Source organism: Gadus chalcogrammus, chromosome 12, assembly GCF_026213295.1.
Source record: "Gadus chalcogrammus isolate NIFS_2021 chromosome 12, NIFS_Gcha_1.0, whole genome shotgun sequence".
In the NCBI taxonomy this organism is placed as follows: domain Eukaryota; kingdom Metazoa; phylum Chordata; class Actinopteri; order Gadiformes; family Gadidae; genus Gadus; species Gadus chalcogrammus.
The window spans coordinates 22,837,506-22,909,594 of NC_079423.1; the positions used below are offsets into that span (position 1 = coordinate 22,837,506).

The 72,089-nt window shown below is 43.5% G+C and overlaps 1 protein-coding gene across 1 annotated transcript; it reads right to left on the reverse strand.

The window, feature by feature from the left end:
* Positions 1-14,599: 14,599 nt before the first annotated feature.
* Positions 14,600-41,668, reverse strand: LOC130393013 (complement factor H-like). Its single transcript, XM_056603579.1, has 7 exons — positions 41,602-41,668; positions 20,603-20,785; positions 18,646-18,837; positions 18,315-18,479; positions 15,485-15,676; positions 15,157-15,318; positions 14,600-14,703 (listed from the first exon to the last, which is right to left on the reverse strand). Exons 2-7 carry the CDS (start codon positions 20,667-20,669, stop codon positions 14,615-14,617), a joined length of 867 nt encoding a protein of 288 aa, XP_056459554.1. The 5' UTR covers positions 20,670-20,785; positions 41,602-41,668; the 3' UTR covers positions 14,600-14,614.
* Between the last annotated feature and the right edge of the window lie 30,421 nt (positions 41,669-72,089).

Consider the following 72,089-nt stretch of genomic DNA (forward strand, 5'->3'; position numbering starts at 1 on the left):
CATTTTATATCTTACTTAATTAATTGTAAAGGTGAATATTGAGCTATAAAAAGCAAAATTTAAAAGCAATATTGAGCTACAAAAAGCAATTTCTTTAGAGGTCCAAACTGCTTCCAATATGCAAGTCACAGCCAAAATCTGGGTTAGATGTTTTAATTTCATCTCATACAGGTGCACTGGATGCTGCTGCTGTACACATACAGCAATTGGAAGAAACAGTCAAGGAGCTGATAAGAGCTGTCACAGCTGAAAGTGGTTCAATTGCCTTTTCACAGATTCTGTGTCTCAGACGCGGACATCCTTTTTTACACCAGATTCACGTCAAGAGATGTTTTTTGTGACTTCTGGGAGGTTATTCAACCATCTGCCTCCATGTTGGTTTATTGTTCGAAAGCTCAGAAAAAGAAACAAACATTTGAACCCATTTCTCAGAGTCCAACGTGTAGACTGCAACTGGTTGAGTTTTTTCTCTTCTGCTGCAGGCCTGCAAGAGAAGGTGCTGGCTGACATGTTTCAGGTCAGTGTGTCCGCTGTCTCCCATGTTGTTATACCGTGGGCCAACTACCGTTACCTGCTCCTTGGCTCCCTCCCCTGCTCCTTGGCTCCCTCCCCATCTGGATGAGTAAACAGCAAGTCAAGAACACCATGCCAAGCTAATTTGTGCAGTACAGTCCAGATGTTCGGGTAATCATCGACTGCACCGAGGTGCAGTTGATGATTACCCGAACATCATCTTACAAGAACACAACCTTTAAGGCCTTGATTGGGATTCCCCCTTGTAGTGCTGTGACTTTTGTGTCAAGTCTCTTCACCGGCTCCATCTCCGACCCAGAGCTGACTGAACGAAGTGGACTGCTGGATTTACTGGAGCCAGGAGATGGCTGCATGGCAGACAAGGGTTTCACCATCGAGAAGCCATTAGCTGATCGTGGGGCAACGCTGATTATACCACCCTTCAAGATGACAGGTAGGCATGAAAGGAATGAACATTTCAAATTAAAACTTTGACCCAAATGTGACCATTAAGATATGCAGACAAATGTTTAAGATGGACTGAAGCACTCACAATAATATTACTAATTAATTTATCTCTAACCACTGCGCAGTTCACTGAAGAGGATGCTCTGAAAACACAAGGGATCGCTCGACTTCGAATCCTCGTAGAAAGAGCAATAGGCAGAGTCAAGGAATACCGCATCGGGGAACGCACTGTCCTTTCACCTTGTCTGCGACAGTCAATCAGCTGTGGACCGTCTGCTGTGTGATGACCAACTTCCAGGGACCACTTGATTTAAAAGGCTACATCCCTGTTGAATAGTGTTTCCACTCAAACATGTACCTATAAATATTAAATATAATATATAAATATTAAAACGGGAGGCACTGAACATTTGGAGTGGTCCCTTCATTTTTTCCGGAGCTGTAATTTTGTACACTGAAAACATTGTATATATTGAATGACATGTAATGTAATTGAATGAGAAGTCTTTCATCTATAATCAATTTTAAAGTCCAGTCAGTCCATCCTGAAAGTATTCAAAATAATGTTAATATATAATGTAGTAAATGATGTACTCAGAAAAAGGGAATGAATTAAATCCTTTTATTCTTTCAGTTCCTTTATTCATTCAGTTCATTTCACATTCATTTCACTTTCTGCTGAAGATACACATTCATATATGTCCCAAAGAAGTACAAGTCTACCTTATTTTTCATCTCATCATTTCATCCCTCCAGACTGAGCTGACGGCAAACCGACGTTAGTGCACAATGATCACCGAATGCGGAAGTACTACGTATCAGCGTGATAATCCCCCATTGACCGTTCTAAATCCACTTCCACCAACTTTTAAGTGCGGTTCGGTTATACAAGAAAATATTAAACTATTCATAGGCCGAATATAAAATCAATGTAAAAAAATAAGCTTATGGGCCGAATTCGGTTACAATTCAGCATCTGCTGGCCCACAACTAGATCGTCTCATTTCCTCGTTACACGCTTTAATTTAATTATATTTAAATTATTATGACCATGGAGCCTTTATTGGCATGGGTATCATTCTGTGTAGCATGGACAAATCGGAGAAACACTCACATTCAGAATGCATTGGTTGACATTTCGTTATTTGGAGCACATTATTTTTTATTTATTTTCAGTTTTTGAGGAGGTGCTTCAAAAATGCAAAATTTTCTGCAATCATCCAAAATCCAATGGAAAAAACAGTTGGCTTGTTGTCAAGGGAACCCAGGGCGACGCTCAGTTCCGGGTTGGCCAACATTCGTCATCCCTCCACCACTCTATACTGTAAAAATACATGTTCAAGTTTAATCATAATGCATGAAACTATTCTTTATTCTGCCATAGTATTTATTATTATTATTTATAATTTTTTTTGTTGTAGCGGCGAAATGCATTGTGTGTGCGCGTGTGCATGTGTGTGTGTGTGCGCGTGTCCACTGCCCAACCCCGCCCATCCTCTGGTGTTTAATAGTCTGACTGAGTTTTCATAAACATTATACAATGCATATTACACCCCAACTGTTTCTGCTGTGGGTTTTGAAAGTAGGCCCATCCAAGAGAACCGTGACCCGCGCCTTTGAGGTTTACACCCGCCGCGACTCCGTTTTTAAAACAACCCGTGAAGCTTGCCACCCTGCATCACCGTCACCTTCGCTGTACTGGCAGCGATGAAAAGTTTCCAAATAATTCTAATTTATTTATTGTATATAACCAGGAATTTATGTATTTTATAATCTTGTTGGTTGTGGTTTCTTCAGGCCCCTCCACAGCGCTACGCGCCGATACTGCTATAACACGCTATTTTACGTTGAAATGCGACGTAATCCAGTGTTCACGATTCAAAGCGACTTAACCGATGTAAGTCGCTTTGGATAAAAGCGTCTGCTAAATGCCCTAATTGTAATTCTAATTCGCGAAAACGTACACTGTCAACGTATGCTTTTGGCGACTGGGTTGCCTCTTGTGAAATGTTGATATAACGTAGGACAATTAACATTACAATCAAACGTAGGCTACCCCGAGAGGTAGGCCTACAGGCTATACCTTAATGACAATAATGTTATCAATGTTTAACGTATAGGATACGTTTCAATTAAATGTAAACCATCCAAGAGGGAGCCTAAATAAATAACAAAAAATTACGTCTTATTGAACAGATTACGTCTGTTCAATAAGACGTAATCAGGGACGAAATACGTTAAATGAAACGTTCCCCGAAAGGGGAATATGCCTTAATGACAATAATGTGTGATGTTGACATTTAACATATCTGGGATACGTTTCAACCAAACATAATCCTAGACGTAAATAAATGGCAAAAAATAGGCTGAGAACGAATTCGTATTTGCGATATGTTCAATAAAACGTAATCACGGAGAAAATACGTTTTTCAGACCAACGTAATTGAGAATGCCGAATAGTTCTCTGGGAACGTCATTTTGATGAGATAGGGTTGCTCTGTCAGTTGTCATACAAAGCGGACGGACGTGGTCTCTATAGCAACGACCTCAGCTACCTAATACTGATCAAAAATGATTGTTTCTCTCAATCAAAGCACAAAACAGGACAACTGATGTCCATAGACTTAACCCATATACACACGTGTAATTAACAAGGACACGGTGTAGTTGTGTTTCACAGATTTCACTCTAAAATCGTTGTTAATGTGCAGCCATCGGGTCTTCCGTTAGCCAATGGGATGAGTGCCCATAGCTTCATATATTGCCGTGGAGGGATTACATTGTAATGAGTGGAAATCCCCTGCATCTGACGCACAAGGGTACCCTTTTGCGTCAGAAGCTGAAGCCAGTCACTGACCGTTCGTCAAAAATCAACGCATTCGGAGTGAGAATGTGTTGATTAAATATATCAGTGAATTGTCACAATTTCTCAGAATCAAAAGGTGAAAGTAGAAACGGTTGGCCAAAAGCTGTCATATTGTTAGTTATCACAGACAATTTTTAACAATAAATGATCTTTACGGAGCTCCTTAAAGGACATTAGGGAGAACGCTCCCGGACAGAACATTAGTTTGGAAGTCGTGCTTAGTGACACGACAAATACTTCCAATCTAAATACACGAGTTGAAATTTGTGCTTCTTGGCACGAAAATTTTGAAAATACGTGTCCCCGATCACGAGTCGATAGATTAAATGACGTGACAGTCACGTATTTTCGTGAGACCGGGTTGGATGACCACATGCTTAAAGGAATGTATGGCTGACCGTCCTTATCAATACGGCAATTCTGAGCATGTACCGAGGGCGGTCATATGATATGCAACACAGCTCAGTTTGAAAGGATAAGAAAGACTGGGATCGGATGACCCGGAAGTGTCTTTGCAAACTTCACTCGGCTTTGTTGTTTCTCGTTTTGCGGGTAACAGTAAAGTCTCTGTCAATACTTGATCTGGACTCCCCGATTCCTCATGTTATTTTAAGACAAAACTTTCGTATCACACCAATCCCAGCGTACGATTACAATAATTAACGTAACACGCCCATATAAAAGCACGTCTTCAGGAGTCTCGCCCCTAACTTTTATGACATGGACAAACGTCCAACGGTAAAAAAGAGACCGAAATTGAGAGAGACACTCGTGTCACTAGTTCTTCACCAGCCCGCCCGAACAGCGTGCCACGGCGAGGACGACGTCGACTAGCACTACGGCACTAATTATATTTGCTGCGCCACGGCGCGAAACGGCCACTCCTGTTTAAGGTCTCTCCGCTCCCCAGCAACGCTACAGGCCTGCATCTCTTCCCATGACAACTGGTTGGGTACCCATTTATTTTAGGTAGTTAAATGCCGGCTTAGTTTAGGACTGAACCGTTTGAGTGAATACCAAGAAATTGAAACAGTATATATGTGTATGTGTGTGACTAATTTTCAGTAAATAGTTCAAACGTATTTCTCTCGAATATTGTGGATGTCATTGGGTATTTTGATACTGATGTGTTAATAGAAAGTATTGGTTTACAAGTTTACAGTAGTCTCATTTAAAGGATACGGTAACCCTTCCTTTGACAGTCCCCTAATTACTAGGTATTTACCCGGTACATACATGGTAAATCATAGTGTATTACTGGGTAATTACCACTGGTAATAAGAAGGTAAATACAGAGGTAGTTACCCTGTAATTACACGGTAAATTATAGTATATTACTGTGTAATTACCACTGGTAATAAGAAGGTAAATACAGAGGAATTACAGCTGATGTACCCAGTAAAACCTCCACTATTACCCATCAACTCAACTAGCGTGTAGTTGTAATTGTTTTAGGTTGGTAATAACTCCGATATTGTGTACTTCCTAGGAAATTAGGCAACCAATTCTTAGAAACACCTATTATCCAAGGTTTATGTTGGTAACAGCCCAAATTTAATGATGTACTATCGAGAAATTAGCATTGTACTTTCCAATAAAATACTTTTTCATTCATTATTCATAGCTACACCCATTTAGAAAGGGTTTATTCGATTTACCACTATGGAATTACTTACCTGGTAACAACCTCTGCAGGAATCTGTTTTCCTCTAGTGTCATGGTACATCTTCTTAAATACTGGGTACGAAGCCGTTTCCATGGTATTACCAGGTTCTTACCATATCATTTATAATAGATACATTCCATTATCCATGCAGTCAACACAAAAATGTACCATGTACGTTCTGCGACGTTACCAAGTAAAACACGACAATTTACCCAGTAAGTAAGCTAAAACTGTACTGTAAGAGGAAGCCTCGTTTGTTTCCATGGTATTACCAGGTTCTTACCATTTAATTTATAAAAGATACATTCCATTGTCCATGCAGTCAACACAAACTTGTACCATGTACGTTCTGTGACGTTACCAAGTAAAACACGACAATTTACCCAGTAATTAAGCTGAAACTGTACTGTAAAAGGAAGCCTCGTTTGTTTCCATGGTATTACCAGGTTCTTACCATATCATTTGCAATACATTCCCTTTTCCATGCAGTCAACAAAAACTTTTACCATGTACGTTCTGCGACGTTACCATGTAAAAAACGACAATTTACCCAGTAATTAAGCTGAAACTGTACTGTAAAAGGAAGCCTAGTTTTTTTCCATGGTATTACCAGGCTCTTACCATATAATTTGTAACTGGTTATTGCCTTTTCCATGCAATCAACACAAACCATATATGTTCTGCAACATCGTTCACCAGTAGTTAAGCACTTTAATTGTTGTTATAAAACCCCAAACCACTGTTGATGAAAGGCATATTAAAATTAAACAAAATCAATGGCTTAACTTTCAAACAATGCAATATCTCACAAACAGGCACTGAACACTGAAGAAATCTGACAAAAAAAGAGCCGTCCCAACCTGGTCTCACAGGAATCCGTGTAATGACTACGGACGCTTAACTCGAAATCCGTGGCCACATCACGGAAACACGCCGATTTCCGTGATGTGGCCACGGAATTCGCTCCAATGCAAGTTAATGACACTGATGTTCCGTGGCTCACACACGGATCCCCGTTTCAACGAGCGAGTCGACCACGGGGATTAATTCGAAACCCGTGGTGGTCTCACTGAAACACTTAAATTGTCCTTGATGTGTCCACGGAAGTTGCTCCAATGCAAGTAAATTACACTGATATTCCGTGGCACACACACACAGATTCCCGTTTCAATCTGTGTGTGTGCCAAAGTTGACCACGGCGGGGGCTTGACTCAAAATCCGTGCTGGTCTGACGGAATCACTTAAACACATTCTCACTCCGAACGCGTGACGAACGGTCAGTGAATTTGGCTTCAGTTTCTGACGCAAAAGGGTACCCTTGTGCTTCTTTTTTTTTAAGGTCCACCGTTAGCCAATAGGATGAATGCTCATAGCGTCTCTATGCGCAGCCGTCGGGTCCCCCGTGAAGGGGTTACATTGTAACGAGTTGAAAACCCCATGCGTCGAAAAATTACTTATGGGAGAGAGCCCGATTAAATCCGGATATTTTAATAAATTGGGTGTTATAGGTTTTAAACAACATGTTCGAGTTATTTGAATGACAGAAGCTCCGCTAGCTCGATGCTAAAGGGCTAACCGGAGCTAACAGCCTGTCTCCTCCCGTCCTATTAACTGTATTTATGGCTTTTTCTCTTTTCAATATGACCAAACACAATGGCCAGAGGACCAGCATCCTTTCTTAACTGATAAACAAAATAATCTTTGAGTTCTACATGTTCTAGAAATGTTCATTAATTGACAGTCCTAATGTTTATTTTCTTGTCTTCTGATTCTTTATTACAGTATGGAAGGGGAGATTTGGAGGTACCTGGTCAGGTCTTGGTCAGCATTCAAATCCCAGATGTGGAGACTGTAGGGATACCTCACAGAGAAGACACTAAAGAGTCATCTATCATTCATCGAGCGGAATCATTGGTTTGCGAATGACCGCAAAGATGCTCCCATAGGCAGATTGCTGCATGGCATTCACCACTTATTCAAATTGTAGAGGTTGAAGCAGTCTTCCTTGTGGTCACTTGCCATAACACTGTCATGTGTTTTATGAAAACACCATCAGTAACATTTAAATTGAGTTGATGTGGACGGCTCTTTTTTTTGTCCGATTTCTTCAGTGTTCAGTGCCTGTTTGTGAGATATGCATTGTTTGAAAGATAAGCCTTTGATTTTGTTTAATTTAATATGCCTTTCATCAACAGTGGTTTGGGGTTTTATAACAAAAATTAAAGTGCTTAACTACTGGTGAACGATGTTGCAGAACATATATGGTTTGTGTTGATTGCATGGAAAAGGGAATAACCAGTTACAACTTGTATGGTAAGAGCCTGGTAATACCATGGAAAAAAACGAGGCTTCCTTTTACAGTACAGTTTCAGCTTACTTACTGGGTAAATTGTCGCGTTTTACTTGGTAACGTCGCAGAACGTACATGGTACAAGTTTGTGTTGACTGCATGGAAAAGGGAATAATGTATTACAAATTATATGGTAAGAACCTGGTAATACCATGGAAACAAACGAGGCTTCCTTTTACAGTACAGTTTCAGCTTAATTACTGGGTAAATTGTCGTGTTTTACTTGGTAACGTCGCAGAACGTACATGGTACAAGTCTGTGTTGACTGCATGGAAAAGGGAATAATGTATTACAAATTATATGGTAAGAACCTGGTAATACCATGGAAACAAACGAGGCTTCCTTTTACAGTACAGTTTCAGCTTAATTACTGGGTAAATTGTCGTGTTTTACTTGGTAACGTCGCAGAACGTACATGGTACAAGTTTGTGTTGACTGCATGGAAAAGGGAATAATGTATTACAAATGATATGGTAAGAACCTGGTAATACCATGTAAACAAACGAGGCTTCCTTTTACAGTACAGTTTCAGCTTAATTACTGGGTAAAGTCACAGAACGTACATGGTACAAGTTTGTGTTGACTGCATGGAAAAGGGAATAATGTATTACAAATTATATGGTAAGAACCTGGTAATACCATGGAAATAAACAAGGCTTCCTTTTACAGTACAGTTTCAGCTTAATTACTGGGTAAATTGGTGTGTTTTACTTGGTAACGTCGCAGAACGTACATGGTACAAGTTTGTGTTGACTGCATGGATAATGGAATGTATCTATTATAAATTATATGGTAAGAACCTGGTAATACCATGGAAACAAACGGCTTTATACCCAGTATTTAAGAAGATGTATCATAACACTAGAGGAAAACTGTTCCTGCAGAGGTTGTTACCAGGTAAGTAATTCCATAGTGGTAAATCGAATAAACCCTTTCTAAATGGGTGTAGCTACGAATAATAACTAAGAAAAAGTATTTTATTGGAAAGTACTATGCTAATTTCTAGATAGTACATCATTAACCTTGGGCTGTTAACAACATAAACCTTGGATGATAGGTGTTTCTAAGAATTGGTTGCCTAATTTCCTAGGAAGTACACAATATCGGAGTTATTACCAACCTAAAACAGTTACAACTACACGCTAGTTGAGTTGATGGGTAATGGTGGAGGTTTTACTTGGTACATCAGCTGTAATTCCTCTGTATTTACCTTCTTAATACCAGTGGTAATTACACAGTAATACACTATAATTTACCGGATAATACCTCTGTATTTACCTTCTTATTACCAGTGGTAATTACCCAGTAATACACTATGATTTACCATGTATTTGCCGGGTAACTACCTCTGTATTTAACTTCTTATTACCAGTGGTAACCCAGTAATACACTATGATTTACCATGCATGTACCGGGTAAATACCTAGTTATTAGGGGACTGTAAAAGGAAGGGTTACCAAGGATACTGATTTATATAATATTTAATTTGTTGTTTATTACACTGGTAATGTAATGCTTACCCTAGCTATTTAACAAGGTTAAAATAGTGAGGTTCATGTAAAAGCTTAATTTAATTTAAGAAATTTGAATACATTTAGTGAATTACTATTAGTGCATTAACTAACCTTAGAGAGAGAGATCTCTCGCCATTAGAAGAATTCGGGAGCGCACTCCACACTAAAAGCTAGACACGCTAGGGGGCGCTACAAAATGTTTAGTTTGCTACTTGATTGAGGCTCTTGTTAGCTACCAGGGAACCGGGCAAGGGTAAGGTTGTTAGAGGTTATCGAAAACCGACACACAGTTACACCTTTGTTTAGAAACACTAGGCGCAGGGGTGCTGCTCCACTTGTGTATTTTGGGAGCTTCTCTTTGGTTATATTCATTTCTTTGATTTGAACAGCACCCAATGGTCCTTTTCCTTTCGTAGTTTTGCCTCCTCTGTTTGTGTTTAATTGATTACCCCAAGCTCCGGGTTAAATAAACAACTTTAAGTTAACCAACGACATCTGGTTTTAAAAGTTAGTTTTGGCAAAACCGGTGATATTTTTTATTTTTAGGCGGCAGGGGGTGTTTTCGCAGCTAAATGTAACTAATAAAGTAACTTGTAATCTAACTTGGTTACTTTTAAAATCAAGTAAACAGTAAAGTAACTAAGTTAATATTTTAAGGAGTAACTAGTAATCAGTAATCGGATTACTTTTTCAAGGTAACTGTGGCAACACTGGCTACATGCTACAATAACATTCAACATTACAATATGAAAAGCAAACTACACACACAGGGTCAACTTGCTGCTGCAAGTTGACCCTGCAGCAGCAGATGCCACTACCAGAGCTACGGAGACTAGCAAAGACACAACAGAAAAGTGTGTGTGTGTGTGTGTGTGTGTGTGTGTGTGTGTGTTTGTGTGTGTGTGTGTGTGTTAGGGCTTTGACTTCGAACTTCGTAATTCGAATATAATTTGAATATCAAAAAAAAATATATATATTCGAACGAATATTAGGCAGCCCTTAATATTCGAACCTGTTATGGGCATTATTTTTTGTAAATGTCTTTGTTGAACGTTGTTTTCAATTCAGATTCCGCGGCTTTTTCAGGGCTGGTGATGTTGTGTTGTGAGCTCATTAGCAAGGCTATCATTGGTCATCTGGGCTCCTGTAGGTGACAACATGACATAGGCGTCCTGGTTTGCGCCAAATTTGTATAACAATGGCCGCGTCAACATCGACATCAGCACCCGAGATGGATGTCGACGATGACATTTACACTCCGGACAATTTGAAAAGCAACGTGTGGCGCCACTTTGGGTTCTCAAATATACAGGGGAAGATAACAAAGAAGGATAAAGTAATATGTAGAATATGTAGGACCAAACTCTCATACCACGGGACAACAAGCAACTTAAGAGCCCACCTGTCTACATTACATCCCGGCAAGCTGGAGGTGGAGGGGGTGAAGGTGGGGGGATTGGGGCCGAGGCAGGCCAGAATCGACACCATGCTGTCACCTTCACGAGGCCTTCCCTATGCCCGTCAAAGTAAAGCAACGGATTTGCTGACACGGTTCATTTGCGAAGACAGAGGCCCATTAACGCAATATATGGGAGCGGGTTTCAAGCTTTGATCCACGAGCTAGAGCCAAGATTCAATATCCCCTGCTTCCGGACCATCAGTGGTAATATAACGAAGCTGTACGAGACAACCAAAGATGGCATTAGGGAAATGCTGCGTGGAGAAAAACTCGGACTGACCACTGATGGGTGGAGTTCTTTGGCTACTGAGTCCTATGTTACGGTCACAGCCCATTTCATCGATGAGGACTGGGAGATGAGAAATGTCGTCCTTGACACGTCTGAGCTTCAAACCGCTCACACAGCAGCGAATGTCTCTGCATGCATCGACAAAGTTCTGCAAGAGTTTCAAGTGCCGCGGGAGTCTGTGCTTGCCATCACAACTGATAATGCGACCAACTATCAATGCTGTAGAGAGGTACTTGAGGATCACGGATATCCCGTGCATGGCGCACACAATTAATCTGGCAGCGAGAAAGGGGCTTTCAGAGCGTTCCGTTGCAACAGCCGTCAGCCGCCTGAAGGCTGCCGCTCAGCATTTCAAGCACTCTCCTACAGACAGCTACCTCCTGGAGGCCAAGCAGAAGCTCCTTGGTCTCAAACCAGTCCAGCTCATCAACGACTGCGCCACTCACTGGAACAGTACATATGACATGATCTGTCGGGCAGCTGATCAACAAGCCCCTGTTGCAGCAGTTATAATGGAAAAGAAACTCAGCCGTCTGGAGCTCAGCAGTGTGGAGTGGACGCTGATGGAAAAGGTCAGTAACGTTGGATAATTATGTTGGGTGGTCTAATAATATTACATCCCTAATATTAAAATTACTGTTTGCAAATGTAATAACACGTATAAGCCAAGTTAACGTTGGCTAAGCTAAGATTGTGTTTTGTGTAACGTCAAGTGGCACATGGCTGCGCTTACTAGCTAGCAGCTAGCTATCTAATGTTATTGGCGCTAGAATGAGTTTGTAATTAAATATGTGTTTGTCCGGCAGGTGAAAGATGTGCTGCAGCCATTCAAAGTAGCCACCCAGGCGCTGTCAACAGAAGCCTACCCAACAGCATCAGCGGTCCTTCCCCTGCAGTATGTGCTTTTGAAACAACTAAAGCCCTCCATCGATGACCCGGCAGGAGTGAAACAGATGAAAACCATGGTGTCAACTGATCTGAAGGCGCGATATGGCCCCAACAAAGAGGCATTCTTGCTACTGAACACAGCCAGCTACCTCGACCCCCGTTTCCACCGGCTGGTTCATTTGGAACAAGAATCGCGGCAGGCAGTGCGAGATAAGGTTCAGAGGGAGCTTGCCGACCTCAGCGAGGAGACAGGCGTGGAAGGCCAAGAGGAGAATGCCACCGCTACGGCGCCACAGCAGCGCAAGGAAAAGAATGCTCTTAGTGCGATGGGGAACCTCTTTGGCGATGTTTACTGCCAAAATTTGGCCGGAGCAGGTAATAATTATGATATTCAATAAGAAATAGTACAAATCGTTTCAATTATCGAGTGCCTTTCATAACAACTCAAACTTGCTATGTATAGCCCTACATTGAAAATAAAATAATGTGCAGTATAAAACGTAGCATAAACAACACATTAACAAATTCAATTATTTTTAACAGTTAGACAGAGTGAAGATATGATCCAAAGAGAAATGATGGACTACGACAATGAGCCCCCACCCCCGTCTGACAGCAACCCCCTGTACTGGTGGAAGGAGAGAAGCCCCAAGTACCCCCATCTCGCCCAGCTGGCACGCGGCTACCTGGCAATATGCGGGACATCCGTCAGGTCGGAACGAGTGTTTTCCACCGCGGGGAACATCGTCTCCAAGCAACGCTCTTCCCTAGAGCCAGAACATGTGAATCACCTGTTTTTTTGGCGAATAACTTAAAAAAGTCTTCAGCCCTATAAAGATCGGGGCTGGCTGCAGTTTATGTGAGCGATACAGTTTGGCAATGGGCCGTTCGTTAGTGGCTGGTAGGATGGGTTTTTGTTTTTTGGCCTACCTTTAGTTTGTCTTTTCAGTTTAGCCTGACTGGCTTATTTGACTTGATTGCTTATTTATCTTTATTTTGATGCATAGTATACACAGTTCGTGTCTGACCTTAAATAAATAAATGTTCTGAAAACATCGTAGCCTGCCGTGCCTATTGACGTTGACTTATACACTGCCCTCTGGTGGACAAAACATATACAACTCAAGTTTGATACCATATATGTCTTACCGAAGGTATTTAAAAATATTTTAAATAGATATTCGAATATATTCGAATATTTATATTAATAAACAAACGAACTTCGAATATGATTTTTGGGCCAAAGTCAATGCCCTAGTGTGTGTGTCCAGTCCTCCCATATTAATGTCTAAATCATAGAGACTAGTCAACAGAAGACAATGTTTTAATCCCACTGTATATCTCCATGTTACTTTTAGATGAGAACCCCTGGCCAGCCTTTCAGACTGGGTGTCAGGCTAGGGAATTTAAAAACAGGCATCCTTGGTTAGAGTGGAGGGGAAAAAAGTTAGGTAAATGTCAGCCAACATGCAGTTTGTATTCACAATTGAAATTCATAATGTTAATCACTATGCAAATGAGAGTATTGCTAATTCATGGTCATTTTTAAGGTGCAGTAATTTCACACTTTTACACAATTCAATTACTGTATGGTATGTTAGATAACAACAGTAAGAGCTCAAATTAGAGCAATTGAAAGAGTGAAACATTAGTCTCCTGTCATCTCCTTCTCATGCACTGGTTAGCCATGGTTGTAAACAGGTCATTAAATTATTTTGAGTAGATTTTGTCCTTGTTCAGCATGTGCTATTGCTACTATAGATATACAAAGGACAACTTGTCATTTTTGTGTTCTATTTGTTCATACTGTTATTAAAACTGATAAACCTATTCAGTTTTCCATGATTGTTGATAATCGTTAAACTCTTAAATCAGCGGGTTGTAGACCCGTGTGGTGCGACACCCAATAAGCGCCACACACGTACACGTACCGGTGGGACGGGTTTGTACGAGGCTGTGAGGGAATCATCACAGTATACCCACTACAATAAAATGGACTACACCACTGGTACCATCCAAATGGATTACAGCATTAGTCCTCTTAGAAGGTAGGGATGGGCAACGATCGTCGAATAGTCCGAGTCACATAGAATATCGAAAAACAAATGTGACTATCGTTATTTATTACACGGCTCTTCTCAATGCTGTTGACTTGCATTAGCCGCTTCCGGTGGTGTACATTTTTGGATAATTCACCGTTGCTAAGCAAATAATGACCACTGTCAAGGATTTTTTTTTTTTTCTATCGTATCAATCTGAAAGTAGTCCACTAACTTATCAACCCCAGCGTCCTCGGTTGTCTTTGGCGGACTATTTCTCTGCTGATCAACACTACAAATGCCGTGTCTAGTTCACCGTCATGCAGGCTGTGTTCATTAAAATAAATAAATAAATCGCGATCTGCCTAAGCCAACGTTGAAATAATTTTGATGTTGAATGTTGATGGCGCAGTAGTAGAAATAAACAGATTGATTTCATACAAATCATAAAAGCCTCCCCTGTGTCATTGTGTGTGCGTGTATCCGAGGTGCGTGCGTGCATGGGGGGTTCTTGGTTGACCGATTTTCTAATATTATTCTAATACTTCTCAGCAAATATTGATTAGTATTTTTGCCAAAAATGCACATCCCTATTAGAAGGCTGATGGATGTCTTGAGCACTGTCGTCTCCTCCTTCCGCCATGATTCCAACTACAAGAAAATGAAAAACATTTTGTTGTAGGCTACACAGTGTGCCTGCGCGGCAACTTCAGGAGACTCGGATGAAGCGCTGGGAAGGATTTAAGCACGGTTTAAGCAAGGTTTCCACACCGCGGGCACGGTTATCCACCGTGGATACCGGTGGATAACGAAATGAAAACGGTAATTGTTATTGACTCCATTTTATGGGGGTTTGCAGTTTCACCGGTGACCGTTACATCCCTATTCTGGACTATATAATCACTCTTTACCCGGTGCTAAAGCGTGCCACTTCCGTCGTTTTCCTGTCACATTACGTTCAATAGGTGGTGCTGTCTCTCTACAAAATGTCTGGCCCTGTGTAGAAGGGTCGATGATAGAGCTCAATGTTTATGAGAACGTTGACAGACCTGTACAACAATTTAGAAAATGCAAGAAACCACATATCAATAAAAATTAAAATACCTTTACAGAGTGGGTTTGGTGTCCATCCGTTTTCCGTGCATCTAGCTGTATCATCAGTTGGCCTGAAGCCTTCTTTGCACCAGTAGTGTGCATGTCCACCATATCGTGTACTTTGAAGCCGTTGTTTCAAATTAGGGTCATTTGGATCCTGACATATGATCTCTGAATAAAGAAGCACAATTGTGACTCATTGGGAACTTATAGTGGTTCATGATTGTTTTCGCAAATCATACAGTGCGACATCTACATAGTTCTCAATATAGATATATCTCAATATAAATATTTATACATCTACAACTAATTGATGCACGAAAATAATGTTGCCTACCTTGGCATTCTGCAGCTGTATTCCATTCCCCACTTTTTGTACAAGTAATTGTTTTCTGGGTTTGCTGATCATCAATGGAAAACCAGTGGCCTTGGTTGCATATCACCGAAACGGTTTCTCCAGGTAAAAATTGGTCCTTATTTACATCAAGATAAGTGTTCTCTCTCTCTTGCGGCAGTTGACATGTCACTTCTGAAAATCAAAAAGTAGGATAACAAATTAATATTGCCATTACCCAGCAAGCAATAGCCCTCATATTGATATCTGTGCCTGATAAAGCCCTGAATTAGACAACCTACACTGCAGCCACTTATGGGCCCTCATTTATCAAACAAATGTAGGAATGAGCGCAAATCTGAACGCATTATTAATTTTTTACGATGAATCATCTGACAAACCCACGTGAGATTCACAAAACGTTCGTATCACACCAATCCCAGCGTACGATTACAATAATTAACGTAACACGCCCATATAAAAGCACGTCTTCAGAAGTCTTGCCCCTAACTTTTTTTGACATCCAAATTGTGCGGGTCACCCCATAGGGTACCCGATACCCATGCAGGACCCGTGCAGGACTTTAGTTGTTGTGGAGGTACCAGAGAAGTCAGAGAACCCGACGCAGTCTTTAATTCATAATATCATCCGGAAGCGCACAAAGCTTTTAGCCGTGATATTATATTATAATATATTATGTATTATATAATATTATATAAAACGGCAACAATCACTTTCTCCTGCTGCTGCGATTCACTCAGGACTGCAGGGAGTTAACGCTGATTGGCTGTTATGCTAAATCCTTCAGGGAGTGAACGCTGATTGGCATTGTGGGAGTTGTCATCTTAAAGTCACTAGCTGTTTCCCAATTTGAAGGACGCATGCTCAACGACCATCTTTTTAAGGACGCTACATCAGAGAACGCCTACAAGTACTGTTCCAATGTTGAGGACACTTGGAAATTTGCACCCTTTTCGCACCCTTTGATTTGGAGAATTCCATGATTTTTCAAGCAAAAATGCCCACAATCCTTTGCGTTCAGACGCTGCACGGGGTATTTAAAAATTGCGGATAGAAAGCAATACACATTGCTTTACACAAGTTACGTTTTTGAACGCTTTCAGAAATATTTTGTGCTGTATTGCTTTTTATAGATTCATTCTGTAAATGCAAAAAATTTGGCTTAGAGACCTTTTTTCCCAAAGTTTTTGCAACGTAATGAAAGCCTATATTTTTAATGGATTGATTTGTTTTAATATGTACGTAGCTGGTGTTTAAACAAACTACTGTCGCCAATAACAATTTCAACAATTAAAATATTGAAACATTTCCGGTTGGAGCAGTATTAAAAAGCGGAAGCAGTAGCGCATCCACACTAGCAAGTCGTTCCAAACCCCGAAGTCTACAAACGCTAGGCAGCGCTCTAGCCAGCCCTCTAGCCTAATCTCCATAGGACGCGACTCACAAGGAAGTGTTCTAACACGGCTGCAGCCTTCACATTGGGAAACAGCCTGTCTGCCTTTTCTCTGTGAAGAAGGCACCAAATTAGAAATGTATGTTACTACTCGATTACATATATGACCCGCTTTCAATACAGATTCATGTCTCCACCGGTGAAATGCTCCTTTAAGAATACTTACAATTAGATGATGACAATTATGTCACTTTAAAACATATAAATACATACATCCTTATTTAATGCTATTATGAGCACCAAAACATGAGTTTTCCGTCATTCAGTCAATGCTCCTGCCAAGCAATGAGGATTACATTGAGCATATTCGAGAAAACATTTTGCATTGCATGTAATTTATACTTCTTATAAAAAAAGAATTGCAAATACAGATGGATGACAAAATAAAGGAAATGCTGAGTACTTAAGGGATGCATAGATATATTCATGACGGGGTGTAGGTCCACTCAACTCCTGAAAGTGCCCAGTACATTAAAATAAATACAATATCATAATAAGTGATCATTAAAGGCATTGTTAGTAAGCATGAGTCTTCCTCTAATCACTTAAATATCACTTGGATGCTTTTTTAATTTTAAGAGCATAATAACAACGTAGGCATAAATGATAACCAGATAACCCGATTTATTTTCCGTGCATGTAGCCGTACGAGCATCAGTTGGCGTGAAGCCTTCTTTGCACTGGTATTGTGCATTTTCACCAATCCCCTTACTTTGAAGCTGTTCTTCCAAATTAGGGTCATTTGGATCCTGACATCTGAATAAAGCTGAATAAAGAAGCATAATTGTGTCTCAGTGGGAACTTATAGTAGTTCATGATTGTTTTCCCAAATCCCAAGTATTTTTGCCAAAAATGCACATCCCTATTCGAAAGCTGATGGATGTCTTGAGCACTGTCGTCTCCTCCTTCCGCCATGATTCCAACTACAAGAAAATTAAAAACATTTTGTTGTAGGCTACACAGTGTGCCTGCGCGGCAACTTCAGGAGACTCGGATGAAGCGCTGGGAAGGATTTAAGCACAAGGTTTCCACACCGCGGGCACGGTTATCCACCGTGTGGATAACGAAATGAAAACGGTAATTGTTATTGACTCCATTTTATGGGGGTTTGCAGTTTCACCGGTGACCGTTACATCCCTATTCTGGACTATATAATCACTCTTTACCCGGTGCTAAAGCGTGCCACTTCCGTCGTTTTCCTGTCACATTACGTTCAATAGGTGGTGCTGTCTCTCTACAAAATGTCTGGCCCTGTGTAGAAGGGTCGATGATAGAGCTCAATGTTTATGAGAACGTTGACAGACCTGTACAACAATTTAGAAAATGCAAGAAACCACATATCAATAAAAATGAAAATACCTTTACAGAGTGGGTTTGGTGTCCATCCGTTTTCCGTGCATGTAGCCATACGAGCATCAGTTGGCGTGAAGCCTTCTTTGCACCAGTAGTATGCATATCCACCATATCGTGTACTTTGAAGCCGTTGTTTCAAATTAGGGTCATTTGGATCCTGACATATGATCTCTGAATAAAGAAGCACAATTGTGACTCATTGGGAACTTATAGTGGTTCATGATTGTTTTCGCAAATCATACAGTGCGACATCTACATAGTTCTCAATATAGATATATCTCAATATAAATATTTATTCATCTACAACTAATTGATGCACGAAAATAATGTTGCCTACCTTGGCATTCTGCAGCTGTATTCCATTCCCCACTTTTTGTACAAGTAATTGTTTTCTGGGTTTGCTGATCATCAATGGAAAACCAGTGGCCTTGGTTGCATTTCACCAAAACGGTTTCTCCAGGTAAAAATCGGTCCTTATCTACATCAAGATAAGTGGTTCCTCTCCTTTGCGGCAGTTGACATGTGACTCCTGAATATCAAAAAGTAGGATAACAAATTAATATTGCCATAACCCAGCAAGCAATAGCCCTCATATTGATATCTGTGCCTGATAAAGCCCTGAATTAGACAACCTACACTGCAGCCACTTATGGGCCCTCATTTATCAAACAAATGTAGGAATGAGCGCAAATCTGAACGCATTATTCATTTTACGATGAATCATCTGACAAACCCACGTGAGATTCACAAAACGTTCGTATCACACCAATCCCAGCGTACGATTACAATAATTAACGTAACACGCCCATATAAAAGCACGTCTTCAGAAGTCTTGCCCCTAACTTTTTTTGACATCCAAATTGTGCGGGTCACCCCATAGGGTACCCGATACCCATGCAGGACCCGTGCAGGACTTTAGTTGTTGTGGAGGTACCAGAGAAGTAAGAGAACCCGACGCAGTCTTTAATTCATAATATCATCCGGAAGCGCACAAAGCTTTTAGCCGTGATATTATATATTATAATATATTATATATTATATAATATTATATAAAACGGCAACAATCACTTTCTCCTGCTGCTGCGATTCACATTCCTTCAGGGAGTGAACGCTGATTGGCATTGTGGGAGTTGTCATCTTAAAGTCACTAGCTGTTTCCCAATTTGAAGGAAGCATGCTCAACGAACATCTTTTTAAGGACGCTACATCAGAGAACGCCTAAAAGTACTGTTCCAAATCCCTTTGATTTGGAGAATTCCAAGATTTTTCAAGCAAAAATGCCCACAATACTTTGCGTTCAGAAGCTGTACGGGGTATTTAAAAATTGCGATTAACAATTAACAATAACAATTTCAACAATTAAAATATTTAAATATTTCCGGTTGGAGCAGTATTAAAAAGCGGAAGCAGTAGCGCATCCACACTAGCAAGTCGTTCCAAACCCCGAAGTCTACAAACGCTAGGCAGCGCTCTAGCCAGCCCTCTAGCCTAATCTCCATAGGACGCGACTCACAAGGAAGTGTTCTAACACGGCTGCAGCCTTCACATTGGGAAACAGCCTATCTGCCTTTTCTCTGTCAAGAAGGCACCAAATTAGAAATGTATGTTACTACTCGATTACATATATGACCCACTTTCCATACAGATTCATGTCTCCACCGGTGAAATGCTCCTTTAAGAATACTTACAATTAGATGATGACAATTATGTCACTTTAAAACGTATTAATACATACATCCTTATTTAATGCTATTATGAGCACCAAAACATGAGTTTTCCGTCATTCAGTCAATGCTCCTGCCAAGCAATGAGGATTACATTGAGCATATTCGAGAAAACATTTTGCATTGCATGTAATTTATACTTCTTATAAAAAAAGAATTGTAAATACAGATGGATGACAAAATAAAGGAAATGCTGAGTACTTAAGGGATGCATAGATATATTCATGACGGGGTGTAGGTCCACTCAACTCCTGAAAGTGCCCAGTACATTAAAATAAATACAATATCATAATAAGTGATCATTAAAGGCATTGTTAGTAAGCATGAGTCTTCCTCTAATCACTTAAATATCACTTGGATGATTGTTGTATTTTAAGAGCATAATAACAACGTAGGCATAAATGATAACCAGATAACCCGAATCAAAGAAATTTGAAATAATGGTTCTGAAAAAGAGAGCGAATCCGTGATGCAAACGTCCACGGTCCCGGGTCACCGTTACGACCTTAGTTGTCGCAATGCAAGAAATCCTAGATTTGTGTGCGATGCCATTAGAAAAAAACAACTTACGAATGCAAGTAGGAGTTACTTGAGTCCATTGACCACGTTGGCATCTAATTATACTCTCTCCTTCCATTCTGTAATTGGTACGGCATATGTAGGTTACTCTGGCACTATCCCTGTAGACCACCCGTTTATTTTCAGTAATAACTGCATTCTCTACTCTTTTTGGTAAATTGCATTGGGAGGGCACTGAAAAAGAAAGAAAAAAGGGCACACACAATGTTAACCCAAAACCAAACATTAATTTCCACATCTATTGATGATGAAACAAACTGAAAAACATACAAACAAGTTGAAAAATAATGTTGCCTGGGCTACTCTTGTTAATGGCTGATGGTTTTGCACTGGGCTGAACTATGCTGAATGGCTTTAATAGACTGCGATGAAACTAATAAACTCCATAAACTCTGCCCCCTTGGCAATTGCGTCATCTAATTGGGATTGCTTTGGTTGTACTGAGCCTTAATTGTCACTTTGGATTAAAATAAATCTAATTTTTTTAGTGTATGATTCAAACTCAACCTGCCCCAGAGTCTAATCTGTGTGACTTGGGCCAGGTGAGGGTGCTTTAACCAACAATTAACCACAGTACAGACACTCGCACACGTAATATTTGCCTGCTGAATAGGCGTTAACTGACGCCTATTTATGAAGCAACCCAGTTGCGCGGGAAGTAGGGGTGCGGCAGTGGCTGCAGCACCCCCGGTGGCGAAGCTTTAAAACTTCGATGACAATAAAATTATAGCTTATAAATATCTCTGGTTGTAGTTTCTGTTCCACAACATTGTGTACGTCATGTTTGGGGCATGGGATGAAGAGAGGGATAATTTAAAAAATATTTTATTTATCTTCAATGTGTACAATCAGATTTGTCTTGACGTGATTGCGATTCAGCCTAAGCATGCACGCACACTCACAGCCTGACACAAAAAACGACAAACAAGTTCTAGAGTGGTCTGCAGAATACAGGGCCTGTGTAACATAGTATCTTTAGAATTCTATAAACTCTACGTTCATGTTAAGTTAGTATCTCGTCGCTTTGAAAGTAGAGCGAGTTCAATGAGGCCGAACGTACTACTCGTCAACAAAAATGGCTGCGGCCATAAAGAGATTTATTTTCTTTGCATTTGTATCACATTGGTCATTTTAATTTAGATTTTAAATGCTGTTACACACTTACATTACTACTTTACGCCGGTCACCAATTTAGGCATTGCACGGTCTTGCTGTGCATGCAATACAATGTAAAGTTGTTTCGTTTGTTTTCGAGCTGGTTTGCTAAAGAGGCTAATGTAGCTAACATTAGCAATGACTATATGAGAAACGGGATATTTACTACGACCAAAAGGGGACGTGCCTCCGCAAATTCTGCAAGAAAGCTGGGAGATTTGCAACTTACGACAGAGTGGGTTTGGTGTCCATCCGTTTTCCGTGCATCTAGCTGTAACATAAGCAGTTGGCCAGAAGCCTTCTTTGCACCGGTAGTATGCATATCCACCATATCGTGTACTTTGAAGCCGTTCCTTCAAATTAGGGTCATTTGGATCCTGACATCTGATCACTGAATAAAGAAGCACAATTGTGTCTCAGTGGGAATTTATAGTAGTTCATGATTGTTTTCCCAAATCATACTCTGTGACATCTACATAGTTCTCAATATAGATTTCTGGGCACTTACGTGAACTTATTTGGTTTACTTTAATTTGATAACAATTGTTTAAAAAACACAGCAATCCAATCAAAGCTGAAGGATCGGGGCGACCTGGTTGGTTCACATATGAGGACAACAATCCTAAGAATATTTATAGATCTACAACTAATTGATGCATGAAAATAATGTTGCCTACCTTGGCATGGCCCCATCCAAATGACCCCAGCTGAAATCCATTTCCCACTTTCTGTACAAGTAATTGTTTTCTGGGTTTGCTGATCATTAAAGGAAAACCAGTGGCCTTGGGCGCATTTCACCGAAACGATTTCTCCAGGTAAAAATCGGTCCTTATATACATCAAGATAAGTGGTTCCTCTCTCTATCAGCAGTTGACATGTCACTCCTGAAAATCAAAAAGTAGGATAACAAATTAATATTGCAATTCACCAGCAAGCAATACTAGTCATATTGATATCTGTGCCTGATAAAGCCCTGAATTAGACAGCCTATTAGTCTCGCCCCTAACCTTTATGACAAGGACAAACGTCCAACGAAAAAAAATAAGGAATTCTTCGGAGACCGAAGTTGAGACACTCGTGTCACTAGCTGATGCGAACTGTCTGATTTTGTTTGGTAGCCAAAAAGCTGGCATTAAAGGCAAGCCAAAAAACGCTATATGGAAGCTAATCACTGTTGCAGTCAATAGTGTGTTCATTGGGCATTGGGCTACGGAAGAGGTTTGAATAATTAATCAAATGTAAAATTGATGTTCAATTGATCCTGCTTAAAAATTTCACATTTGACCTGTAGGCTATCGTTTGCATTGCGTTAAAAGTAATTTTATTCTGAATAAGGTGAAGTAAAAATGGTCAGAACCAAAAAAAATATGTTGGGGCTGTGAAGCGGTCCATAATAGAAACTGGAGGAGGCCGGGTGGACCCTAGCCTTGAACTGACGAAATTTGAGGAGCGATTCGGGTCTCCCTCCATTTCGGGCATAGGTGGTGGCGGAGGACAACCCAGTCGCCAAGAAAAAACGTCCACTGTGTACGTTTCCATGAACACTGGATACGTAGCATTTCAACGTAAAAAATAGCGTGTTATACCTACAGTATCCACGTGTGCCGCTGTGCAGGCGGGTTTCGGGGTTTGGGTTTCACGGCTTTCGCGGCAAATTGTGGACACGATTGTTTAGGGGGGGGGGGGGGAGACTGTTGTTGACCGGGGAGGGGGGGGGGGGGGGAGACACGTTTGTTGGGGGGGGGGGGGGGGGGGGTGGAGAGACACGTTTGTTGAGGGGGGGGGGGACGACACACGATTGTAGGGGGGGGGGGGGGGGAACACATGTTTGTTGAGGGGGGGGGGAGACACGTTTGTAGGGGGGGGGCACGCTCGACAACGAGAGTTGGTTTTTATTGAACGCTCGACAACGAGAGTTGGTTTTTATTGAACGAGACTTCAACACGGAACAGCTGCACGAAACGATGGTCACGTCGGTGACGGTGTCGACAATAATGAACACACGAACAATGTTAATAGAACAACACACAACCACATAACATCCCGAACCCATTAACCCCACTTAATCCTAACAACAAAACAAGTTAACAAAAGCCCCATTTGTCAACTGAGAACCCCAATTCCCAGAATCCCCCGCGGCTCCGGAACACGGCGTAGCTTATATTAATCTTTATTATCTGAATGGAAAATGCAATATTTTAGGACAGATACACCATTAAACGCGTTTCTAATGACATTTCTAGCGAGAAATGTACATTTTCCTTACATAATCTTCAGTCAGTGAATGTGTATGATCTTTATTAATCTTTATTATCTGAATGGGAAATGCAATATTTTAGGACCGATTCACCGTTAAACGTGTTTCTAATAACATTTCACTTGCATAATCTTCAGTCAGTGATTGTGTCTGATCTTTAGTTTTATAGTTATTAGGATTTGATCGGCTCGCTCGCATGTTTCAACGACGTCAGGTTGCTTTCGCTAAATTAGCAGCTCACGTGCTTCCTGCGTTTGTGTTATTAAACTGTTACTTTATGTAACTTTTAATGATATCATCTTGTTAGAAACACGTATATCTGAGAGCCAACCCAGTCGCCAAAAGCATACCTACGTTGACAGTGTACGTTTCGTGAACACTGGATTACGTCGCATTTCAACATAAAATAGCGTGTTATACACACACACACGCACAGACACACACACACACAAGCACACACACGCACGCACAGACACACAGACACAGACAAAGACACACACACACACACACACGCACACACGCACACGGTGCATTTCGCTGCTAAAACAACAACAAAATAATATTCCCTCAAATAGTATTACTTTCAAAACGTTGGCCAAAATGGCCAATAATATCATTTTTTATTTGGGATGCTTCTAGGACATTTTGGGTGAATTTTGAACGGTATGTGGGGGGCACGTTTTTTGCAGGACCTGGCAACCCTGCGCTGTTGCCCGAGATCTGGATCCACCCCGGCGTGGTGCCGTCTCCTTTTGACCTTTTGACCCCAGACTTCTGGGAATAGCTGAATCAATTCATTAGTCAATCAGAAGCATGTAAATATCTTCCCGGTGGCGTAAGAGGACGAACAAGGTGTCCTTCAACATCTACGCTTCCAGGCGATTGCAACGGTGCCACACATGAGCATATTCGAACATGTTTAATGGTAGTAATTAGCTGTCGAAATTGGAGGCCTTAATCAATACTGAGCAGCTATTGATTTGCTTCCCGATAAAGATTTGTCACAAATGACATGTTATTTAGCATCTACACGTTGAGCTGAGTCCAATGACACCAAGAACGACACTCTAGCTAATGGTAACATGTGTTTTACATGGTACACCTAGGTCTAGGACATGATCTCGGTGTAGCAAGAGGCCGAGCTTGATCTCATTGGACTCAGCTTAACGTGTAGATGCTAATTAACATGTAATTTGTCAAAAATCTCCATCGGGAAGCAAATCTATAGCTGGTCATTATTGATAAAGGCCTCCAAAATCGACAGCTAATTACTACCCCGAAACATATTCAAATATGATCATGTGTGGCACTGTTGCAATGGTCTCGAAACGTAGATGTCAAAGGACACCTTGTTTGCTCTGTTGCACCACCGGGAAGATATTTTCATACTTCTAATGGATTGATTCATATTTTAAGGTTCTCGGAGTGAGACTTTAAGTGGCTGCAGCAGAAGTGTTGAGACGAAAGATGATATCAAGAGATTTATAGAATATTCCCATTCACATTATGATTCTTCGTCGTAACATCCGACCAAACATCCTTTACATTCACAGAGCGAAGATTATGAAAGTCCAGGCCCCCCCTTCCTGCACTCGGGGTCCGACCGGGCCAAGTTTCGGTGCGGGGGTCCCAGTTAGGCCCTAGAATATGGTATTCAAATTTCAGGGCGGTAGGACCTTCCTATCTCAAAAACTTTTTTTCCACCACATTCTGAACCATTAGGTCTCGCAGGCAACACTTCTGAAGGGGCTTTGTCCAAATGACAGTCCATTTGGGAAAACTTTTTTTCTCTATGGGCTAGAACTACAAATCTTGCATATGTCGTTCTCGGGGCCCCAGGAAATGTTTGTCAACATTTTAGCATCCCTAGCTATCTCGAAAAGGCTGGAAAAGGGGCGTGACCTCCAACAGTACAGTCAATGTACATAAGACAGAGGTTAGTTTCTAGGCCCCATTTTTGGCGGGATGGAGGTGTACATTTGTGGCTTAATGTGTGTAGACACCGCTGGCCTGTGGCCACGTCTTTGAAGTCTGGGGTCAAAAGGTCAAAAGGAGCCGGCACCACGCCGCTTATGAGATAACAAAAAGTGAGATCTGTATTTCTCTCATTACATTTTGTCATTATTGAAGAGAGGCCTGATTCTCAGATATGCATATTGGACTGTTAGGGTATAGTTCTGGGAAGAACTTCAGGCCAAAATCTTGCAAGCGAGCCGCTGGGTGCAGGTGCAACGAGATGGAGCACTTGCTGAGCCTGGACTTTCATAATCTTCGCTCTGTGAATGTAAAGGATGTTTGGTCGGATGTTACGACGAAGAATCATAATGTGAATGGGAATATTCTATAAATATCTTGATATCATCTTTCGTCTCAACACTTCTGCTGCAGCCACTTAAAGTCTCACTCCGAGAACCTTAAAATATGAATCAATCCATTAGAAGTATGAAAATATCTTCCCGGTGGTGCAACAGAGCAAACAAGGTGTCCTTTGACATCGACGTTTCGAGACCATTGCAACAGTGCCACACATGATCATATTTGAATATGTTTCGGGGTAGTAATTAGCTGTCGATTTTGGAGGCCTTTATCAATAATGACCAGCTATAGATTTGCTTCCCGATGGAGATTTTTGACAAATGACATGTTAATTAGCATCTACACGTTAAGCTGAGTCCAATGAGATCAAGCTCGGCCTCTTGCTACACCGAGATCATGTCCTAGACCTAGGTGTACCATGTAAAATACATGTTACCATTAGCTAGAGTGTCGTTCTTGGTGTCATTGGACTCAGCTCAACGTGTAGATGCTAAATAACATGTCATTTGTGACAAATCTTTATCGGGAAGCAAATCAATAGCTGCTCAGTATTGATTAAGGCCTCCAATTTCGACAGCTAATTACTACCATTAAACATGTATATGTTGTTCTATTAACATTGTTCGTGTGTTCATTATTGTCGACACCGTCACCGAGAGTGACGTGACCATCGTTTCGTGCAGCTGTTCCGTGTTGAAGTCTCGTTCAATAAAAACCAACTCTCGTTGTCGAGCGTGCCCCCCCCCTACAAACGTGTCTCCCCCCCCTCAACAAACGTGTGTACCCCCCCCCCCCCCCCCCCCCCTTCAACTAACGTGTCCCCCCCCCCCCCCCCCCCCCCCCCCTACAATCGTGTGTCGTCGTCCCCCCCCTCAACAAACGTGTCTCCCCCCCCCCCCCTCCCCGGTCAACAACAGTCTCCCCCCCCAGTTTATTAGTTTCATCGCAGTCTATTAAAGCCATTCAGCATAGTTCAGCCCAGTGCAAAACCATCAGCCATTAACAAGAGTAGCCCCCAAGCAGGACTAAAAACTCCTGCTATCGCACGCTTACTGGGGCGGGTACGGCGGATTGTTGGGTTCTTCCACCGAAGTCCCACTGCGAGCCAGGCGATTGCAACGGTGCCACACATGAGCATATTCGAACATGTTTAATGTTGTGAAACAAACTGAAAAACATACAAACAAGTTGAAAAATAATGTTGCCCGGGCTACTCTTGTTAATGGCTGATGGTTTTGCACTGGGCTGAACTATGCTGAATGGCTTTAATAGACTGCGATGAAACTAATAAACTCCAATCAACCTGCCCCAGAGTCTAATCTGTGTGACTTGGGCCAGGTGAGGGTGCTTTAACCAACAATTAACCACAGTACATGGGATGAAGGGAGGGATAATTTAAAAAATATTTTATTTATCTTCAATGTGTACAATCAGATTTGTCTTGACGTGATTGTGATTCAGCCTAAGCATGCACGCACACTCACAGCCTGACACAAAAACGACAAACAAGTTCTAGAGTGGTCTGCAGAATACAGGGCCTGTGTAACATAGTATCTTTAGAATTCTATAAACTCTACGTTCATGTTAAGTTAGAATCTCGTCGCTTTGAAAGTAGAGCGAGTTCAATGAGGCCGAACGTACTACTCGTCAACAAAAATGGCTGCGGCCATAAAGAGATTTATTTTCTTTGCATTTGTATCACGTTGGTCATTTTACAACACACACTTACATTACTACTTTACGCCGGTCACCAATTTAGGCATTGCACGGTCTTGCTGTGCATGCAATACAATGTAAAGTTGTTTTCGAGCTGGTTTGCTAAAGAGGCTAATGTAGCTAACATTAGCAATGACTATATGAGAAACGGGATATTTACTACGACCAAAAGGGGACGTGCCTCCGCAAATTCTGCAAGAAAGCTGGGAGATTTGCAACTTACGACTTGCACGTACCAACGTACCATCCAAATGGATTACAGCATTAGTCGTCTTAGAAGGTAGGGATGGGCAACGATCGTCGAATAGTCGGAGTCACGTCGATTATTGAAAAATTAATGTGACTATTGTTATTTATTACACGGCTCTTCTCAATGCTGTTGAACGCTCCGTTCACTTGCATGGGCCTGCACAACTCCCGGTGGTGAACAATTTTTTGATAATTCACCGTTGCTAAGCATATAATGACCGCTGTCAAGTAAAGTTATTATTTTTTTTATATCGTATCAATCCCCAAGTAGTCCGGTAACTTATCAACCCCAGCGTCCTCGGTTGCTAAGCGACGTCAACGTCTTTGGCGACTATTTCTCTGCTGATCAACACTACGAATGCTAAATAAATTGTAAAAAGACACACCGTGTGAAGTTATTTTTTTGACTGGTGTCTAGTTCACCGTCATGCAGGCTGTGTTCAGTAAAATAAATAAATTGCCATCTGCCTAAGCCCACGTTGAAATAATTTTGATGTTGAATGTTGATGGCGCAGTGGGAGAAATAAACAGATTGATTTCATACAAATCATAAAAGCCTCTCCATTGTGTGCGCGTGTATCCGAGGTGCAAATAATATTTGACAGATTTTCAAATATTATTTGAATACCTTTTATTATTTGAATACTTTTTTTGAATGCGTTACAGTGTGTGTATACACACACACACACACACACACACACACACACACACACACACACACACACACACACACACACACACACACACACACACACACACACACACGTGGAGTTCGCACAGTCGTGTGTCATTGGAGGGCCAAATTCTCTGGGCGTGCCAGGCAGAGTAAGGGGAGGAGCTTAGATGCTATGTGACGATATATGAAACCACATTCCAAATCAGCGCACTTGAGCCTCCGTTTTTTCAAAGGCAAGCAGAACACCTTGCCTCGAACATGTGTTCGTTTTACACCGAACGCAAGTTTTAGCCACTGGGGGACCATAGGCAGGCTAGGGGAACTCATATTTATGTTAGAAAACCTCATAAAGTGAGATTTTCATGCCATGGCACCTTTAAATACATTGCTTTTTTAACTCTGCCTTTATTTTCTATCTATTTTACTAATTTATTGCAAATGTTTTCTTTTACTTATCTATTATTTTATTTTATGACAATGTTTATATGTGAAGCACTTTGATTCTGCCTTGTGTATGAGAAGTGCTACATAAATAAAGTTGCCTTGCCTTGCCTTGCCTAGGCTTATGGTGTGATCAAGATGACTCGGAAACCAGCCTTCCGAGTTGCACTTGTGACTTAATTTCCGGTCTCGGAGCACTTATTGCGTTACCGTTCATCTTTGAGACTGTGTCATGAAATTGGCTAGTCGTTGTTTATTGTTAGCTACATTAGCCTCTTTAGCAAACCAGCTTGAAAACAAACAACACAAGTCGACATTGTATTGCACGCACAGCAAGACCGTGCAATGCATAAATTGGTGACCGGAATAATATAGCAATGTAATCAAGTGTGTAAAAGCATTAAAATATTTGACCAACGTGCTACAAATAGTTAGTTAGTTAGGCCTTTAAGTTCCCAAAGGAACATAGGCCATCGACAAAACCCCTCCATCCTCTCCTGTCTTGGGCCCTCCGCTCCAGTTGAGGCCAGGACAGCCCTTCTCTCTTCATTTCCTGTTCTGTGGTTCTTCTCCAGGTGGTTCTCGGTCTGCCTCTCTTCCTCTTGCCCTGTGGGTTCCAGGTTAGGGCTTGCTTCGTGATTGACTTCTGTCTTCTGAGTGTATGGCCTATCCACTTCCATTTCCTCCTCCGGATTTGGGTTTCTATTGTTTCTTGTTTGGTGAGTTCCCACAGGTTGGCGTTTGAGATGGTGTTGGGCCAGTAGATTCCCAGGAGGCGTCTGAGGCACTGGTTGGTGAAAGTCTGCAGCTTATTGAGTATGTTAGTGGTGGTCTTCCAGGTTTCAGAGCCATATAGAAGGGTGGACTTGACGTTTGAATTGAAGATTTGTAGTTTGGTCTTGAGTGACAGGTTTTTCATCTTCCAGATATTGTTGAGCATGTTGAATGTTGCCCTTGCCTTTCCAATTCTGGCTCTGACGTCCTCCTCTGTACCACCATCCACAGAAATGATAGTCCCCAGGTATGTGAAGCTGGCTACTTCCTCTAGTTGGTTTTGGTTCATGATTATGGGAGTGTTGTTGTTGCTGTTAATTCTCATTACTTTGGTTTTTGATGAGTTAGTTTTGAGCCCGAGCAGAGCAGCGGTATCCTCTAGCTTGCCTGATTTTTCCTGCATCTGTTGATGTGTGTGAGCCAGTAGTGCCAGGTCATCAGCAAAATCCAGATCTTCCAGCTGCTCTGTCAGGCTCCACTGTATGCCAGTTCGGCTATTGCAGGTTACTTGTATCATGATCCAGTCTACGCAGAGGAGGAAGAGAAGTGGAGAGAGCGAGCACCCTTGCCGCACACCAGTCAGGACCTCAAAAGGCTCAGATATGCATCCTTCATGGAGGACTTGGCATCGCATCCCTTGGTAGGTGCTCCTAATGATGTTGGTTATTTTTGCTGGGATCCCGTAGTGGGCCGTCAGTTTCCACAGCATCTCCCTATCCACACTGTCGAAGGCTTTTTCAAAATCTATGAAATTTACATAGACAGAAGTGTTCCATTCGATGGACTGCTCAATGATAATCCTGAGGGTGGCGGTTTGGTCTCCACAGGATCTGTTTTCCCTGAAGCCGGCCTGGTTTTCCCTCAGTTTTTCATCCAACCCCTTCTGAAGCCTCTCCAGCAGGATCCGGCTGAGCACCTTCCCTGGAGTTGATAGGAGCATAATTCCGCGGTAGTTCTTGCATTCCCTGAGGTCTCCTTTCTTTGGGATTTTCACAATGTGTCCATCTTTCCAGTCTGATGGGACACATTCTTCCTCCCAGATGGTTTTCAGTAGGTGGTAGAGCATGTTGGTAGAGGTTTCGATGTCGGCTTTCAAGGCTTCTGCTGGAATACCGTCGGGTCCCTCTGCTTTCCCTCCTCTCAATGTCTTAATGGCTTTTTTGATTTCTGGCTTGGTGGGGGGATTGCAGTTTATCTTCACCAAGTTTGGTGATGGTGGGATTTCTGCTGTCAGATGTGGGGCCTGCCTATTGAGCAGTGCTCTAAAGTGTTCAGTCCATCTCTTCACTTGGTCTTCCTTGGTTGTGAGTACACCCTGTGCATTTTTAATGTGTGCCTGTGTGTGTCTGAATCTGTCTGTGAGCTTTTTAGTGGTTAGGTATAGGTCCTTCAGGTTGTTCTTTCCTGCTGCTTCTTCTGCCTGTTGTGCTAGATCCTCAATGTATTTCTTCTTGTCTCTCCTTACACTTTTCTTCACTTCCTTGTTTGCTGCTGCATAGTCTCTCTGTGCTGCCATCTTGGTTGCTCTGGTTTTGCTTCCGTTTCATGCCTCCTTTTTCCCCCTCCTCTCGCTCACTTTTCTGGTGGTGTCTGTGGAAAGCCAGGGTTTGTTGTCTTTCGTCTCCCTACTACTTCCTCACATGTGTCTTTCCACATGTTTTTCAGACCTTTCCATATCTCATCCACTTCCCTGGGGGTTTCTATTTCTATTTCCAGTGCTTGATACCGGTTGTGCAGTGCGATTTTGTAGAGTTCTGTTGTACCTATATCCTGAAATTGTTGTATGTTAAATTTGACCCTTCCTTCTCTGTGTTTCATGGCTTTTAATTTCAGCTGAATCTTTGCTGTGAGGAGGTGATGGTCAGACCCTGCATCTGCTGCTCTTCTGGCTCTAACGTCCAGCAGCGAGTGCCTAAACTTCTGGCTGATGCAGATGTGGTAAATTTGATTTTCTGTGATGTGGTCAGCAGACACCCATGTTATTTTATGGATGTTCTTGTGTTGGAACACTGACCCACCAATGACCAAGTTGTTGTCTGCACAGGCTTCTGCAAATCTCTCCCCATTCTCATTCATGGTGCCTGGTCCTTCTTTTCCCATTATTAGCTCGTAGCCGTTGTTGTTTCCACCTATCTTTGCATTCATGTCTCCCATCAAGATCATGATGTCCTTTTCTTTCCTGGACTGTAGAATGTGATGTAGTTGGTTGTAAAATTGGTCCTTGGTTTCGTCATCAGTGTCGTTGGTGGGGGCGTAACATTGTACCACTTGGAGGTTTATTTTCTTGTGTGTGGTTTGGAATTTGGCTGTAATGATCCTTGAATTGATGGGTTCCCAGCTGATCAGGGCCCTCTGTGCTTCTTTGGACAACATGAATGCTACTCCCTGAGTATGTGGTGCAGAGTCATCTGGATGTCCAGAGTAGAGGATGGTCTCTCCACTCGCCAGCTTGACCTGCCCTGACTGGAGCCACCTGGTTTCTCCCAGACCAAGGAGAGATATTTTATATCTCCTCATTTCCTCCGCTATCATTGCTGCCTTTCCCCCAGCGTACATGGTCCTCACGTTCCATGTTGCGGACGTGCTGTCTCCTTTCGGTTTTCCAGGCACGTCGTCATCATCTCTTTAGCTTGAGGTGCTGAAGAGGCTTCTTTCCCAAGGGGTAAGGATTTCTTGGGTTTCATCGATGTTTTGGTAGCTATTCTGTTTTTACGAGGTGGGATCACTGGCCCCACGCCCAACCCCCATCTAAGGGGGAGTGTTTTGGAGTTGACTTGTTAGTCCTCTTCCCTCGCCTATTGTCTTCCAGGTAATAGACTACAGTCTCCTACCACGTGAGGCCAGACAGGCTTTAGGTCGTGTACAAGCTGTCTCGGCACGTCAAGCCCAACAAACTCCTGCTACTGTGTAATGAGAGCTGCCCGCGGCCAGCAAACCCTACCAGCAGCGCGAGACAGGGCTGTGTTCAAAAAATCGATCCACGATCCGATATCGATTCACGCTCAAAAAGCACGATATCGATCCAAAAATGTCTGGATCGATCTTTTCCAGGTGACTAAAGGCACTATTTTCTTTGACGCGCAAGGCGCACTATAAAAAGCGAGTGCCGGCTAAACGAAACCGAAACTTAAGAGAGCGAGATGGCTGAAGCGGCACCACTAAAATCACCTTCTGGAATGAAGGCTGATGTTTGGCAAAACTTCGGATTCAGACGTTACGAGGACAAAGACGAACTAGACAGAACAAAAGCAGTGTGCAAACTGTGTCAGACAGAGGTAAAATATAGTGGCAATACCACGAATCTCCGCAACCACTTATCCAGGCACCACGGCGACCTAGCTAAATCTGCCGCAAACCAAACAGCACTGGAAAAGGCATTTGGGGTTAAGTTTCCCTCGAATTCTACGCGTGCCTTGAGCATAACCGAGGGTGTCTGAATATTTATTAATAAAGACCTCCGACCCTACAGCGTAGTGGAAAATGCTGGATTTAAACTACTGATCAAGAGGCTTGAACCACGCTATGTCCTGCCCAGTCGCAAACATCTGAGCGAAACGGTGATTCCACGAAAGTATGCGAAAACAAAAGATGCCCTTGTGCATTCACTGAAATCTGCCGAGAGGGTGGCGTTGACATGTGACTGCTGGACCTCGAGAAATACTGTGTCCTACCTGACAATCACATCGACGAGGAGTGGAGACTAGCCGCTAGCGTCCTTCAGACCAGAGCAGTTGAAACGAGCCACACTGCAAGCAATCTCGCAGACCTGCTCCCTGAAGCCATAGAAGAGTGGGGAATTTCTGACAAAAACCCGCTCTTGTTACGGATAATGCAGCCAACATCGTGAAAGCGGTGCATTTGATGGGTCGTTTTCACATGGGCTGTTTCGCCCACCTCCTCGACCTGGCATCCCAAGCAGGACTAAAAACTCCTGCTATCGCACGCTTACTGGGGCGGGTACGGCGGATTGTTGGGTTCTTCCACCGAAGTCCCACTGCGAGCCACTCACTGAAAGATAAGCAACAGCTACTTCAACTGCCGCAACATAAACTCGTGATGGATGTCACGACCCGGTGGAACAGCTCGCTGGATATGCTGGGCCGTTTCCTCGAGCAGCAGCCAGCCATCTCAGCAGCGCTGCTGTCCCCCGACGTCCGCAGGAGGGAGAATGACCTCTGCACATTGACTGAGACGGACATCACCACTGCAGAGGACGTGGTTAGATGCCTCGGACCCATGAAGACCGCCACCCTAGCCATCTCTGAGGAGGAGTCCCCTACCATGTCAATGGTTGCCCCGCTGCAATTTCAACTGCTTAATCAGATGGCATGCACTGCCGAAGACACGTCCATCATTAAGTAGCTCAAAACTGCTGTCCACCAGAACTTGAGTTCAAGGTATGTTCATTTAACATGGCTGTGTAGTAGTACGCAGCACTGAAATGCATATGTAGTTTTTAAATAGATTTGTCTCTGATTTTGTTCTCATCTTCTCATAGAATAGAGCAGTGATTTTTCAAAACTGTAATATTCATAATAGTGTTTGCATGACTGTTCCTGCATTTACTGTAGACCTACCCTGCTATCTATCTAATGTGATATATGTTCCTCTATATAGATATGAAGGCCTGAAGGAGACCTTGTGTGTAGCATCATCCTTGGATCCACGTTTCAAGACCCTACCGTTCCTGTCTAATGAGGCACGTGATGCTGTCTTCTTGAAATTGACCTCTGAAGCTGCTCATCCAAACCCATCAACCGATGTAAGTTTGCAGATGATATAGTTTGCCCATTTGAATATTTAGACAATTTTTTTCTTAATTGAGCTGCAAAAGACTGAATTCAGGTTAATTAGTGTATTATTTTCTTTTGTAATATTATTCTGCATCAGAACACTACACCAGAGCAAGAGAACACCCATGGTTCAATGGATGTGGCTGCACCTGCACCTGCACCTGCACCAACTCAACCAAAGAGGCCCAAAGACTCTGCTCTGATGGCTTTACTGGGGTCGGCGTACACACCACCAACTCCACTACAGAAGAAAACAACAACTGAAAGGGCAGAGGAAGAGATCGCCACCTACAGGAAAGTGCCAGCTATTCCTCTTTCACAAAATCCACTGACATGGTGGCAGGTGCATGCAGAGGATTTCCCTCTTTTGGCAGGCCTTGCAAAGCAATATCTTTGCATACCTGGGACCAGTGTCCCATCTGAACGAGTTTTCTCAACAGCTGGAGACATTGTTAGTGCTCAAAGGAGCTGCCTCACTCCACAGCATGTTGACCAGCTCCTTTTTCTCCAGAAAAATTACACAATTCCTGAAGACTAGGACTCTTCTCAGTCAGGCATAATTTTTTCACTTTGTTCTTGTGGCTGAGCTGGTTGGTTAGTTCCTGTCTATTGTTTTACTCCTGCCATGGGTAGGCCTATGTTATTACCATCTAGCACACTTTTACATACATTCAGCCCAAGGCAGGCCTCTCTCTCTCTCTCTCTCTCTCTCACTCTCTCTCTTGTGACCTTATGAATCGGAATCGGATCGATCCAGGAAATTCGGATCGATTCCCAGCCCTAGCTACAAATACATAGAAAATAAATCTCTTCACGGGCACAGCCATATTTGTTGAGAGCGTCATAACTGAACTCGGTATACTCTCAGAATTCCGAGGGGGCCCGACCAAATGGGGGCCGTGCCTCCATGGAATGCCGCAAGAAAGCTGGGAGATTTCCCCACTTGCAGCTCGGAAGGCTGGTGTCCGAGTCATCTGAATCACACCAATAATAATGCCATGTTTAAGCTGTAGGCCGTGCCTATTTATGATTTCCTTTATTTTGCTTTTTTCATTTTGTTCATTATATTTTCTTCCCTCAAAAAACTAACCCCATTTTGATGATAACGTGTTTTGTCTGTTTGGGAGAGCCAAGTGGGGCATCCAGCCGGCTACAGGGGGTTGCATTATAGGGCTCACCATACCACCAATGTGCCGCTTCTTATTTTGCTGGATTTTTGCTGGATTTAGCTGCCGAAAAATAGAAAACCTGCAACACTGCAATGTTTTTTTGTAGAAAACTGCGATTTAGGGTTTGTATTCCGCTATTGTCGTCTGATTCATGGTATCTTAAGGTTAAGAAATTAACCAAGGTTTTTTTAATATATGAGTGAGGTATCTCACTATGGGACACGCCCCTTGCGCTGTCCGCCAGAAGCAATTTTACACTACGCCAGTCGTGACTGGCCAACAGACATGACGTCTGCTTGTAGGGGACGTCTGCTTCATGACGTCCTCGCTCCGGGCAAGGAGGGTGGTCTGATGAGATTGATACCTCACTCATATATCAGAAAACCTTGGTTAATTTCTTAACCTTAAATTTTCTTTCAATATTCGCTCGGTATCTCACTATGGGATATAGTAACTCCCGTATTGACAAAGAAGTACCAGTGCAAACCCATCAAACAGGCATTTTCACTGATCCAACGCTCAAGACAGTGTGAGACAGATTAGGCGCAGTAACATCCAACCTGTATAATCTAGTGAAAGTGTGAGGCGTCGCCCAGCAGGCAGCCGCACATATCTCTTCCAATGAGACCCCCTGAAACAGTGCCCATGATGCGGACATGCCGAGAGTCGAATGTGCGCGCAGGCCGACAGGGGGTTCCAAACCCACGCTATTATAGGCCATGGCTACAGGCCCCACGATCCAGTTTGATAAACGCTGCTTCGAGAGAGGCTTCCCCAGGTGTGACGTAGCACATGATACAAACAGCTGCTCCAATTTCCTGAATCCAGCCGTCCTATCAACATAGACGCGTAAACCCCACCCCCATGCGCAGCTGAGCGCATTCAGCTGCTCCTGCTTCTGGTACGAGAAAGGAGGAAAATGGAAAGCCAACAGCTCAATAGGGCGGTATGACAACGCAGAGTCGAATACCTTGGGAACAAACGCAGGATTCGGCTTTAATAAAACCTTTGAGTTACCCCGCAAAAACTGTATACATGCCGGGCTAACCGACAGCGCATGGATGTCACTCACGCGTTTAGCCGAGGCCAATGCGAGCAACAAAGCCGTCTTGAACGAGAGCGTCTTAAGCTCTACCTGTTGTAAGGGCTCAAACGTGTAGATAAACCCCACTGAGCAGCCAAGCTCCGCGACTCCGCATATGACTCCCGTCATATGCGTAACGTGTAGAGGAAGCCCTGGCCCCCTGGATAGTCGTAATGACATTCCATGGGAGTCCAGCCGTCGGTACATCCTTTCACGGGCCAGGCCCAAAGAGCCATGTGCTCCGGATGAGGATTGAAGATTTCCCCATGCGCTTGCGTCAGGAGGCAGAGGCCAAGGCTGGCTGCACAGCAACTGGACTATTTCCTCCAACCAATATTTTCCCGGCCAACGGGGGGCTATAAGGATCAGCGCATGACCCTTCTATCACACTCTGGCGAGAGTAGGAATGATCAGTTCTAATGGGGGAAAAGCGTACAGGAGGATGAGCGGCCACTCGTATGCCAAAGTATCCAGCCCCATCGGGGCGTTCCTACCGGTTAGGGAATAGAACAGAGGGCACTCAGTGTTCTCCTCTGATGCAAAGAGATCGACCTCCCCTCTACCGTATCTCTCCCATATCTGGTTCATGACCACGATGTGGAGTTTCCAGTCCTCATAACGAGGGTCGCCCCTGGACATTAAATCTGCTCCCCAGTTCCGCGCGCCTGGCACGTGTGTTGCTCTCAGCGACAACAGGTGGGTGTTGCCCCACATGGTCAGTCTGTGTGCCAACGTGTGCATTGCTCCCCCTGACGGTTTATATACGCCACCACCGTGGTGTTGTCCGTCCTGACTAGAACATGTTGCCCTTTCAGAAAGGGAAGAAAATGTTTCAGCGCCAGTGACACCGACTGAAGTTCCAGGCAGTTTATGTGAACAAACTGCATATGTGAACTCCACGTGCCATTTATTGTTCTGCCCTCGTATACGGCTCCCCAGCCCGCCCGAAAGGCATCCGTCGAAAGGACCTTCCTTGCCAGGATAGTTCCCATGGTAACGCCTGTAGTTAAAAAGGACGTGCGTCCCCAAGGGCGCAGCGCCAAGACGCAAGCCGTGGAGATCAAAACTCGGCGATGGACATGGCACGTCGGGTTCAGTTTGAGTGATGCAACCCATCGCTGAACCGGCCTCATATGGAGGCGGCCAAGTGGGACTACTACCAGCGCCGACGCCGTCAGACCCAATAGTCTGAGGCACGTTCTGAACTTCATCCAACATCAACATCATCCCCCTGCAAAAAAGTGCCAGACAAGCCTGAAAGGCTTCCACTCTCTCTGAGGATAGACGTTTTGACTATTTCAGTTTTGGTGTTTCATACCACTGCAGTTTGCACTTTTTAAGTAGAATTAATTGCGAAAACACTTTGTTTGAGCTTTTTCTTTGTCAAAATTGCATAGGCGGAATAGCAAAAAAATTGATTTGTGTGATGTTGCTTGTCTCATTATATAGAACATCTTGTATGCCATCTAAATGGTTCACAAGAAAGCCCAGTGTGTAACCTTTCATTCTTTTTGATACCAAGATTATGCTTCTACATGTTTGGGTTCACTTTTGTTTACAGTAAGCATTTTGGGTAGCCAAAGGTCTTTTTTGGAGTCTCAAAAAGGACCCTGACCAAAACGAATGGACATATCATTCCATAAAAGGAGCTGGAGACTTCATCTTTTATGCTTTGTTGATCTGCTTTTACACACAGCATCACAATAACTAGGGCTAGGGCTCAGTAGTGTTTCCAATGGATATGGTGTTACCCAGGGTACTACAATCAGCTTGGTTTTAGAGGTGTGTGTAACCGGCTGGAAGGAAAAACAATATTGTAGCCTTCCCAGCACTGTGTCAGTACATGATACAGTTTTTCTGATAATGTCATACAATTCTACAGGTTCTCAGCTTTCCAAAGAGACCAAGCATGTGATTAGAGGTCATACTATGAAGGAGCAGTGCTCTAGAGTAGGTGCAGTGCAAAAACTAAAAAATGGCAAAAATTGCCCGAAGACTAAGTGGTTAAGTTGATGTTTCCTACAGTGGGCACGACACAATATGTAGTGTAAAGTTAAGTAGCGATAAGAAACAGCTTTCCACTGCTTGATGACCATCTTATCACCACAGATTTAGTTCTTAACGGTCCCATGGCATGACAATTTCACTTTATGAGGTTTTCTAACAATAATATGAGTTTCCCTAGCCTGCCTATGGTCCCCCAGTAGCTAGAATTGGTGGTAAGTGTAAAACGAGCACTAGCTATCCTGCTCTGCCTTTGAAATATCTAATCTCAGACGCGCCGATTTGGAATTTTTCCCTGTATGTCGTCATACGGGTACATGTTACCTCCCCTTTCTCTGCTTTGCCCAATGAGCTACGACCGTGCGAGCGCCACATGTGTGTGTGTGTGTGTGAATACACACACTGCAACGCAAGTGTTGTACACTTCTTTGTTATTTGGATAACTGTTCTGCTGTTGGTGTTATGCCGCTTAAAGCCGGCCACACACCGGCGCCGAAGCGCCTCGGTGGGCATTTCACGAGTGTCAATTGCCGTCCCTTTGCGTGTGTCTAGCCGCCGCCTGTGTGGGCTAGTACGTCCGAAATAATGGAGGCGTTCTTTTTGACGCGCCGCTTCACGCCGGTGTGTGTTGGACTTTGGGCTTGGTGCGCATTTAACGAGCATCATTTGTCGCCCCTAGCACCAATAGGAAGCGGCGCGCTGCAGCACCGTTGTGATATTTTTTGAAAGAAGAAGATCAACAAACCGGGATGTACCAAACAGGGGGCGGCGACGCTAGGGATTAGAACAGTGGTGTGAAGCCTAGTGGGGCAGTGCCCCGCCAAGCGACTAGCCGCCGCCAGTGTGGGCTAGCACTTCCAAAATAATGTGGACGTTCTTTTCGCCGCGCCGCTTCGGCGCCGGTGTGTGTTGGGCTTAAAACATCGGGTTCTTTAACGTCTCTGGTATTTCCACAACAAGACTCGTTGTGGGCGTTATCTCAGCCATGGATGAGAAGGATTTCGGGGGAAAGTAACTCCCTGAAGTACATGAACTGCGACATGGAGGAGAAAGTGATTGTTGCCCGCGATTGTCTCCTGCCGGAGCCCCGCTGCCCACCACCGTGAGGCACCACCGTCGCGCCACCGCACCACCGCCGCGCGCACAGCTTTTGGCCGTGATAATATATATTATATTATATAGATATCAATGTATAATATGGTATTTAGATACAGAGCTCAAGGACTCCCGCCGGCGCACCCAGAGTTTTCTAGAATATTTACAGAACAAAGCAAAAAGCTGTGTGCGCCTCGCCATTGCGATGCATCCACTGTAAAAACGACTGCATGGTACATGGCTGCTTAGGGCCACACCCCCAACCTCCACCTTGACCCCCCTCTAAAAAACGGCAAGTTTGTGGAAAGCTCATTGTGGGACTGGCTTGTAGTGGCTGTAATTCTGCACCAAGGCTGAATTTCTTGAACGTCTTCAAGTACTGTATTAGGGGCCAACTAACAGCTCTATGTAAGCATTCATAAAGTAGCATGCCATGAGACCTGTAAAATAAACATAAAGCTAATCATTCGTCAAGGTAGTCGTAAGCAATTATTTTTGGGGAAAAGTTAATAAAAAGCAAGGGTACAAGACTTTATACATAATATTTTTGAACGAGTGAAGGAAACACTCATCCCAAAACCCATTACGAACTTTTCGCAATGGTTACAACCTAATAGTTTAGCGCATTTCTTGCATCTTATAACCTTGTCATTATTATATTGCTAATAAAAGTTGTGTGTGTGTGTGTGTGTGTGTGTGTGTGTGTGTGTGTGTGTGTGTGTGTGTGTGTGTGTGTGTGTGTGTGTGTGTGTGTGTGTGGGGGGTGTATATCGTGTATATCGTGTTGTCAGCGAATTACCTCTCGCGTGTCCATCAATGCCAATTCTACCAATTCCCAATGAGTGTGAGCAGATTGACAGATAATTACAACGCAATAGAAAACCGTACAACAATTTAAAAAATGCAAGTAAATAAGTTACTGAATGCATAAAAGTAGCCCGTGAAAATACCTTCACAGACTGAGTTTGGTGTCCATCTATTTATCGTGCATGTAGCCAGCTGAGCAGATGTTGTTGAGATATTTTTACGCGAGTATTGTGCAGAATCATTTATTAATCTGCTAGGGAGAGGTCACTTCAAAGAAGGGTTATTTGGAGGCTTATTAGAAGGGCCTTAATATAAAGCGTTCTCGAGGTTCCTTATGGGAAAACGTCTATAATATATATATATAACTGTACTTCCCAGTTAACATCAAGCTAAATAACAAATATGCACATAATAAAACGTCCCTATTGTGGGTCACAGCTGCAGTGCTCCTCACCTGCGGTGGTTGTTGCACTGGACCCAGACACGACAGTAGGCTCCACCTTCTCCAGCTCAGCTCCATTAGCTATAAACAGAATATTATTATTGCTACAGCTCAAGCCACTAGATGTTGCATCTTGCTTGAGCCCCTAGATGTATAGATATATTTCTCCCTCGTGGAGAAATGGCCAACAGTTTTGGCCAAGAGTGATTATTTGTATTTGTGTGTATATATACACATAAAGATGTAAAATATTGCTAAGAAATTGATAATTATTCAGAAAAGATGAGTATATGACTTGAACAGTTTTGGCCAAAAGTGATTATTTGTATTTGTGTGTGTGTGTGTATATATATATATATATATATATATATATATATATATATACAGTGTGCGATTTGTGAAAAAACCAGAGGGGGGGATAATTTTGAGAAACATTTTATTCAGGAAAAATAACCACACAACAGTGTGAAAACTTGTAAAAACAGTTGATCTTGTGACCTAAACCTTACACTTAGGCTTCATAACGTAGGCGGTAGGCCTATTTTGAACGTGAACTTAACCACTGCATTTGCAGAAATATTTTCTCATAGCTAATATTGTTTGTAAATGTGCCAAATAAAAAAATATTTATTTTTTTTCCCCGACGTTTTTTTTTTTTTTTATGGGTTAATCGGGTAGACCAGTGGTTCTCAAACTTTTTACCATGAGTACCACCTTAGAAATGATTTGGCTCTCCAAGTACCACCAGAATTAAAATAAAGTAGCGTAGGCCAGTAACTACATAGAGATTACACAGAAGGCATTAATATTAATGATTTATTGTTCATATGACTGAAGCAACTAATGTAAACTCATGTATTGTATTTAAAAAACTTACAAAGTGACAATACTAACAACTGATCTGCATCAAAATATAGGCCTACCCAGCAAATGGGGATATAAAATACCAGTCAGTCTAGTGACGTTTAACAAGTGTACATTGTACTGCATCAAAACACGAATATTAAAATACTGGAGTCAAACAACATGAGCAACTTGCCTTGTATAAACCATTTACAGAGATAAATTGAACATTGAAAATTATGAAAAGTAGGCCCTACTGTGATATTTTCGAGTAATGCATTTAAATGGAATGTAGGCTACTTATAAGAAGAAGAAAAAAAATAGAATGGAAATGGATAATGACGACCCTGGGCCTATCATGCTTAGTGAGAGGGGTGTGCGTGGCTCTGTGAACAGAGTGCAGCGATGTCTGGGTCGATTGCGGTTAGCTTTAGCCTCAGACTTGGTTCCGCATCCAACCTGCTTCTATATTTATTCTTAATGCAGGCGAGAGAAGAGAATCCTTTCTCGCATAAATAAGTGGTGGCGAATGGAATTAGAAAGCGCACGGCCTTGTCCGAAAGCGCCGGATATTCGCCTCGTCGCTGCATCCAGAAGTCCAGCAATGTCTGGCCTCTGAAAGTTGACTTCAATGTCTCGTCACAGGACAGTTCAATTAAAAGCTCCTGCTCAAGAGCCGATAGGTTCTCCTCCAGGACGTCATAAGCCTTAACAACAAACGGATTGCGCATCCATGTATTCCCCTGCACAATCGCAGGGAAATATTCAGCGAACTGTTGTCGGAGAGATTTCAGGTGCTCAGCAATGTTGTCCCTGACTTGATCAGCGAGCCTGAGGTCATTGTCAGAGAGAAACGTCTCCAGATTAGGGAACGCAGACACATCACCAGTCCGTATTTTTATCTGGAATAATTCCAGCTTTTTCAGCATCGCACTGATTTTGTCCTGGACATCAAAGGCACTGGTAGAGAGTCCCTGCAGTCCCAAATTCAGCTCATTCATTCGGGAAAAAATGTCAGACAAGTAGGCGAGCTGACTGAGCCACAAAGTGTCATCAAACACACCTGATAAGGGGAAGCTTTTGTCCTGCAAGAACACTTGGACCTCCCTGTGCAACTCAAAAAGCCTGGACAGCACCTTCCCTCTTGAGAGCCATCTCACTTCTGTATGCAACAGAAGTTGGACATGCTCGCTGCCCATCTCATCGCAGAGGACATGGAAAAGGCGAGCATGCATCGGTCTGGATTTAATGAAATTGACTGCTTTGACAGCTGTGTCTAAAACAGCCTTTAGTTCTGCGGGCATTCTCTTCACTGCAAGAGCTTCGCGGTGAATGCTGCAGTGAGTCCATTGCACATCAGGTGCCACCTCCCGGATTCGGGCCACCACTCGGCTGTGGCGACCTGTCATGGCCCTTGCACCGTCTGTGCAGACTCCGACGCACTTTTTCCAATCAAGCCCAGTCTCTTGGAAAAAGGCATTCACGAGCTGAAAGATGTGCTCAGCTGTAGTTCTCGTCTGAAGAGACTGACAGAACAGAAAATCCTCATGAGTTGCTTTTTCATATTCGTATCTGACGAACACAAGCAAATTAGCCAAATCTGCAACATTGGTGGTCTCGTCAAGTTGAATAGAAAAGTAGGGACTGTCTTTAATGCGTTCCACCAGTGTTTGTTTAACATTTTCTGACATCGCTTGTATCCTCCGTGACACTGTGTCATTAGAGAGCGGCACCAAGCTTAACTGTTTCGCAACGTTCTCCCCACACATAATGCTCGTCATCTCTTTTGCGAATGGTAAACATAGCTCTTCAGCAATCGTGTGCGGCTTACCAGCTTTTGCTATACGAAGGCTGCCACGATAGGAAGCTTCCTGAGCTTTGGCAACGGGTGTAATGCTGTGCCTTATTGTTGATTTTGACTGCTTTAGCTCATCGCGTTTTCTGATGAAAAAGTCAACTGGCTTTTCTTTCAGTGATGGATGCTTGGTGGAAAGATGCCGAGTGAGATGTGATGGCTTCATGCATTCATTGCTGAGAACATCTCCGCACACAACGCACTGTGGTCTTGGTTCATCCTCAGCCCCAGTCCAAGTAAATCAAAGATGAATGTAATTCGAGTGGTATTTCCTTACAGTTTTGCGTCGTTTGCTATCCGGTGCTGAAACCTCACTGCGCAAATCACTGCAAGCACTATTAGCACTAGCGCTAGGATCACCTTGACTGTTGGCAACTTCATTTTGTAACACACTTCTACTCCTTATATTTCCTTGGAGCCAAGATTGCAACGAGTTTGCAGTATTTTTGCTTCCCCCACTCATCATCAAAGCAGTTATAACTATGCCGGTTTAACATCACTAGCTAATGCTCCAAAGAAGAGGCTCGTAGTAACGTCTCTTTTGGGTGCGCACGAAAAACAACGGCAACATACACACAGAAAGAAATAAGGAGAAATAAAGCCTAGTTTAATTTTAATTCCATTTAGAAACCGTGTGACTTATGTGTTTAGTGTTTGTGTGGCTGGACATTCACGTTTATGTAACAATTACCGATTGCTTCAATTTTTTCGCGCATACTCCACGTACCACTAGATGGCGCTCGCGTACCACCAGTGGTACGCGTACCACAGATTGAGAACCATTGGTCTAGAGTTACAATACGTAACTATCGTTCTATGTCGTATAGGCTTCGTCTTTTAAGGCTATCGCTATTGGGTTAAAAGGGCAAAGCACGATATAGTCTATGCCTCATTGGTCCCGATCAGTACCCGAAACACAGCTACATACGCGCTAGTATCATGCGTCAGACGTAGCATAACATACGTCATGCGTCTAACGGCAGCGAGCAGCTCTAATGTGTCTGAAGACACAAGAGCTCTCAGCATGAATATTTGACTCCACCTCACATTGTTTAATATGCGAGGGGAATAGTCACACAATCACACTCACTCTGACAAAGCACCTAGAACTGAGTGTGTCATAGAGAGGCGCGACCTGTCTTATGTAAAGCCTAATAAAAGAGCATGGGGAAGCCCAGGAGGCACAGCAGCCTGTGCCCAGGAGGCAATATCCTCCATAGGCATCCCTCTTTGCAGAGCGACAGAGGACGATATCCCTCTGGTCTAGTGAGCTCTGATAGTCTCAGGCGGCCCTGCCCCTGCTGACACATAAGCCTGTGTGATAGCATCACACAGCCAATGTGACAGCCGTTGTTTCGTCAGGGGGAGGCCCTGGGAATGGTCTCTGTAATGCACAAATAACTGTTGAGATTTGCGCAGAGCCTCCGTGCGCTTCACATAACAGGCAAGCGCGCGTAAGGGGCAAAAGAGATGGGCTGTTGCCTCCTCCTCAGATTGATGAGGAGGGAGAGAGAAACCATTGAGTGTTATTACTCTCGATCTGAACGTGCTAGTAATACTCTTTGGTGGCCGAACTGCCGTCTCCTTGTATTATAAGACAAGAAGGGGCTTCAGTGAGTGCAGACGCAAGTGGCTGACACAAAATTGAGGGGCACCCGGTCAAGAGGCTCAAATGGGGCTTTAACCAGTACGCGCAGCACCACTGCACCAGTGTTAAATCCCATTGTGGAGGGAAAGAGCGCGTCACGGGTCTCTCTCTCCTCACACCTTTTAGGAAGTGCTTCATTAAGGGGTGACTAAAAACAGTTTTATCCCTGAAGCCTTCGTGGCATGATGAAACAGCAGCCGCGTACGTTTTAACCCTGCTAAAAGCCAGCCCTCTTTTCATCAGTGATCTGTAGGAAAGAGAGCACACGCGGCAAAGGGCAGGAGATGGGATCACAACCCCTGACCGTGCACCATTTCTGGAAAGCTGCCCATTTAGCCGAGTAACGGGCTCTGGTGGAGTCATCTCTGGCACCCTGGATGGTCCGTACAATCTCCTGGGAGAGGCCGAGACCCTCTAGGCGCTCGCGTTCAGCGGCCAGGCCCAAAAGCGCTGGCCGATCTCTGGGTAATCCATGATTGCTCCCCCTGCCTGTGAGAGAGCGTCTCGCCGCCATGGGAGTCCCTTCGGCTGCCCCGAGAGCAGACGCTGGAGGCAGGGAAACCACAGTGCACTCGTGCGTTGCGGTGCTATGAGAATCATATACAGCCGCTCCTCCTGGACTCGGTCCAAGACTTGGGGAATCAGAGGGACGGTTGGGAAAGCGTACAGGAGTGTGTTCGGCCACGGTTTGTGAGCGAATCTTCCCAAACTCGCTCCGTATCTGATTGATCAGATCGTGGTGAGGAGTCCAGTCTCCTGGTTGGGGACCCCCCCTCGACATTATGTCAGCCCCTCTGTTCAGGACACCGGGGATGTACGCTGCTCTGATGAAGAGCAAGTGTGTGTGCGCCCAGCATAACAGCTCGCTATGCTCAGCAGCTGTGCCGAGCGCACGCCCCCTTGGCGATTTATGTATGCTGCTGTCGCCTTGTTATCCCTGCATATCATTACGTGTTGATTCGTCAACATTGGGGCAACGTTTTTACACACTGTAACACTCGTCTGATTGTTAACATGTGAAGCGGCCTCTCCGCAATGCATTTGTTGAATAGGGCTAGATCGAAATCACTTTTTTCGCTAGAAGCTGCTGGAGCTCCACCAAAAGTGACAGCTGTTCACCCTTGGATGACAGCGTTGTTTCCCCAATCCCGTTGAATCGTGGCGGAAAAGAGGTAGTTGAAAGGTGTGACCTTTGCTGATCAGCCTGTCCATCCATTTGGCCAGGGTGCATGCGTTCAGCCATTCCCAGTAATGCTCTGAAAGCGGCTGTGCAGCCTCTTGTTTTGATGCGGCTGTCATGGAAACGAGCCGCGCTTGAGCCCCTGCCGCCGTTGCGAGGGGAGGAGTCCTCCTCGCAGCCCATGGGGGGCTCTCCCCGAAAGGGCTGGGTGTGTGTCATTAGCAGAGGCATGCCCTGCCTGCTCAGCTTGTGACAAGAGTGTAGCTTCCTCTCTCCTGAGCGTTGGGATGCGAGGAGGAATAACACTGTGACTGGGCAGCAGACTGCTGACACTGTGAACGAGCTGCGTGTCATTCGTAGAAAGAGAGCTCGTTTTAGCAGCCGTCTTGCCATATGTCATGCCAGGCATGATGTGGTGAGGGGAAAGTAATGTAGGGCTTGGTCGATCAATAATACAAGGTTTATTGACGGCCTGCCTATATGTTGTGGGAGATGCGTGTGAAACAGTTATGGCCGGGCCGGGGCGTTAACTGTGTGGGGAGAAAACAGCCGTCTTTAGTAAAGAGGTGTTTCTTGCTGTCACATGCTTCTCCCTCGCCCCGTAATAGCCGGCGCTGGTGAGGGGGGACATCGCCCCATGAGCCTGCTGCCCGAGGCCTTTGCTGGCCGCTCGCTACAGGGTTTATTCACGGCCTGCCTACATGTAGCGGGAGATGCGTGTGAAACCGTCATGGCCGTGCCGATAGGCTCCGGCGTTAACTGGTGTGTGAGGAGAAAACAGCAGTTTCTCGCTGTTAGTAAACAGGTGTTTCTCGCTGTCACACGCTTCTCTCTCGCCCCGTAATTGCCTTCGCCGGCGCTTGTGGGGCGGGACATAGCCCGCTGGCCGCTCGCCGCAGCCTGCGATGGAGGCGGGAGGGGCTGGTAAGCCTGGGGGTCAGGAGGAGGAGCTGCCGGCGGCGCCGTGACACCGGCGGTTTTCGCCACGACTGCCTGTTCGGCCAGACGATGAGGGTCAGCCGCCATGGTGGAGATGTTATGTGCCAGCAGGGTGATGTCATTCATAACAGCCTCTTGCTACATCATACACTCATGCGCTCTGTCTGTAAGCTTGGCCATGGGGCAGCGGTCGCTGAGCCCCGACTTCACTCCAAAGACAGCACACACAGCGGGATCCAGCGGCGGTAAAGCCCTGTAACCCCGGTCTGTCAGACCCTCCGTCATCGTGACCTGGATGAATGTTTTCACCGGGGCCCCGAGCTTCCCGGGCTCTGCCGCAGCCCCACTGAGGTACGGTCTGATGGCAGGAAACATTGGCCAGATCGGGTCGGGACGGGAGGGGCGTGTCGCGGCCTCGAGCCCCCAGATGCCATGCAGCTGGTCCGGGCGTTGGGGGGCCTGAGGCATGGGCACCGCAAGACCAAGGTTTGCGGCTGCCCTGGCGATAATGCCCCGTAGCTCTGCCAACAAAGCTCCAACCACTGGAAGTGAGGTGGCGGCAGAGACGGGCAAATGTGCTGCCCCGGGCCTCTCCATTCGGAGAGGGGAAGCCGGGGGAGACGCCCCCTCCTCATCGTGGTCGGAGTCGTCCGACTCCGAGCTCACAAGGAGAGAGAGGGCATCATCGAGTGGGACTGTTAAGTCGTCGGCCCATTCAGCAATGGCTGCGGCAGTGTCGGCTCTGCGCTGTCTGTCGTCTGACGGCAGCACCGCACAATGCCGACACAGACAGAGAGGCGATAGCGCCAAGACGGCATGTTCATGCCCAAGGCAGCCCTCGCACACCTCAAGGCCGTCATACGGCAAGATGTAACCCGTGTTACATGTCTTGCAGATGCGGGACGTCTTCGAGTCCATAATATCAATTTATATACTTCAGTATGCTACAAGATCGTCCTGAAGAAAATGGGAGCAGAACGTCCGCCGGCGCACGGTTATGTGTGCGGACTGCGGACGTGATTGAGGCCCACGCTGTTGGTGGGCGGGGATTACAAATTTTTCAGTGCTACGGCTCACGCCTAGGGAAAACCCAATAGCGATAGCCTTAAAAGGCGAAGCCTACACGACATAGAATCGATTTTGGAGCAAATTCACTCCTCAAACAAAAATGTGTGGCTAATTTGAAGAGCGTTTGTCTCTGTGTTGAGGTCATGTTTTTCGGAGCTCTAAGTGGTTGACAAACACAGAGACACACGGATCCGGCCCGCAAGGGAATATTTACTGTCCCTTCAAGTGGAAAGGTAAAAAAAAAGGTTGAGGATATTTTAAAACAGTCTATGCTTGAGGGATTGCCCTTTTATGGGCAAAAACTGATTGTTTAGTAGGGGTCAGAGCTGCTCTATCCCCTATTGTTTCTTTAACGTTTTGTTTTTTTCCTCAAATTCTGTAAAAGTCGTTCTGCAGCCTATACCGTAAGACGAAAACTCTCAATGTTCAGGTATGGTTACCAATAACTCCCACTACCCATGAATCCAAATGTGTGGTCTTGACTACAAAGGTTAATTTCCCAGAATTTCAAAGAGATTTCAGGTATATGCTTTTAAGAAAGCCCTTAATTCACTTGAGAAATGGGTGCTTGGAGTTTTCTGGATGTTGTATGCTTACCAATAGACATTTCGACCATCTTGGGGAGAAGCTGTGGGGAGAAGCGCCACAACATCATGGCCACCAACAAAACTCTGCAAAGATTGTTCTTGCTCCGGCTTTAATTGATCTATTTTCGGCAGCGATCCCACAACAGACCGAATAGCTTCTCTCGTATCCTTCTCCATTTTCTGCCTCCGAGTACAACTGAAACTGGCGTGCGACCTAGACTTCATCGTTCTCAGCCACTCCCTGTGTTCGCTGATTGGACCGCCAGAAATCTGGTTTCCATTGAACGCATTCATATTAAGCAGACCCAGACCTAGTACTGAAGTGAAATGAAAATTGAGCGGAAGTAGGTAGGTGGGCGGTGCCAGTCTAAGTCATATAGGCCTACTCATCTTTTATCAACAATACATTTCTTAGCATTATTTTACATCTTTATATATATATACATATATATATATGTATACACACACACAAATACAAATAATCACTTTTGGCCAAAACTGTTCAAGTCATATACTCATCTTTTCTCAATAATTATCAATTTCTTAGCAATATTTTACATCTTTATGTGTATATATACACAAAAAATACAAATAATCACTCTTGGCCAAAACTGTTGGCCATTTCTCCACGAGGGAGAAATATATCTATACATCTAGGGGCTCAAGCAAGATGCAACATCTAGTGGCTTGAGCTGTAGCAATAATAATATTCTGTTTATAGCTAATGGAGCTGAGATGGAGAAGGTGGAGCCTACTGTCGTGTCTGGGTCCAGTGCAACAACCACCGCAGGTGAGGAGCACTGCAGCTGTGACCCACAATAGGGACGTTTTACTATGTGCATATTTGTTATTTAGCTTGATGTTAACTGGGAAGTACAGTTATATATATATATTATAGACGTTTTCCCATAAGGAACCTCAAGAACGCTTTTTATATTAAGGCCCTTCTAATAAGCCTCCAAATGACCCTTCTTTGAAGTGACCTCTCCCTAGCAGATTAATAAATGATTCTGCACAATACTCGTGTAAAAAATATCGCAACAACATCTGCTCAGCTGGCTACATGCACGATAAATAGATGGATACCAAACTCAGTCTGTGAAGGTATTTTCACGGGCGACTTTTATGCATTCAGTAACTTATTTACTTGCATTTTTTAAATTGTTGTACGGTTTTCTATTGCGTTGTAATTATCTGTCAATCTGCTCACAAACATTTTGTAGATATATGTAGAGACACATTTCCAAAGTCATTGCTAGTCATATACTCATCTTTTATCAATAATACATTTCTTAGCATTATTTTACATCTTTTTATATATATATATATATATATATATATATATACACACACGCAAATATAAATAATCACTTTTGGCCAAAACTGTTCAACAAGTCATATAGGCCTACTCATCTTTTATCAACAATACATTTCTTAGCATTATTTTACATCTTTATATATATATACATATATATATATGTATACACACACACAAATACAAATAATCACTTTTGGCCAAAACTGTTCAAGTCATATACTCATCTTTTCTCAATAATTATCAATTTCTTAGCAATATTTTACATCTTTATGTGTATATATACACAAAAAATACAAATAATCACTCTTGGCCAAAACTGTTGGCCATTTCTCCACGAGGGAGAAATATATCTATACATCTAGGGGCTCAAGCAAGATGCAACATCTAGTGGCTTGAGCTGTAGCAATAATAATATTCTGTTTATAGCTAATGGAGCTGAGATGGAGAAGGTGGAGCCTACTGTCGTGTCTGGGTCCAGTGCAACAACCACCGCAGGTGAGGAGCACTGCAGCTGTGACCCACAATAGGGACGTTTTACTATGTGCATATTTGTTATTTAGCTTGATGTTAACTGGGAAGTACAGTTATATATATATATTATAGACGTTTTCCCATAAGGAACCTCGAGAACGCTTTTTATATTAAGGCCCTTCTAATAAGCCTCCAAATGACCCTTCTTTGAAGTGACCTCTCCCTAGCAGATTAATAAATGATTCTGCACAATACTCGTGTAAAAAATATCTCAACAACATCTGCTCAGCTGGCTACATGCACGATAAATAGATGGATACCAAACTCAGTCTGTGAAGGTATTTTCACGGGCGACTTTTATGCATTCAGTAACTTATTTACTTGCATTTTTTAAATTGTTGTACGGTTTTCTATTGCGTTGTAATTATCTGTCAATCTGCTCACAAACATTTTGTAGATATATGTAGAGACACATTTCCAAAGTCATTGCTAGTCATATACTCATCTTTTATCAATAATACATTTCTTAGCATTATTTTACATCTTTTTATATATATATATATATATATATATATGTATACACACACGCAAATATAAATAATCACTTTTGGCCAAAACTGTTCAACAAGTCATATACTCATCTTTTCTCAATAATTATCAATTTCTTAGCAATATTTTACATCTTTATTTATGTATACATGTATGTATATATATATAACTGGGAAGTACAGTTAAACGTGCATTATATACGTTTTCCAATAAGGAACCTCGGTAATGCTTTATATTAAGGCCCTTGTAATATGCCTTTGTTAATAAGACCTTATTATATGCTTATTAACATTAATTTGTTTTAATAAGACTATCAAGTGTTATTAATAAAATAAGTAAACAGGTTTATTGTGAGATTATAAGACTTTCATAAGCATTTATAAGAAACTTTTAAACTATTTATTGCTTGCTTAAAGGTTGGGTATGGAATTCTCTTTTTTGGCCATTTATGCAAAATTACTTGAAATTCTTATCATAACCCACTTACAGCCACTGAGTTAGAAGTACTGTCATGGAAATTAAACAAGTCAATCATCTGTGGAATGGGCAGGGCTTGAAAAACTCCAGCCAATGATTTCCAGAACCACTGAGTGGCATTGGACAGTAAGTACGTCAATCAAACGGTCGTACTGCACTCCCCCTCCCCCACTCCCCGCGCGTGACTCCTTCGTGCACGTACTCAAAGCTCGTGACCCAGAGCAAGCTTCTGTTTGTTGTTATCCTGCGGGAGCTACTGGAGCTAGCTAACTAGCTAATCCGCATTTGGACCTAGCACTAGAAGACAACCCTAAACTCCAATTTAGCTAGCCTGGCTAACTCTCGCGCATCTGTGTTCGCGCTTGTGCATGATTGCGCGTCCATGTACTTGGAATGGGTGGATTCAGAGTCAGCGTTGAAGGAGAGGACCATTTGAGTTGTGTATTTTCAAAATCTGCTGGCGTTTCGCAAATCCCATACCCAACCTTTAATAACAATATTGGTCTTATGAGATTCTTATAGTTGTTAATAAACACATTACAAACCAATTTATTGAGTCTTAATAACTTACTATGCTTATTAAGGTTAATAAATCCTTTATTAAACTGCTAATTATGCATTTTGCAGGTCCGGGATCTAACAATGCTGATTAAGGTTAATAAGTCCTTTAATATACACATAACAGTTAATGAGTACTATAGGTTATCAGGGTTGATAAAAGGTGAAATAAAAAACGAATGTATAAATAATATAATATTATTTATATGTTATAATAATAAATGTACTGTAATACAATGTTACGGCGGTGAAGCACAAAAACACACTTTAAAACTGCTCTTTTGAAAATTGTAACAAAATTAAATAAAAAAAAAACAAGAAAAAAAACGTGATTTATTACCGTTACTGACTGGAAATCAGCACGATTCATTCATTTTTGTTTTTATTTTACAATTAAATAGTTAAATAAAGAAGTTTATAATATAAATCAATCTCAACACATCGGCCTGGCCTAAAGGAAAGAGACGTTTTTAGGTTGACTGCTTCCAATGTTGTGTTGGTCATACAAAAAAAAATATTTATTTATTTTTTAGTGAATAAAACACAACATAGGGAACTTAATAAATTAAAAAAATCTCACATTAAATCGCAATATTGGTCAAAATAATTGCAATTCGATTATTTCCCCAAATCGTTCAGCCCTAGTTAGCAGACAGGTTACAATAATCATAAAGCCTTTTAGACATGGATTCATGACACAACTATTAGAAAAAAAATTAAAAAAAGTTGAAAAACGTTCAACTTTTTCGGCAGCAACGGATCCGTTGTCCAATCAGAACACGTATGCAAATTTAAGCACTGTGACACTACTCGGGCACTGACGACCCTGAAACCTCCCCCATCCGTCAGCCACGCCTTCTGAGTCCTTTGACTGACGGTGCAGTGGGCACGAGGCGTTAGGGTGTTCGTGCTGATGATTCCGACATGTTCTCCAAACGTTCGTCAAACACTTCGTCAAGCCTTCATCCACTTGCATTAACAGAACTTCCGGTTCAAAATGACCTTCAAAATGAAAGTCTTTAAAGGATATATTATATGAGGCACAAAACAGATCACACTCGCTCTAAAGCGTCTTAGAGTACCATATTAAGCGCTATATAAATTTCATTTATTATTATTATTATTAACATGTGCAGACTTAACCTTAAAGAGCAATTCTGTTATTTTGAACATTGAGCCCCCTCTCTGATTTGTCTAGGATGAAATAGAATGGTTAAAGCTGAAATTTTTAATATTGGTCCTGTCTCCGATATTTGGCTAATTTCGAATCACCCTGCCTGCTTCACAATGGCTGGCTATGTGCATTCACAAACCTGTCCTTAAAACACCCCTCAACGTTTGTTTTCAGAAATATGAACCTCATCAAGTGGTGATATTCCTAATCAAGTATCGTAGCGATATGCAGTTTCTGTCTGCATTTCTGAAAACAAACGTTTAGGGTTGTTTTAAAGGTCACATGACATGCCACCAGGTGTGGTGTGATTAGCCGTTACAAGCCATTTTGGAAATCTGCCCCTTATGACATCACAGTTAGGCGTGTCCACCTAGATGTGTGACGGATAGATGAGCAACGTTTGCTACAGTCCACTGGGTAGGCTGGTAGACTGACCTATCCAGCTCACATCTAGGTTGACACGCCCACCAGTGATGTCATAAGGGGCAGATTTCCTAAACGGCTTGTAACGGCTGATCACACATCACCTGGTGGCATGTCATGGGACCTTTAAGGACAGGGTTGTGAATGTACATAGACAGCCATTGTGAAGCAGGCAGGGGCGATTCAAAATTAGCCAAATACCAGAGACAGGAGCAATATTAAAAATGTTGGTGTTTACCACTCTATTTCATCCTCGACAAACCAGAAAGGGGACTCAATGTTCAAAATACCGGAATTGTCCTTAAATAAGCATTGTTCCCGCTTTAGATCCCCTGCAAAATGCATAATAAGCCGTTTAATAAAGGATTTATTAACCATAATAAGCATAAAAAATGCTTAGTAAAGTTTTAACAGTGACGTAATATGTAAGTTAGTAAGAATCAATAAATGGGTTTGTAATGCTTTGATTAACAACTAAAAGAAACTCATAAGACTTATTAATATTATTAAGCAATCAATAAATAGTAATGTGGGGCTGGCTCGATCAATAATACAAGGTTTATTGACGGCCTGCCTATATGTTGTGGGAGATGCGTGAGAAACAGTTATGGCCGGGCCGATAGGCTCCGGCGTTAACTGTGTGGGGAGAAAACAGCCGTCTTTAGTAAAGAGGTGTTTCTTGCTGTCACACGCTTCTCCCTCGCCCCGTAATAGCCGGCGCTCGTGGGGCGGGACATCGCCTCATGAGCCCGCTGCCCGAGGCCTTTGCTGGCCACTTGCCGTGGCCTGCGATTGGAGGCGGGCGGGGCTGGTTAGCCGGGCAAGTTTGCCTTTTAAAAAGCAATGAAGGGCTGGCTCGATCAATAATACAGGGTTTATTCACGGCCTGCCTACATGTAGCGGGAGATGCGTGTGAAACAGTTATGGGCGTGCCGAAAGGCTCCGGCGTTAACTGGTGTGTGAGGAGAAAACAGCAGTTTTTAGTAAACAGGTGTTTCTCGCTGTCACACGCTTCTCCCTCGCCCCGTAATTGCCTTCGCCGGCGCTTGTGGGGCGGGACATAGCCCCATGAGCCCGCTGGCCGCTCGCCGCAGCCTGCAATGGAGGCGGGAGGGGCTGGTAAGCCTGGGGGCCAGGAGGAGGAGCTGCCGGCGGCGCCGTGACACCGGCGGTTTTCGCCACGACTGCCTGTTCGGCCAGACGATGAGGGTCAGCCGCCATGACGGAGATGTTATGTGCCAGCAGGGTGATGTCATTCATAACAGCCTCTTGCTGCATCATACACTCATGCTCTGTCTGTAAGCTTGGCCGTGGGGCAGCGGTCGCTGAGCCCCGACTTCACTCCAAAGACAGCACACACAGCGGGATCCAGCGGCGGTAAAGCCCTGTAACCCCGGTCTGTCAGACCCTCCGTCTTCGTGACCTGGATAAATGTTTTCACCGGGGCCCCGAGCTTCCCGGGCTCTGCCGCAGCCCCACTGATGTACGGTCTGATGGCAGGAAACATTGGCCAGATCGGGTCGAGACGGGAGGGGCGTGTCGCGGCCTCGAGCCCCCAGATGCCATGCAGCTGGTCCGGGCGTTGGGGGGCCTGAGGCATGGGCACCGCAAGACCAAGGTTTGCGGCTGACCTGGCGATAATGCCCGGTAGCTCTAAGTGAGGTGGCGGCAGAGACGGGCAATGGTGCTGCCCCGGGCCTCTCCATTCGGAGAGGGGAAGCCGGGGGAGACGCCCCCTCCTCATCGTGGTCGGAGTCGTCCGACTCCGAGCTCACAAGGAGAGAGAGGGCATCATCGAATGGGACAGTTAAGTCGTCGGCCCATTCAGCAATGGCGGCGGCAGTGTCGGCTCTGCGCTGTCTGTCGTCTGACGGCAGCACCGCACAATGCCGACACAGACAGAGCGGCGAGAGCGCCAAGACGGCATGTTCATGCCCAAGGCAGCCCTCGCACACCTCATGGCCGTCATACGGCAAAATGTAACCCGTGTTACATGTCTTGCAGATGCGGGTCGTCTTCGAGTCCATAATATCAATTTATATACTTCAGTATGCTACAAGATCGTCCTGAAGAAAATGGGAGCAGAACGTCCGCCAGCGCACGGTTATGTGTGCGGACTGCAGACGTGATTGAGCCCCACGCTGTTGGTGGGCGGGGATTACAAATTTTTCAGTGCTACGGCTCACGCCTAGGGAAAACCCAATAGCGATAGCCTTAAAAGGCGAAGCCTATACGACATAGAATCGATTTTGGAGCAAATTCACTCCTCAAACAAAAATGTGTGGCTAATTTGAAGAGCATTTGTCTCTGTGTTGAGGTCATGTTTTTCGGAGCTCTGAGTGGTTGACAAACACACACAGACACACGGATCCGGCCCGCGAGGGAATATTTACTGTCCCTTTAAGTGGAAAGGTAAAAAAAAAGGTTGAGGGATATTTTAAAACAGTCTATGCTTGAGGGATTGCCCTTCTATGGGCAAAAACTGATAGTTTAGTAGGGGTCCGAGCAGCAAAGCTGCCCTATTGTTTCTTTAACGTTTTTTTTTTTCCTCAAATTCTGTAAAAGTCGTTCTGCAGCCTATACCGTAAGACGAAAACTCTCGAAATGTTCAGGTATGGTTACCAATAACTCCCACTACCCATAAATCCAAATGTGTGGTCTTGACTACAAAGGTTAATTTTTCCCAGAATTTCAAAGAGATTTCAGGTATATGCTTTTAAGAAAGCCCTTAATTCACTTGAGAAATGGGTGCTTGGAGTTTTCTGGATGTTGTATGCTTACCAATAGACATTTCGACCATCTTGGGGATAAGCGCCACAACATCATGGCCACCAACAAAACTCTGCAAAGCTTGTTCTTGCTCCGGCTTTAATTGATCTATTTTTGGCAGCGATCCCACAACAGACCGAATAGCTTCTCTCGTATCCTTCTCCATTTTCTGCCTCAGAGTACAACTCAAACTGGCGTGCGACCTAGACGTCATCGTTCTCAGCCACTCCCTCTGTTCGCTGATTGGACCGCCAGAAATCTGGTTTCCATTGAACGCATTCATATTAAGCAGACCCAGACCTAGTACTGAAGTGAAATGAAAATTGAGCGGAAGTAGGTAGGTGGTCGGTGCCAAGTCATATAGGCCTACTCATCTTTTATCAACAATACATTTCTTTGCATTATTTTACATCTTTATATATATATACAGGGTGCGATTTGCCGGTGGGGATGGTGGGGATTATCCCCCCCCCTGGTTTACACGTCCTACCCTCTGCTGAATTATTTTTATCCTCGGTGGGGATAAAAATTATCCCCCCCACCCAAAGTATTTTCACCATTACATCGTAATAATTAACAACCAAAATACACAGGGTCCGTCTTCATTTTGATTGTGCTGTAATTTTGATCTACCGGGAGCGAGTCAGAGGCGTCGCGCACGCAGAAAGCAGTTTTATTTAGAAAACCAACCAAGAAAAATCTTCCACATTCAAGGGGTTCAGTGTGTCTCAGCCAGGTGATGGGGGCCGTCGCAAGGCAGAGGTGTTTCACAAGCGATCCCAGTGTCCACAGCCGAGTGTGAAAGAGGTTTCAGCGCCATGAACCACATTCTTACAGATGGCAGAAACAGAATGAATGTGTCCACACTGCACAATCTGCTTTTCATCTCTGTAAATGCACCAGATGTTGCCTCCTTCCCGGCCCGCAGATTTGCAGAGATGTGGTTGAAGCAGGGTCACCACGCTGCTATCGATCCGCCAGCAGGAAAGCGAAAAAAAGAGGCTGAAATGCGTCATCAGAGCGGACTGTTTTCGTAGTCTGACCTATAGTCTACCCCAATGGTTCTCAATCTGTGGTACGCGTACCACTGGTGGTACGCGAGCGCCATCTAGTGGTACGTGGAGTATGCGCGAAAAAATTGAAGCAATCGGTAATTGTTACATAAACGTGAATGTCCAGCCACACAAACACTAAACACATAAGTCACACGGTTTCTAAATGGAATTAAAATTAAACTAGGCTTTATTTCTCCTTATTTCTTTCTGTGTGTATGTTGCCGTTGTTTTTCGTGCGCACCCAAAAGAGACGTTACTACGAGCCTCTTCTTTGGAGCATTAGCTAGTGATGTTAAACCGGCATAGTTATAACTGCTTTGATGATGAGTGGGGGAAGCAAAAATACTGCAAACTCGTTGCAATCTTGGCTCCAAGGAAATATAAGGAGTAGAAGTGTGTTACAAAATGAAGTTGCCAACAGTCAAGGTGATCCTAGCGCTAGTGCTAATAGTGCTTGCAGTGATTTGCGCAGTGAGGTTTCAGCACCGGATAGCAAACGACGCAAAACTGTAAGGAAATACCACTCGAATTACATTCATCTTTGATTTACTTGGACTGGGGCTGAGGATGAACCAAGACCACAGTGCGTTGTGTGCGGAGATGTTCTCAGCAATGAATGCATGAAGCCATCACATCTCACTCGGCATCTTTCCACCAAGCATCCATCACTGAAAGAAAAGCCAGTTGACTTTTTCATCAGAAAACGCGATGAGCTAAAGCAGTCAAAATCAACAATAAGGCACAGCATTACACCCGTTGCCAAAGCTCAGGAAGCTTCCTATCGTGGCAGCCTTCGTATAGCAAAAGCTGGTAAGCCGCACACGATTGCTGAAGAGCTATGTTTACCATTCGCAAAAGAGATGACGAGCATTATGTGTGGGGAGAACGTTGCGAAACAGTTAAGCTTGGTGCCGCTCTCTAATGACACAGTGTCACGGAGGATACAAGCGATGTCAGAAAATGTTAAACAAACACTGGTGGAACGCATTAAAGACAGTCCCTACTTTTCTATTCAACTTGACGAGACCACCAATGTTGCAGATTTGGCTAATTTGCTTGTGTTCGTCAGATACGAATATGAAAAAGCAACTCATGAGGATTTTCTGTTCTGTCAGTCTCTTCAGACGAGAACTACAGCTGAGCACATCTTTCAGCTCGTGAATGCCTTTTTCCAAGAGACTGGGCTTGATTGGAAAAAGTGCGTCGGAGTCTGCACAGACGGTGCAAGGGCCATGACAGGTCGCCACAGCCGAGTGGTGGCCCGAATCCGGGAGGTGGCACCTGATGTGCAATGGACTCACTGCAGCATTCACCGCGAAGCTCTTGCAGTGAAGAGAATGCCCGCAGAACTAAAGGCTGTTTTAGACACAGCTGTCAAAGCAGTCAATTTCATTAAATCCAGACCGATGCATGCTCGCCTTTTCCATGTCCTCTGCGATGAGATGGGCAGCGAGCATGTCCAACTTCTGTTGCATACAGAAGTGAGATGGCTCTCAAGAGGGAAGGTGCTGTCCAGGCTTTTTGAGTTGCACAGGGAGGTCCAAGTGTTCTTGCAGGACAAAAGCTTCCCCTTATCAGGTGTGTTTGATGACACTTTGTGGCTCAGTCAGCTCGCCTACTTGTCTGACATTTTTTCCCGAATGAATGAGCTGAATTTGGGACTGCAGGGACTCTCTACCAGTGCCTTTGATGTCCAGGACAAAATCAGTGCGATGCTGAAAAAGCTGGAATTATTCCAGATAAAAATACGGACTGGTGATGTGTCTGCGTTCCCTAATCTGGAGACGTTTCTCTCTGACAATGACCTCAGGCTCGCTGATCAAGTCAGGGACAACATTGCTGAGCACCTGAAATCTCTCCGACAACAGTTCGCTGAATATTTCCCTGCGATTGTGCAGGGGAATACATGGATGCGCAATCCGTTTGTTGTTAAGGCTTATGACGTCCTGGAGGAGAACCTATCGGCTCTTGAGCAGGAGCTTTTAATTGAACTGTCCTGTAACGAGATATTGAAGTCAACTTTCAGAGGCCAGACATTGCTGGACTTCTGGATGCAGCGACGAGGCGAATATCCGGCGCTTTCGGACAAGGCCGTGCGCTTTCTAATTCCATTCGCCACCACTTATTTATGCGAGAAAGGATTCTCTTCTCTCGCCTGCATTAAGAATAAATATAGAAGCAGGTTGGATGCGGAACCAAGTCTGAGGCTAAAGCTAACCGCAATCGACCCAGACATCGCTGCACTCTGTTCACAGAGCCACGCACACCCCTCTCACTAAGCATGATAGGCCCAGGGTCGTCATTATCCATTTCCATTCTATTTTTTTTCTTCTTCTTATAAGTAGCCTACATTCCATTTAAATGCATTACTCGAAAATATCACAGTAGGGCCTACTTTTCATAATTTTCAATGTTCAATTTATCTCTGTAAATGGTTTATACAAGGCAAGTTGCTCATGTTGTTTGACTCCAGTATTTTAATATTCGTGTTTTGATGCAGTACAATGTACACTTGTTAAACGTCACTAGACTGACTGGTATTTTATATCCCCATTTGCTGGGTAGGCCTATATTTTGATGCAGATCAGTTGTTAGTATTGTCACTTTGTAAGTTTTTTAAATACAATACATGAGTTTACATTAGTTGCTTCAGTCATATGAACAATAAATCATTAATATTAATGCCTTCTGTGTAATCTCTATGTAGTTACTGGCCTACGCTACTTTATTTTAATTCTGGTGGTACTTGGAGAGCCAAATCATTTCTAAGGTGGTACTCATGGTAAAAAGTTTGAGAACCACTGTACTAATGGAACAAATCAGCGTGGAGCTTGAACCGACGTCACTAGAGTAGTGACGCTTGCACAGAAGCATACGGCCGACATCTTTCCTTATTCTGGGTGGAAATAGTAACATAGTTACGCCATTAAATGCGTTTATGTAAAAAAAATTAGCGAGAAAGGTGCATTTTAATTTCATAATGTTCGCTCGTTGAATTTGAAGGATGTTTGGTTTGATAGTTATGACGAAGAGGGAACGCTCCATTCACTTGCATGGACAGCGTCTCTGGTTGCTAAGCGACCTCAACGTCTTGGCGGACTATATTATTATTTATATCCGAGATTATTTAATCTAACCCAATCTAAACTCTATCATGCACCCAAACATGGCGGCGTTTGGGTTTCCTACCTCGGACTCCTAAATCCAGCGCAGCCACAGGCGCCTTGGCGCGTTGAACCAATTTTTGTGACACACAATGATCAAGCGACAAATTAGGCACGTTACACGCGTTTGGTGTGGCCGTAGCCCGTGTCCACCAAAAGCGTTTTTTTATGCGGTTTCACCCAAAAAATCGGCTTCGTGGGAGACAGCGCCGGGCGACTTACGCCACTATCTGCCAATGGATCGTGGATTCCTGGGCTGATATAACAGTCTCCACTGTGGTCCAAGCTTTCACGAAGGCAGGAATAATCACTGAACTGCCAGGCAACAACAGCGACAATGACTCGGATAATGACGAGAGGAATCCGGGCATGTTGGATGCCGTAGGCCTACTCGCCTAACTGTTCAATTCGCACACACAAGAATTCGAGGAATTCGTAGACGGGGAATGAACTGAAAAGGTGAGCTTATTGTTAAGAGATATTGATCAGATATTGTTAATATGCACATAAACGTTTGAACATCGTTACCATGGGAGTGACCGGAGTTGTCAGAACGCTTAATAAAGTTTGACTTTATCTGACTGTTTTGTTGACATTCTCTATAGCACAGCTCGGTCTTGTCGATGCATAACGTAACCCCAGTCAAACGTTTGACTGCAGTATCTTCTATTCTATGCGCCTAATAATCCGGTGCGCCCTATATATGAAAACAGTTCTAAAATAGGCCATTCATTAAGGATCCCATGCCATGCTATTTTATGGATGCTTTAATATAGGTATTAGTGGGCCACAAACACAGTATTCAAAGACGTCCCCGAAATTCAGCCGTGGTGCAGAGTTACAGCCACTCCGAACTAGTCGCACATTGAGCTTCCCCCAAACGCGCTGTTTCGGTGGGCATGTCAAGGCAGGTCAAGGAGGGGGGTGGGGGTGTGGCCCTGAGCAGCTTGTAGCCACAGTACCATTCGCTTTGGTAACGGTGGGCGTGTCAAGGCAGGTCAAGGAGGGGGGTGGGGGTGTGGCCCTGAGCAGCTTGTAGCCACAGTACCATGCGCTGTTTACGGTGGATGTATCGCAATGGCTTGTAGAAACCCATATTATACATAGATATCTATGTAATATAATATAATATATATTATCACCTGGCCCTGAGCAGCTTGTAGCCACGGTACCATGCGCTCAGTTTACGGTGGATGTATCGCAATGGCTCTTAGAAACCCATATTATACATAGATATCTATATAATATAATATATATTATCACCTGGCCCTGAGCAGCTTGTAGCCACGGTACCATGCGCTCTGTTTACGGTGGATGTATCGCAATGGCTCTTAGAAACCCATATTATACATAGATATCTATATCATATAATATATAATATATATTATCACGGCCAAAAGCTGTGTGAGCCTCCAGACGATAGGCTATTATGAATCTCAAACGACCGCGTCTTCTTCAGATTGATGTGGAAGTGGAAGAACCAGAGACGTCGGAGAACCCGACGAAGTCCTTTGTGATTCATTATATCGTCTGGAGGTGCACACAGATTTTGGCCGTGATAATATGTATTATTTGATATTATTTAGATGTAGAGCCCCAGGACTCTAACGCAAGTGTTGTACACTTCCTTGTTATTTGGATAACCGTTCTGCTGTTTGTGTGATGGCGCATAACGCGTCGGACTCTCGTCTCTGGTATTTCTACAACGAGACTCGTAGTGGGGGTTATCTCAGCCATGGCCAAGGGATTGTTGACCGCGGTCGTCTCCCGGCTGCCGATGGACCACCGCCTCGGCTTCAGGAGGCGGTGATTAGCGCTGACCGCTGCCGAGGCGGTGGGAAGCAGGGCTCAAGCGGGATACATTCGCGGCCAACAACAACAACAATTCCCGGAAAGGAAACACGCACAGTCGCACACTCGTATGCAAAAAAAAAAGTTTTATCATCAACATTCAGTCACTGCAAAGATTTAAACAATAGCCTCTTACCATAAGTTAGAATGGACCCAAAGTGTGATTGATACAGTCTTGTTTAGCTTTCGCTTGCTATCCGTTTTTAGTATGACTTCTCAACATTACATCTTTCTTCTGTTAGGTGCACATGGCTAATTTGCATACCTGCACTGGACTGGCTGGTTCCGCAAGGCAAATAATAATGTGATGTAGCTAAACTTCTGGCCCCACCGCCGAAACAGAAGCGGGCGCTGCGCACGTGCTTGCTCGCGCAACAGCACCAGTTTTCTACACTGCAGCAGACAGGGCCATCTCGGCTGGGCCCCACCGAGCGGAACAGACGAGACGGAGCAACGAACTATTTCACACACAACTACTACACTACAACAATTGCGTTCATCAAATTAAAACTGCGGACATGTAATTAATTATTAACAATTAATGTATTATTAACTTATGCTCAATGACATTTTTGAAAAAAAAAAGAAAAGTATAATCGTGCCCTGCACGGCAGCGTTCTCTGGTGGGGCCGTGCCCCACTGGCCCCTAATGCAAAGACGCCACTGGTCACGAGACAGTCTCACAAAGCAAATACGGCAAAATCCCAAATTATTTTACTGTCTATGGCAAAAATAAATCACGGTTTAGTAACGCAGTAATGCAGGCTGCTTGCAGGAAAGTAAAAGTAATCTAATTACTATTTTTGCAATTGTAATCCCTTACTTTACTCGTTATTTGAAAAAAGTAATTTGATTACAGTAACGCCTTACTTCTAACGCGTTACTGCCCATCACTGCTCGCGAAGGGCCAATGTAGACTTCACTCGTTACAATAAAATAAGCAAATTGCCCGCAAATAATATCCCCTACAATTTAGGATAATCACACAGGTTATGCGAGAACATATTTATGTCAGGATAGGCCTACCAGGCTCCAAGTCGTCACATCTCAATCAGACAAAACAACTATAACCACATTGGCATAGCAATCGCACCATGTGAAGCTGCTACTAGCTGCATTCTATATAAAATGCATACTAGCTGGAGCACCAACCAGAATCAGATCGCAATCGCTTAGGACCGTGGGTAACCTTTGGCCAGGTGATCACGAGCAAACAGAACCAGCAGCAAAGTTTACGTAAACCAAGACCTAAAATAGCCGGTCCTTTTGCTTCCTGTAAAAAGCATGTTTGTGACACTGGATACCGATATGGATACATCAGCTAGCCTGCATGTGGAGGGCCACATAAGGTAAGAAGACCTTCTGCATACTCAGTATTATGTGCTCTACCATTGGCAATGTCCGGCACTTTACATTTCACTTCTGTGAACGATCAAATGCAGACAAACAGTTGTTTTTCTCAACTTTCCAGAATTAAAAAAAAGCTTGATAATTGAAGATGCAGAATGAACAATAAAGAATCAGAATTGTCTAACAACAAGAAACAAGAAGACTGGCTACAATACCATCACATGTTGGTGGTCCTTCATTCCACTGGCCATTTCCTTCACAGCGAATATGCAACGGCCCATAGAGAGCCAATAATCTGTTTCTGCAGCCAAACTGAAGCACATTTCCGTAGGAGGACTGTAACCTGTTACCCGTCACGAGAACATTTTCATCAACGGTAATATCTGGACACTTAATGGCTGGAAAAGGACAAAAAGAATAAAAAGAACATGACAAATGTTTTTGATTATTAATATCCTGAAAATAAACACAATAACCATGAAATAAAGATAAATACTGAGCTACCTGATATTTAATGCATTCATGCTATGCCATAATTTATCATTCCCACAATGTGACATTTCTGCCTCTTACTGAAATGTTTCCTGAGATACACTGGGGACTGGGACAAAGCCATACCCTCTTACATACATCAACTCCTGAAAGTCTTATGATGGGGGTCAGCCAAGTGTGCTGCACCCATTGTTATTTATCCAGGTTGGCAGAAAAACAGGCTAAGGCAATACCAAGGTGCCGTGTTCCAATATCCATACTATCCATACTTACTAGCCTAAGTTTGAGTACGTAGGGTGTTCCGATTCAGATCGGGTGAAAATAAATGTACTGAAAGGACCCGGATGGTGTACTCAAAACGGTCAAATCCCGAAGTGTGTGGCGATGTACACTTTTCGTAATCAACGGGAGCCATCTTAGCTACGTAGCGGAAGAGGGCGTAGCCAGGCTGAGCCAAAGTCGGCGCATTTTCCACATAGCCTGCATTAATAGTCATTTTGTAGTTTGTATAGCTTTTATAGCTGCTAGGCGTAAACAGTTCACCGTTCAAAGCGGGATGTTTATTGCGGGGGAGGAGCCGCGGCGGCAGTCGTGATCGTAATTTCCGGTTAGTGCACCACGGAGTATTCGATTTGGAACAACACTGACATCTGAAAATTAGCGCACTTGAGTGCGGATAGTGTACTTCGTTTAAGTGTACTCATGGAAGTATGGATATCGGAACACGGCACAAGGATCATAAGGCCCTTGATGAGTGCATATCTGATTAAGGAAGGAGAGAAAGAGCGCTGCCCAAGAGCGCTGATCTGCTCGTGCATGATTGGACATCGTTTGGTTGGAGGTTCTTAGGGCATGTGGAAGCTTAATCTTGCTGCTGCTTTAATTTTTTAACATCCTCCCCCTAGCACTGATTGGTCCTTTCATTTTTAAAGGTACGGAAAATGCTTTCAATGGATGGAGGCCTGACTGTTCCAACCAACCTCACACACACACACACACACACACACACACACACACACACACACACACACACACACACACACACACACACACACACACACACACACACACACACACACACACACACACACAGTAAGCCTAGATACATTGAACAAATTGTAACATGATAGGCGTCATTATGGATAGCCTACAGCGTCCGTCTCCAATTAACTCTTGACGTCACCTGCTCTAGAAGGACTTTCTCAGCGCAGGCCGAACATTATGGAACATATTTGAATATTAAAAAGGATGCATTGCAAACATCGGAGATGTCGCCAACGTGACTGCTATCTGAATTAGGAAAAAAACGTATGGATTAATTTTTTTTCTCTTCGAAGCTCGTCAAACACAGAAATATTCTGAGAGTTTACATAGTCAGCAAACAACTTTATTTTTAATAAGCTACTTTCATTTTAGAATACAATCTCTCGCAAAATAATGCCCTTGTAACAAAAGAGTTTAACGATTTACATTCAGTACGAGTCCGTTGAGTTGGTCTTTCACTCAACAGGATATGAGTCCGACCCATTCAATATGAGTAATTTGAGTTAGTCTTTCACTCGACCAGATACGAGTCCGACCCATTTCAACTGAGTCCTTTGAGTTAGTCTTTCACCCAGCCGGATACGAGTCAGACCCATTTCATCTGAATCCTTTGAGTTAGTCTTTCACTCAACCGGATACGAATCCGACCCATGAATTCGCTCAGTCTATGGATCTGGATCTGTGTACAGCTCTGTCTACAGGAAGTTCTTATTCAACCACGCAGCTGGCAGCTCCGGGTCCGTATGCTTAATCTAAGTTACTATGCAGATGAAAAACGGATGTGTTAATGTTGTTATAGACCTACAGTTTGATGACATTCGTGCATTGTTTTAATAATGTCGTCCGTAGCAGCCAGAACCGAAAGATTCGGGTTAATTTAGACCACGGACTCGTGACTCATGGGTGAATGTAAGGATTCGGTTCTTTGAATCCGATTGACTCAGATTCAACCACCACTTTTTTTGGCCATTTTTGCAAAATTACTTGAAATCCTTATCATTTACAGCCACTGAGTTAGTAGTACTGACATGAAAATTAAACAAGTCAATAATCAGTGGAACGGGCAGGGCTCGAAAAACTCCAGCCAATGATTTCCAGAACCACCGGGTGGCATTGGACAGTAAGTAATCAATCAAATCGTCAATCAAACGGTCGTACAGCACTCCCCCGCTCCCCGCGCGTGACCCCGACGTGCGCATACTCAAAGCTCGTGACCCAGAGCAAGCTTCTGTTTGTTGTTATCCTGCGGTAGCTATTGGAGCTAGCTAACTAGCTAATCCAAATTTGGACCTAGCACTAGAAGACAACCCTAAACTCCAACCTAGCTAGCCTAACTCGCTCTCGCGCATCTTTGTTCGCGCTCGTGCATGATTGCGTGTCCATGTACTTGGAATGGGTGGAGTCAGAGTCAGTGTTGATGGAGAGAGTGGTGGTGTTTCGCAAATCCCATACCCAACCTTCAAGCATTTTATCTATTAAGCATTGATGCATATACTCTGGTTACCTCTCTTCTCTTATTAAGCTTTGATCTGGGTCCTATTTTGCAGCCATATTGCAGCCAAGACTAGATCACACTAGCCTGGTGGGACCATCCGGATCTTGTTGGATATGAATCTGTATCTCTCAAAAATGTCGGAATTGGCAAGAGTGAAGAGAGAAACCGTGTCACTCTGGCTGTATTTTTTAATATTTTTTTTACCAACATAGGGGTGGATATATTTGGCAATCAATTGCTGCCCAACCAAGGCCAGATGGATGTTCATTGGGAAACGCAAACTTAACCCGGGGATTCCACCGGACGCGTTACGGCAGGTGCGGCCACACCAGACGCGTATCTCGCGTACTTTTTACGCGAGATACGCGCGTAAAATGTTGCTTGACCATTTTGTGTCAAAAATGGTCACATACGCGCAATACGCGCCATACGCGCATACGTCACTCGCCTAGATGAGTCCAATGTCCATGCAAGTGAACGGAGCGTTCCCTCTTCGTCATAACTTTCAAACCAAATGTTATGTTATGTTACTATTTCCACCCAGAATAAAGAAAGTTGTCGGCCGTGGCTGTGTGTGTGTGTGTGTGTCTTGCCCCAGGATGAGGCTCCCCACGGTAAAGGCTCCAACACTTGGGTGTGTGTCAGGGGCGTTGCTAGACCTAGAGTTTTACTGGGGCACAGGCCCCCAACTGCCAACATTTTTTTTTTACATGTGCACAATATGAAATAGATGGATACAGAAGGGTATGTACGAGCTTCAAAATCATTGTCTCTGTCATACTGTAGTAGAGATGCACCGATCAACCGGCCGCCGATTAAAAAAGCCGGTTTTGTATCCAATCGGCCACAATCGGTGACCTGCCGGTCACTGTCGTAATTTCCGTTTTTCGGCCGATCAAACTCACCCGCATGCGCGGTGCGTAGCAGCTCAAGGCGCCCAGAGCGCGGGAAGAAAACATGTCGCTGGTTTGGACTTATTTCACTGTGTGCCAGGACGACCCAAAACACGCTGTTTGTAATGCTTGCAAGTCAAAAATAAGCCGTGGGGGATCATGTTGCTAGGTACGCGTCCTGCGTCCCTGACGCATTAAAATCTGAAAGGACGCACTAAACTCACTATCCATGCGTCCCGGGGACGCATCTAATTTTCCCCATGAAAAACGATACATTGTGAACATTAAACAACTCGTGTTTAATCACAGTAACTGGCCAAAGAAACCTTCTTGTGAGCAGACCAGACAAGCGCTGTTTCAACCCTCTGCGCATCTACTCGGCGCAGACGTGATCCCCTGTACAAAGTATCGCGACATGCTAATTTAGCCGCTACCAAAACAACTAGCTCGTCACCGCTGATTTCATTTCAACAATTAAAAATACGAACTTCATAGTAAATAAACCCACGTTTCCACTGCTCGATGCTGTGCTCATTCGTGTCGATTATGTTGTAACGTTTAGGGGACGTGCTGTCATGAAATAAATGAAACATAATCCGGTGGTGGTGATGAAAACTACATTGAACGGCAGCCGCCATATTGTTATGCCCAAACGGCGCCTGCGCATACATCGCGCTTCCAACGAGATCCCGTTTTTCTCGAGAAACAGGCAGAGAAGAGAGAACGCAAAAATACCACCAAAGAAAAAGATTAAACCTATTGCAGGTCAGCCAACTATTGCAGCTGCATTTTCTGTCCCCACTACCTCTGCACTCCTCCCTGACTCTGATCAGCCTAGAGAGAGTACCTCAACATTGCCTGTACCTACTTCTGCCTCCCCCTCTACTGAGCCTGATGAGCCCACTGCAGAAGAAGTGCCTCAACCTTCTACATGTTCCTCCCAAAAAAAGCGAACTTTTCTGAAGCAGTGGCTCACCACATACAAATGGCTGCGCTTTTCAGATGACAATTTCATGCATTGAGTTTAACACTATTAATTTCATTTAAGAAATAGAATAATAATAAAAAAGAAACACATTTTTTAAACTGGGGAGTCGGGACCCATTGAATTTCTCAGGGACCCACCCAACTCGCCACCTGTGGGTCCCGGGGACTCACTACATTGAAAACCTATCAACATATTATATGATTATAATTATTTCTTAGAAAATCGGTATCGGAAAAACCGGTTTTGGCAGGTCAGACCTCCTTAAAAAACGGAAATCGGTATCGGCCAAGAATTTTGCAATCGGTGCATCTCTATACTGTAGGCTATATTAAAGCACTGGTAAAGGTAAAGACGCAAAGATGGATTCATGAGTACCGTACAATTATATTTATTTAAACACATACACATCTCAAAGATTTACAAATAAGGTAACTGACAAATAAACAAAAAGTCTCTTTATGACCTTCACCTCTTTATCAGGAGAAGTCTACACATCTATATTTATTTAGAAGCTGTGTGGAAACAGCATAATTTTGCCAGAACGACATGTACTAAAAAGGCAAGAAACAAGGTTTAAAACTAATAGAATTTCTGACTTAAGGTGAGGTGGCTCATTGCCACCAATCAACCTGGAAAATGTTATAGAACCATCAAAGCTCTTAAATTAAACTAAATAAGGCCATACACTACTGCATAGAGCCTTTTTAAATGATTATTTTTTCACTATTAAGCTGTATCGCCGCGCCTTCATGGTGGCAAAGCGGTCAATAACGTGGCTTTGACTCACTTTGCATAGTTGCTCCTTTTCAATGGACAAAAGAGAAAGTTGGTGAAGCCTTCCTTGCCCCATGGTTGACCTAAGCCAGGTGTGGAGCCTTCTCAACACACTGAAAGATCGCTCACAACTACAACTGTTTACAGGAATTGTGAGTGCAATGATCTGAATTATCTGTGTCAATGTTGGGATCATTGTTGGATCCAGTATGTTAAATACACCCTGTATATCCATAATTTCCTTTTTTGTGTTAAGGAAGTTTTTGTCTAAAACTTCCTCAAGTTTTGAAGACAGACAATTTTTCATTCATTATTCATTTTCCGCGTGTGTGCGTGCACACATGGTGTGTGTGTGTGTGTGTGTGTGTGTGTGTGTGTGTGTGTGTGTGCTATAAAACTACAGGCTACAGACGCTCAGTATTGAAAAACTGGTGCTAATTATGTGGGCAACATTCTTTAACAGCAATCAAGTTGTCATTGTTTGTGTCAAACAAGTTGTGAATTTGATGTAACGTTAAAAAAGGAGATGACTTACTCTGGGCTGTTTCCAGCTCCCGTGGTTTCCAACGAAACATGATTAACAAAAAAACAAGGAATTGAAAGCTACTTACAATATACCTAGGTTACATTAATTTCCCCTGATGGCAGCAATTGTTCCACTTTCAGCTGGAATTCACGGTACATCAAAACCACGTGTCTTCTTTAGATTTCAGTTCCCTTTATTTATTCACACAGTTCAGCAGCGGCATTTATTCAGAATCAGAGCCCAAATTAAAGCTGCATTTAGGGCGACTATCACTACCCAGCAGAAAAATAGATGCACTATAAATGGTTTTGTATAGCAGTCACGAACATGAGCATAGTTGTGGAAATGCTGGTGTTAGAAAACAAAGTTGACGGAAATTAAAGTGCTGCACATCGACTGTACAAATGTAGATTATTCATCACAATAATTTTAATTCAGAAATCGAATAGGCTATTAAACTCTGAATTGTGAGATAAAATTCAGCATTCTGATAATAAAGTCAGAATACTTGGATAAAATCCGAATTCTGATAATTAAATCCAGCATTAACGGTTCATTTAAGAAGGTTCTCACCAGTCATTTGTCGCCTGGTCGCAGTGTCAAGTTTTTTTTAAAGTAGTTCACTAGTCGTAGCGTGCAAATAAATTGCAGTGTCAGAATTCTGAGAATTTTGTCAGCATTCAGATTTCTCAGAATTCTCTTACACTGCAAATTAAAGCGCTACTACTAGCAAACTAGTTTCAGCGTGACTGGAGAGAACTTCCTTAAATTAACCTTTAATGCTAGATTTGCATCAACGCTATTGCGTGAATTAGTATGGTTCTCTTTCATGGAAGCCGGAAGTGGGAGATTCCTTATTTTTTTTACCATTATTGTTTTATTAACAAATTTCTCCTACAGGGGATTGATAAAGTTCTATCTAGACTATTGAACAGAAAGAAACACTTGGTCATACTTTACACACTTTCAGAAGAGTCACGTGGACGAATCCGTAAATAACTGATTTTTT

Bases quoted from the DNA above. Each gene is read 5' to 3' on its own strand.
- LOC130393013 (XM_056603579.1), bottom strand. From the start codon at position 20,669: ATGGAAGGAGAGAGTATAATTAGATGCCAACGTGGTCAATGGACTCAA. The intron at 18,838-20,602 runs GTAAGTTGTTTT...TTTGATATTCAG, and splicing joins AGTAACTCCTACTTGCATTC to GAGTCACATGTCAACTGCCG. The intron at 15,319-15,484 runs GTAGGCAACATT...TTCTTTATTCAG, and splicing joins TACAGCTGCAGAATGCCAAG to AGATCATATGTCAGGATCCA.